At 45.2% G+C, this 60,948-nt stretch overlaps 1 protein-coding gene and 1 pseudogene across 1 annotated transcript; both read right to left on the bottom strand.

Annotated features, from left to right (window-relative positions):
- Positions 1-2,710: 2,710 nt before the first annotated feature.
- Positions 2,711-17,077, bottom strand: LOC141069162 (NXPE family member 4-like). Its single transcript, XM_073558543.1, has 5 exons — positions 17,000-17,077; positions 16,153-16,883; positions 6,867-6,928; positions 6,308-6,526; positions 2,711-4,004 (listed from the first exon to the last, which is right to left on the bottom strand). Exons 1-5 carry the CDS (start codon positions 17,075-17,077, stop codon positions 3,460-3,462), a joined length of 1,635 nt encoding a protein of 544 aa, XP_073414644.1. The 3' UTR covers positions 2,711-3,459.
- A 21,287-nt stretch (positions 17,078-38,364) lies between these two features.
- LOC141069251 (NXPE family member 4-like) lies at positions 38,365-45,093 on the bottom strand (annotated as a pseudogene).
- Between the last annotated feature and the right edge of the window lie 15,855 nt (positions 45,094-60,948).

Below are 60,948 nucleotides of genomic sequence, written 5' to 3'. Positions count from 1 at the left end.
CTATTCTGGTCATACTTAAGGTTATGAAGCCTTCAGTAGTCTAGGAGACTTCCACTTACTTGTTACCTTGCCCAACCTAGAAGTTTATTTTGTCCAGAAAGTCTTCCTTCATTTAGCTTTCATCCACTAATCCAGACCTGGGCAAAGTGTGGACCGAGACAGCCGTGGGGCTGGAAACCTGAGGTCCGTGGGCCGCACCGTGCCCACCCGCTGTCTCCCGCAGTCAATGCTCTAGAAATGTACAAGGAATCTCAGATTTTATTCATCATTGAACGTATCGAATTCATTCTGAAGCATAATTAATTTTTATACGACAAACAGTACTATATCAAAATACATGGCACCGCTATGTGCACGTGATTCGCGCCAAGTTTCGCAATTGTATACGTGGGGATGTGGGAACATGAGTTTATCTACAAAAATTATGGTCTGCATAAAGGTCTCAGACTCTGGCACCGCTTTGTAGATGACATTCTTTTTGTTTGGGACGGCACACTAACAGACCTGCAAGTATTTATTTCTGATCTAAATTCCAATAATTATGGTCTGGAATTTACACCAACCTATAGCCAGACAAGCGTAAATTTCCTTAACCCAACAAATTTGTGAAACAAGACAAATTATTACCAAGGGTTTCCATAAAGATTTTGATTCAAATAGCTTTATCCACATCAACAGTTGCCATCTGCCAGTTTGGCTAACTAATATTCCCAAAAGCCAAAATATATGAGAGTAAGGAGGAATTGTACAAACATCCAAGAATACCATAGGGAAACCGAGTATCTAACGGATCAATTCATGGAAAAAGGCTACGACCCCCAATCCTTAAATAAAACCATTAGATTTGTCTACACTAAAGCCCAAAATATAGGCCTTCTATTGGCACCAACCAAGAAAGCAAAAATTCCTGATAAAAAGATTATTACCCAGCAAACGCTTCTCATGAGGCACTGATACACGAACATCCATTTTTTTTGTCATGTGGGAGGTGCTCACGTACTTTACAGACACGAGTAATAATAATTTTTATATCAAAGATAACATCACGTGTCAATCAACACAAGTCATATATATACTCAAATGTCCATGCAACAAAATCGATGTTGGTAGAACCAAAAGGCGCTTGATGGACAGGATCAAAGAGGACCTTGATAACATCAATAAAGGTTTTAAAGGGCACCCACTATCCCGTCACTTTTCAGACAAGCATAATCGGTCCTTTAAGTGGGTCTCCTACTATGGCATTCAGGTGGTCCATCAAAATCCTAGAAGGGGCGATTACCTGAAGGCCATGTCATGAGTGGAATCAAGATGGATATTCACTCTAAACAGTTTAGCCCCCAAAAGCCTCAATCATGAGATTGAATTGTATGCATTTTAGCTTATTTGCTTTTTTCAAATTAGTACTATTCTTTTATATTTTATTTTATTAAAGGGAATCTGTCACCCCATTTTAGCTCTATCAGCTGTCGGCACCACCATCAGGGGCTTATCTACAGTATTCTGTAATGCTGTAGATAAGCCCCCAGTGAAACCTGAAAGATAAGAAAAACACGTTAGATTATACTCACCGGGGGGCGGAGTCGGGTGCGGTGGGTGTCGCGGTCCGGTCCGCCGCCTCCCATCTTCATACGATGATGTCCTCCTTCTTGCTTCTCCCTTGGTTCCTGCGCAGGCGTACTTTATCTGCCATGTTGAGGGCAGAGTAAAGTACTGCAGTGCACAGGCGCAGGGAAAGGTCAGAGAGCTCCAGGAGCCAAGGGAGAAGCAAGGAGGAGGACGTCATCGTATGAAGATGGGAGGCGCAGGACGGGACGGCGACACCCATCGGACCGGACCCCCGCATGAGTATAATCTAACTCTTTTTTTCTTCTCTTTCAGGTTACATCCGGGGCTTATCTACAGCATTACATAATGCTGTACATAAGCTCCTGATGGCGGTGCTGGCAGCTTATAGGCCAAAAATGGGGTGACAGATTCCCTTTAAGACATTTTTTTAGGCAGCGCTAAGATATTCGCAAGTATTTCACAGTGAGTTAACTGAAGGTTAACATTATTATCTATTCAGTATATTTTTTATATATTAAAAAATCTCGTTTTAGTAGTTAGTTATTTATTTATTTAATTTTTCATACAGATACATGATTTTTATTAATTTATTTATATGTATGTTGGCAAGCAGGGCTCACTAATTTCCACTAATCAAGGGCATTAATCACCATTATGAGAGCCGGTGTTTAAGGACGGAGTGTCAAGCAAGCTGCACAGCCCTGACGAAGAGGGGAGATACCCCTCGAAAAGCGTCGGCTTGTGCCCTCTCGCGCACCCATCCTCGCTTCCTTTGTGATGTCACAGAAGCTCTGCCCCCTACCACGCCACGTCCTCAGCGCCGCTTCCTGCTGGAGCGCACGAGGTGCTGGCGTCCTCCCGCCTTCCTCCCCATGCGCTGACTGAATACCGGCACCCTCACCGTCAAGCAGCACTCCAGCTAATTCCAGCAACACGTTGCACAAGTAAGTGCGTAATACCAATCATCCTGCTATATGAAGGAGGACTATCGCCTTACAGTTGGTACATTTATATATATACTAGATTTGTGCCCGATGCTATCACATCGGAAGGGCAGTAACATCACGATGGGGGCAGCTTTGTGGTGCTGGGGGTGGCGGCCTACTCACTTCCGTGCAGTCACAACCGGCAGGAAAGACGATGTTTTGCGGCCTGTGCTGGAGATGGTGTGCTGCGCCACCAGAGGGTGGCCGCACCCAAGCAGCACCTGGGATCCCAGCGGCGGTCGCGATCGCATCGGCGTTCGGGGTCGCAGCGGTGGCCTGGATCCGAGCGGCATCACTTGGGTGTTCCAAAATGGCGGTCGGCATACTTCCGATGCAGCGGGTGGATTGTGGGATTCGGGGACATCCAGACGGAAGTGGATGATGGACAATTTAAGGCAATTATATATATAGATTACTCCATCAGAGTGCCTTTATTGATCCATTGAACCGTGACCTCTGCATACACGCTGCAACCACTTAAGTGCCAGTTAATATAAATCTAGCGCTCCGACCATACCCGTGTACTTTATTTATCAATCATCTTGCCATCCCCATTAGCAATTTTTCCTAAAAAGCCCATCTGGATACATGTCCTATCAGTGCTAACCTTACTCAGTATCTACTTAAATGGGATCATAAGCCGTCCAGGGTGACGAGTAAATACCATGTCCTCAAATTGAGCACTCTCATAGTGTGCAATACACACACACTGTATCATCCTATCACTAATAATACTATTATTATTCCACCAGCATCACCCGTTCCTTTCCTGAGTGGTTGGCGCCAGTGTAATTTTATTGAACTTTTTATGATTGAAGAGAATTACCTTGGTCCATAGGACATTTCCATGACCTTTCAAAACAACATACCAAAATAAAAAAAATTGCAGTCCTTCCTCATTTTACTAACAAGCAAACGTGAACGTTAGGCTCATTATATTTGCAAAAGTAAAACTGGGAGGATGCACAGCTGCTGTAGCCGATGCCACCGTCATGTCCCAAGCATCCACAAAACCAACATTGATCCCCTGAAAAACCTCCTTGAGGACCAGATACTGAGTATAGCCATGGAAGTCTCCTTGTCTTTCCACTGAGGCAAAGAGCTCTCTTGTATTTTCAGTTTTTATGATGACCTTAGTGTCGGGACTCCTGAGGAAGAGTCGCTCTAGAGCTCTGCGGATGTTGACAGCTCTCTGAATGAAAACTTTAAGAGGAAACTGCCTAAAGTGTTGACCCATCGTGATCACAAAAATGGTGTCTTTCCCCCCGGCGCGCTGGTCGATCTGGCGACTGATGTAGAGGTCCTCTTTGAAGTAGTAGAAGTCATGATGTTCCAGTGGAAAACCATGCCTCTTGTAGGAAACATATATATCTTTCTCCATGTTCATGGCTTCCAGTGACAATGACCAACCGACCCAACCTTTATGATGGTATCGGAAATATTTCACAACTAAGGAAGAGAAGACATATCAGTAAGCTATGTTGATCGTATGAAAATGTACCTACAGGAGTGATGTATACTCTTCTGAGAAAGAAGACATATACGGAAATATCTGTTACACCAAGGATAAAGGACATGAAGATATAAAGTTGTGGCCAAAAGTATTGACACCCCTGAAATTTTGTCAGATAATACTCAGTTTCTTCCTGAAAATGATTGCAAACACAAATTCTTTGGTATTATTATCTTCATGTCTTAAATGAAAAAACACAAAAGAGAATGAAGCAAAAAGCAAAACATTGATCATTTCACACAAAACTCCAAAAATGGGCCAGACAAACGTATTGGCACCCTCAGCCTAATACTTGGTTGCACAACCTTTAGCCAAAATAACTGCGACCAACCGCTTCCGGTAACCATCAATGAGTTTCTTACAATGCTCTGCTGGAATTTTAGACCATTCTTCTTTGGCAAACTGCTCCAGGTCCCTGATATTTGAAGGGTGCCTTCTCCAAACTGCCATTTTTAGATCTCTCCACAGGTGTTCTATGGGATTCAGGTCTGGACTCATTGCTGGCCACCTTAGAAGTCTCCAGTGCTTTCTCTCAAACCATTTTCTAGTACTTTTTGAAGTGTGTTTTGGGTCATTGTCCTGCTGGAAGACCCATGACCTCTGAGGGAGACCCAGCTTTCTCACACTGGGCCCTACATTATGCTGCAAAATTTGTTGGTAGTCTTCAGACTTCATAATGCCATGCACACGGTCAAGCAGTCCAGTGCCAGAGGCAGCAAAGCAACCCCAAAACATCAGGGAACCTCCGCCATGTTTGACTGTAGGGACCGTGTTTTTTTCTTTGCATGCCTCTTTTTTCTCCTGTAAACTCTATGTTGATGCCTTTGCCCAAAAAGCTCTACTTTTGTCTCATCTGACCAGAGAACATTCTTCCAAAACGTTTTAGGCTTTTTCAGGTAAGTTTTGGCAAACTCCACCCTGGCTTTTTTATGTCTTGGGTTAAGAAGTGGGCTCTTCCTGGGTCTCCTACCATACAGTCCTTTTTCATTCAGACGCCGATGGATAGTACGGGTTGACACAGTTGTACCCTCGGACTGCAGGGCAGCTTGAACTTGTTTGGATGTTAGTCGAGGTTCTTTATCCAACATCCGCACAATCTTACGTTGAAATCTCTTGTCAATTTTTCTTTTCCGGCCATATCTAGGGAGGTTAGCCACAGTGCCATGGGCTTTACACTTCTTGATGACACTGCGCGCGGTAGACACAGGAACATTCAGGTCTTTGGAGATGGACTTGTAGCCTTGAGATTGCTCATGCTTCCTCACAATTTGGTTTCTCAAGTCCTCAGACAGTTCTTTGGTCTTCTTTCTTTTCTCCATGCTCAATGTGGTACACACAAGGACACAGGACAGAGATTGAGTCAACTTTAATCCATGTCAACTGGCTGCAAGTGTGATTTAGTTATTGCCAACACCTGTTAGGTGCCACAGGTAAGTTACAGGTGCTGCTAATTACACAAATTAGAGAAGCATCACATGATTTTTCGAACAGTGCCAATACTTTTGTCCACCCTCTTTTTTATGTTTGGTGTGGAATTATATCCAATTTGGCTTTAGGACAATTCTTTTTGTGTTTTTTTCATTTAAGACAAATTAAATAAAGATAATAATAACAAAGAATTTGTGTTTGCAATCATTTTCAGGAAGAAACTGAGTATTATCTGACAGAATTGCAGGGGTGTCAATACTTTTGGCCACAACTGTAAGGTCATCAAAGAAGCATGTCTGCCCCACCCAGAAAACCCTCAATAAACAAGAGAGGAGGACTTCTAAATAAAGCTGGCTCCCTCTTTGGTAGTTCCACTCCATCTATGTACTTCATGCTTGGTAAGGCATTTGAACGCCACCATGTAAGTTCTACATTTGCTTGGCTTTTTGGACAACAAGAGGAGAAACTTGTGGCTGAGTGAAACATACTTGGGGGATTTTAGACCAAGACTGATAGCTACTCGAAGGGGGCTATCTTGTCAACCACTACCGCAGTCTACCAGAGGTGGCCAGTTTTCTAGGCAAGAGTACATGCTTGCATGCTCTTTCCTACAAAACCTGTAAGTCCTGCTCTGCAACTTCCCGGATTTCTGGATGAGTCCAGCTTCAGTGTCCCTTTACGTCTCGAATACCGCAGAGGCAAAGCTGACTCATACAGCAGCATCGGTGTTCTAATTTCTCTGCTCGTTGTCAGTGTATAAAAACATTCTTACATTATGAAAATAATGTATCACAAGAGATGGAATCCTTACTCTGGATTCCCTCGGTGAAGTGCATGATGAACTGACGTAACGTGGAGTCTCCGATCAGAAAGAGTTTCTTCCCCTGCAGACAATTAGTAAAGTCATCCGCCGTCTTGTAAACCGCCATGTTACAGTAAACTGGATTCCAGATGTTATTGTAGAAGTATCCGCTCGGGAGAGGGGAGCTCATTCCTGTCTGACATTTTGGCTTTGGGGCCTTTGCTGTGGCTGGAAAAGATCCAAGAAATTAGATTATTTACTAAATTTGGCAAATCCTGCGAGTGTCATGCCAAAGTTGGTAGAACTGGCTGCAACAATTTTTGCTAAACTTTGAGTTGAGTTGTTCAAACATTTTATGAATTTTCGATCAATTTAACGCCACAATTCTGGAGAAAACCGCATGATGAATTCGCCCTTCGTCTTTTCATTCTCCAGTCACATCCAAAGCTGCATTAACAATTCACAACAATAGTTCAGTACACAATACATGGACTGCTTGGATCTTATTCCAGAAAATTAGAATTTTAAAGGATAATGAATAAATAAATATAATGATGGTAAAACTTACGTCTACATTGGGTCACGGTGATAGGTGAAATTTTTTGTGGGATTTGTACAACGATATTTGACCTTTAAAACAGGAATTTTAAAAATTATATAACTATATAAATAATAATTATAGAGGGTTTTTTTATCAATAAATCAGTAAAAATGTGGAATATTGAAAGAACTTTCCACTTTGTACAATACATTTTCATTAGACGGATCCTCTCATGATTAGCTATGATCTGCAGAGGAACTTAGCAGCAGATGTTCAGTTTGCCTGCAGTGCTCCTACAGGTGAGATTAAGTATTACACTGTACACATTAAAATCAAATTAAAATCAATGAACTCTCTGTGTAATACAGGATCAGACGAGTCCTCCACGGCAAGAGACTAATGTACAATTCCAGCTACAGGGTCTTTCTAATTCTGTCCGTAAACCATAGGAATGAAGCAGGTCATATTTTAGTGTTGTAGAAAAGTCTACTATTGGTTATCTTTAAGAACTCTCCAAAAATTATATCAGTGTGGGTCCCTGTACCAGTTCTTACACCAAGCATATTTAATGGTTTATAGTTTATTCGTCTTACTGAGTTGGTCCCTGATGTTGTGAGGTCAAGTCACTTTCTCATAGAGGTTTATGATCCATGTTGACCTCCAAACTTGTTTATTTTTCTCTACATATATTATTATTATTATGCATTTATATAGCACCATTTATTCCATGGCGCTTTACATGTGAAAAGGGGAAATATAGACAAGTATAATAAACATGTGTAAGACAAGGGACACACAAGTACATAAGGAAAGGGGACCCTGCCCACGAGGGCTCACTGTTGTGAGTTCATTTTCCCCTTCACCATTGAGGTCTGATGAACTCCCTCTTCTGGTGAAGGAAGGTAGTGAGGCTGATTACCAAGCACCTGAGCAGAATGATGATGACTGGGTGACTGGAATTGCTGACTGGATATAAGGCAGCTGACGCCCTTCTGCCTTGCGGGTGATTTCTTTGAGGGATTCTAGGAGACCAGTCTGATTCCTGCTCCTCAAAGCTAAGTTTTCTGCTCTGCTTTTTGCATTTGTGTTTTGGTTTTGTTTTGCCTTGTTTTTCTGGATTTCTGCCATTCCCTGCTGGTCTGAGCTGAATTCCTTTTTGTTCTGTCTTCAGAAAATACTTGAGTGCTGATGTTGTCTTTTTGAAGCCTAGCGTCTTCAGGGCTTTTTTCCCTATCAGTCTGTTGGCTCTTGTTTTGATAGGGTTTTTGGCGGATTGCAGACAGCAGCTTTTCTATCCTGTCCTATTTGGTTGGCTTGGGCCCCATCATTTGCTCAGCCTATCTTTCTGTCTGTGTGAGTGTTTTTTCATCTTGCTTCACTGTCATTATATGTTGGGGGCTGCCTATTGCTTTGGGGTCTGCCCTGGGGCAGTTTAGATTTCCCTTTCTGTCTTTAGGCTATTTAGTTCTCCGGCTGTGATCGAGGGGTCTAGGGCACCGTAGGAACCCCCCTCGGCTACTGCTAGTTGTTGATAGGTTCAGGGGTCTGCAATCCGATAGCTGCCATCTTCTCTGGTTTTCTGGACTTAGCTAGTATTTCTGTTTTTGCCTCCTACGGTGACTCATTCATAACAGCTCACAGTCTACATTTATTGTCTCCTGCTGTCTTTACTTAGTTCATTGATTGCTAACGAGTCAAATTAGTGATAGATCTAAGCAAGCCTCCTATATATTCAGACATAGCTTTGGGGATCATTTATGTAGGGGGCATTTATGTACATTTTATTCTAAGTACATTTTTACTAAGTGTCCTGCAGTTATTCATGGCAATTTGACAGGGCAGGAGACAGGTAAGACATTCAAATAAACCTATTTCCAAAGCATTTGGATTGCAACAAATATTCACCATATGCTTTTGTATAATTTATATCCTGTCTGCTGCATTCACTCACATCCACCCTCCTTGCACTAACTCTTTACACTCCATCTTTATCAGCCCCTCTTTCATCTCCTCTCCTATGTACAGCACTCATGCTCTTTTCACATTGCTAAACTGCACAGATCCATTCAGTCCCACCACCCAACACAAGAGATGCTCTCACAAATCACTTAACCATCTGCTCACTCTTTCTATCCTCCTAGTCACAGGAGATATCACTCCCAACCCTGGCCCCTCATGTTATAGTAAGTCGAACCCCTCACCTGCTACACTCAGAAACCCCTAAAATCTCATTAATATTCCCTGCATGCCTTCTGTCTCTTTTAATTGTGCCCTTTGGAATTCTCAGGCAGTATGTAATAAACTCTCCTTCATCCATGACCTCTTCCTTTCTGATTCTCTTAACCCTCTGGCTCTTATTGAAACCTGGATCCAGCAACCAGACACCACCGCTGCTGCTGCTCTTTCATATGGTGGACTACATTTGTCTCATACCCCAAGATCGGACAACAGCTCAGGTGTAGGTGTTGGTCTGCTCCTACCACCTAAATGTACCTTTCAGGTGATCTCCCAAGTACTCTTACTTTTATTCCCTTATTTGAGGTCCATGCTGTGAGACTCTACATCCCCTTGTCCATGCAAGTGGCACTTGTGTATCATCCTCCGGGCCCCTCCCATCAGTTCCTGGATCATTTTGACACCTGGCTTCCACATTTTCTCTCCTGTGACATCCCCACCCTCATCATGGGAGACTTTAACATCCCCATTGCTTTTCCCCTCTCCCTATTTGCCACTCACCTTTTATCTCTAACTTCCTTCTTTTGGCCTTTCGCAGCTTACTAACTCTCCTACACATGAAGACGGAAACTCCCTCGACCTGGTCTTCTCCCGGCTTTGCTCAGTGTATGATTTTACGAACTCCTTTCTCCCGCTCTCTGACCACAACCTTCTTTCATTCTCTGTCAAGAACTGCCATCCCGCCCAGGTCACCCCCACTTTCCACACTTATAGAAATATACGTGCCATTAACACTCAGAAACTTATGAAGAATTTGCAGTCATCATTGACCCCAATCTCCTCTCTCTCATGTCCTGACTGCACCAAAACATTATAGTGAAACACTGCAAAGTGCCCTGGATGAAGCTGCACCTCCTATACATAGAACAACTCGGCATAGACAGTGACAACCCTGGAACACGCTGCAAACACGTCTTCTGCAGTGGTCGTCCAGGTGCGCCGAACGTCTGTGGAGGAAATCCAATCAACCCGAAGATTTCATCCATTATAAGTTTATGCCCTAAACATAAAACACTCCCCTTCACCTCTCCAAACAAACCTATTTCAACACCCTCATCACCTCACTGTCTAATAACCTGAAACATCTCTTTGACACTTTTCATTCCCTACTCAAGCCAAGAGTGCAGGCCCCAACCATGGATCTGACGATCTGGCAAATTATTTCAAAGAAAAAATTGACCATATCCAAAAGGAAATTTTCTCCCAATCTCCCCATACCATGCACTGTCCTCCTTCCCCCACGGCACCTAGCTCACTCTCTGACTTTGAGCCAGTCATGGAAGAAGAAGTGATCAGGCTCCTTGCATCTTCTTGCACTAGTACTTGCACCAGTGACCCTATTCCTTCACATCTCCTCCAGTCCCTTTCCCCTCCTGTCACCACTCACCTAATAAAAAAATATTCAACCTCTCTCTCTCTTCTGGTATCTTTACCTCCACATTTAAACACACTATCATACATTCATTCCTTAAAAACAATCCCTCGACCAAAACTGTTCTGCTAACTAAAGATCTGTCTCTAATCTACCCTTCATCTCTGAGCTCCTGGATCTTCTGGTCCACTCCTGTCTAATCCGCTATCTCTCAGATCACTCTCTTCTTGACCCTCTACAATCCGGTTTCCGTGCTTTACACTCTACTGAAACTGCCCTCACTAAAGTTTCTAATGATCTACTAACAGCTAAATCTAATGGTCATTACTCCATGCTAATTCTCCTGGATCTCTCTACAGCATTCGACACTGTGGATCATCAGCTCCTCCTCACTATTCTCCACTCCATTGGCCTCAAGGACACCGTTCTCTCCTGGTTCTCCTCCTATCTCTCCGACCGCTCCTTTACTGTATCTTTTGCCGGATCCTCCTCCTCTCACCTTCCCCTTACTGTTGGGGTCCTCAAGGATCGGTTCTAGGCCCCCTCCTCTTCTCCTTGTACACTGCCCCTATTGGTCAAACAATCAGTAGATTTGGTTTCCAGTACCATCTCTATGCTGACGACACCCAATTATACGCTTCTTCTCCTGACATCACGCCAGCCTTTCTAGAAAACACCGGCGATTGTCTAAACGCGGAGTCTAACATCATGTCCTCACTATATCTGAAACTGAACCTATCAAAACCTGAACTCCTTGTGTTTCGTTTCCTCCCTCTACCAACCTACCTGTGCGCGACTTTGCCATTTCCGTGTGTGGTTCTACCATTACTCCCCAGCAACATGCCCGCTGTCTTGGGGTCATACTTGATTCAGAGCTTTCATTCACCCCCCACATTCGATCACTGCCTCGCTCTTGTCATCTGCACCTCATAAACATTTCTAGAATTTGACATTTTCTTACTTTCGACTCTGCAAAAACTCTTACTGTTTCTAACAGACCTGACAGAGTAACAAATCTGCAGGTTGTTGGGCATCTAGGAAATAGCGACCACAGTATTGTACAGTTTCACTTGTCTTTCGCTAGGGGGACATGTCAGGGAGCCACAAAAACACTAAACTTTAGGAAGGCAAAGTTTGACCAGCTTAGAGATGCCCTTAATCTGGTTGCCTGGGGCAATGTCCTCAGAAATAAGAATACAGAAAATAAATGGGAAATGTTTAAGAACATCCTTAATAGGCGCTGTAAGCGGTTTATACCTTGTGGGAATAAAAGGACAAGAAATAGGAAAAACCCAATGTGGCTAAACAAAAAAGTAAGAGGGGCAATTAACAGTAAAAAAGAAAGCATTTAAACTACTAAAGCATGATGGCCCCGCTGAAGCTCTAAAATACTATAAGGAGAAAAATTCTTTATCTAAAAAAATAACTAGACAAAGAAAACCCTATATTAAGGGTCACCAATCTAACCCAAGATGAGGTGCAAAACCGGCTAAATAAGATTAAAATAGATAAATCTCCAGGTCCGGATGGCATACACCCACGAGTACTAAGAGAACTTAGTAATGTAATAGACAAGCCATTATTTCTTATATTTAGGGACTCTATAGCGACGGGGTCTGTTCCACAGGACTGGCACATAGCAAATGTGGTACCAATATTCAAAAAGGGCTCTAAAAGTGACCCTGGGAATTATAGGCCAGTAAGTCTAACCTCTATTGTTGGTAAAATATCTGAAGGGTTTCTGAGGGATGTTATTCTGGATTATCTCACTGAGAATAACTGTGTAACTCCATATCAGCATGGGTTTATGAGGAATCGCTCCTGTCACACCAATCTAATCAGTTTTTATGAAGAGGTAAGCTATAGACTGGACCAAGGTGAGTCATTGGATGTGGTATATCTTGATTTTTCCAAAGCGTTTGATACTGTGCCACACAAGAGGTTGGTACACAAAATGAGAATGCTGGGTCTGGGGGGAAAATGTGTGTAAATGGGTAAGTAACTGGCTGAGTGATAGAAAGCAGAGGGGGGTTATAAATGGTATATTCGCTAACTGGGTCGCTGTGACCAGTGGGGACCGCAGGGGTCGGTGTTGGGACCTCTTCTCTTCAACATATTTATTAACGATCTGGTAGAAGGTTTGCACAGTAAAATATCGATATTTGCAGATGATACAAAACTATGTAAAGCAGTCAATACAAGAGAAGATAGTATTCTGTTACAGATGGATCTGGATAAGTTGGGAACTTGGGCCGAAAGGTGGCAGAAGCAGTTTAACAATGATAAATGTAAGGTTATACACATGGGAAGAAGGAATCAATATCACCATTACACACTGAACGGTAAACCACTGGGTAAATTTGACATGGAGAATGATAGGGGGTCCTAGTTAATGATAAACTTACATGGAGCAGCCAGTGCCAGGCAGCGGCTGCCAAGGCAAACAGGATCATGGGGTGCATTAAAAGAGGTCTGGACCCACATGATGAGAGCATTATACTGCCTCTGTACAAATCCCTGGTTAGACCGCACATGGAGTACTGTGTACAGTTTTGGGCACCAGTGCTCAGGAAGGATATAATGGAACTAGAGCGGGTAAAAAGGAGGGCAACAAAATTAATAAAGGGGATGGGGGAGCTACAATACCCAGAGAGATTAGCAAAATTAGGATTATTTAGTCTAGAAAAAAGACGACTGATGGGCGATCTAATAACCATGTATAAGTGTATAAGGGGACAATACAAATATCTATCCGAGGATCTGTTTATACCAAGGAAGGTGACGGTCACAAGGGGGCATTCTCTGCGTCTGGAGGAGAAAAGGTTTTTCCACCAACATAGCAGATGATTCTTTACTGTTAGGGCAGTGAGAATCTGGAATTCCCTGCCTGAGGAGGTGGTGATGGCGAACTCATTCGAAGGGTTCAAGAGAGGCCTGGATGTCTTCCTGGAGCGTAACGATATTGTATTTTACAGTTATTGTTATGTTCTTTAGAAGGACGTAGATCTGGGGATTTATTCTAACAGAATTTTATAGGCTGAACTGGATGGACTAATGTCTTTTTTCGGCCTTACTATCTATGTTATGTTACTATGTTATGTTATGTTTTATTCATTCTCGTCTGGACTTTTGTAACTCTCTACTAATCGGTCTCCCTCTTACCGAATTGTCCCCTATCCAGTCTGTCTTCAATGCTGCAGCCAGGATCATATTCCTCACCAGCCGTTACACCGATGCCTCCTCCTTGTGCCAGTCCTTATACTAGTTACCCATCCACTCCAGAATTCAATATAAACTTATCACTCTCACCCACAAAGCACTCCATGGTTCAGCACCACCCTACATCTCCTCCCTCGTCTCAATCTACTACCCTATGACCTGAGATTAACATCCTCAATAATCAGAATCTCCCACTCCCGTCTCCAAGACTTTTCATGTGCTGCACCATTTTTTGGAATGCACTACCCAGGTTAATACGATTAATCCCCAATACCCACGGTTGTAAGCGTGCCCTAAAAACGCAATTTTCAGTCTGGCCTACCGCCTCAACACATTAATCTAACTATCCCTGTGTTGCCCATTCAAAACTTTCTTCATAACCAATATTTTTGTTCTCACATTCTTTATGCATTTAATAGCCCTCTGTGTCTGTACTTTTACACATACTGGCTGATAACCGGTTCATGCAGCATTACATGAACACCCGATTTCTTACACTATGGCTGGTCAGAACAATGAAAGCAACTGTTACCACCCACCTTTCGTGTCTACCTCTTTCCTCATAGACTGTAAGCTTGCGAGCAGGGCCCTCATTCCTCTTGGTATCTGTTGATTTATGTGATTATTGTTATGCTGTAATGTCTTTTATTGCATGTATAAGTCTCCTCTAAAATGTAAAGTGCTGTGGAATATGACGCTGTGGCGCTATAGAAATTAAATTATTATTATTACTGTTATTATTATTATATTCCAAAATGTAGAGAATATGCCATTTAGAAAATAATCAAAAAGTTCTGTAATTCTAAAACTTGAACATTTGGGTTTCCTTGAAAGAGTCTTGATTTTACCAACACCTCACCATCTGCACCATCCATGCCCAAAGCTCAGGAAATGGACCAAAATTTCGTAGTTTTGGAGAAACCCAGAGGCACAGCCATGTCATGTTGGAATTCATTGGCGGTTCTAAGATGTGACTCTTCGCCACCATCACTATCTCTGAAAAACTGGAGAAACTTTTTTATTTATTGTTTTTTATTACTGTGGTTTGTCAACACATTGAAAAACAAAAAACGTATTTTCATATCCATGGTCTCCTACTGAAGCTTATACTACTGGCAGTACGGATTTGCTATACCTTTCTCCGGTTTTCCATGATATACCATTCTGTGGATCTGCAGCAGCCGAGTTGTGACTTTCACAACCTTTGTAGGTGAGCAATTTCTCTGCCTCTGTTTCTCATTTAACCCAGAAATGACCCTATGTCACGGGGCAGTAAGGGGAAAACAGGTGGCGTGGAAGAAGGGCCCCTGAACTGCCCCTAAGGCTAAGGGGGGACCTGACTCTCATTAACTTGGGAGTACACTAAATGGTAGTGAGGGCCAAGTCCCCGACCTGTCCCTGTCTCCTGTTTAGCCCTGAGCTAAAGCCCCAAACCCCTCCCCAGGAGGTGAGACAGGGAAAGCGTGTACGGCACCAAATAACAAACATGGAAAGATTCGACAGACACCTAAGGGTAAAATGAACTAAAAAACAAGACTTAGGCTAGTTTCACACTAGCGTTTCTGCTGTCTGCGCACGGCCGCCGATAAGCCCCGCCCCCTGCCACACCCCCTCCTGACATCACTGCCTATTATCGCACATGACCGGATGCGATCTGCGCACCCTATCTTTAATATGGGGTGCGCAGACCGTGCGCTAGTAGGATTTTTGAGTGCGCTGCGCACTTTTGTAGGTGCACCGGTGTGCGCCGAACACAGCATGTTGCATTTTGGCGCGCTCGGCGCACCTTCAAAAGTGCGCAGCGCATTCAAAAATCCTACTAGCGCACGGTCAGCGCACCCTATATTAAAGATAGGGTGCGCAGATCGCATGCGGCCATGTGCGATAATAGGCGGTGATGTCAGGAGGGGGCGCGGCAGTGGGTGGGGCTTATCGGCGGCCGTGCGCAGACGGCAGAAACGCTAGTGTGAAACTAGCCTTAGCTTCTCTCTGCTGCTAATGCTCCGAGCAGCAGAGTAAGGCACCAGAACAAGGGGATAGCTGGAGCTCCACTGCATCACAGCCTGCTCCTGAGTCCAGCTTGGTTGGTCTCCAAATGAATAATATCACCAACAGTGAGTGCAGCACCTGATGACCCTTTATAGGAAGGGAGTGGTCACACCTGCTGAGTGATTAAACATGTAGTAACACTAGTGGCCACCGGGGGGAAAAACCCAGCAGCAGACTCACTAATCTTGTAGTAGCACCAGCGGCCACCGGGAGCAAAACCCATATTAACCCCCGAGGGCCAGAAAGGAAAAGGTTTATATAAGAGAGTCCCAGACTCTGACACAGATCCAAAAATGGATCGTGACACCCTATTGCAGCCATAATCTTTCCAGTTTTTATTACAATCACCATGAACATCTTGACATTTCTCACTGACATTTAGGGAAATAACCGCAATAATTCTCCTTTAAAATGTTAATACCATAATGAAAATTGTACCTTTGAAATATTTGCTTTTCCACCAGGGTAAGATATGAGGCATGAAGATCATAACCCCTCATTTCATTCAGACTTTCACAAGTAAAGTTGGGAGCTTTGTAGCAGTGGAAGACCTCCTCGTATAGAGGGTCCTTGTATTCGCAGATCTCTTTTCCATCTTCCTTGGTGAGCCTAAAGGCACATTTAGTTACTGCTACTTTTCCAAACTTTTCAAATCTCCCCTCAAAGCCAACAACTCCTTGACTAGAATGTCTTGACCTCCAGAGAGCAGCCACTCCTTCACTTGGGTAAAACAAAAGGACGTTGACATTGGCTTTGCCGGCCCAGTGCAATGGAAAGTGAATGTGGTAGGAGCCATTTTTTAAGTCCTCTATGGTTCCTGAAACAGAAGCACCAAATTCTGAAGAAAAGAGTCTTGGTCTTAAGAAGTCTCCGCCATACGTCTTCCTGTTGCCCACGTGATCAAACATATCAACCTGCACCACAAAGTAATCTCCAACACAGTACGTCTCCTTGGGATTGACAATGGAGATCTTACCATTCCTTCCATTTGTTGTTTGGTTAAAGTATATAAATGACACATTAGGGATGAGTTTTTCTATTTTGTCAAATATGGCGTCTACTTCCACTTGGAGCTCAGTTTTTGGTGGAGCGGCAGACTCTTTTGTCAAAGTTTGTTCTTGGTTGGTAATGGGTGCAAGGCAGGTCTGGAGTAAATCTCTTAAGGAATCCTGAAATTCATAACACTTTCATCATACATAGGAATGAAATTGGATTTTATGACTTGTGAATATACTAACGAAAGACGAATGAGTCAAAATGTTGAAGATGTGTAGACATGTCTCACCTGGAACCTGCTTTGGTGCCAACCAAAGCTTAGAAGGAATATGGCAAGGAGAAGTCCTGAGATAAATGGTTTACGCATGACGGTAGGTTCACAGTGAGGTTACCCTGCTAGAAACGGATCCAATGTCAGATCCTGATCAAGTCCTGCGGGAGATCCAAAAATACAAGACAGAACTTCAAAAATGTTGTAGGATCTTTATGACTATTCATGAAACAGGACGTTATGAAGCAGCTCCAATCTACGTTTTTATGCACAACACCCATTATAGCTAAATATCCCATAATGGATAAATGAATGAACAAGCTACAATGTGCAAAATTACGTAACTCCTCACCAGCGCTGGGGCTTTCAAGTGGTAGAGGGGGTCCAGGAGCTGGGCTCCCCCAACATGTGGTAGATGATGACTATAATACATAGCCAGTGTAAGTGTCTAACAGCAGCGACTGGAGCTGAACTACGATCACTGCTGTTCACCATTTAGATGCTGCTGTAAATCTGACTTAGTGACAGCTATTCGATAAAAGGAATGTTTATTGAAGAATCATGAAAAAAATTAAAAACAGAAGGATTCACCATAGATAGTAACTCTGGTTAACGGAGTATCAGAGTTGTGCTAAACTATATTGTTCTGGCTTTTGTTTTTTATCTTGGTAAAGCATCTCCTCCCTGGATCTCTGTTTTATGCCATCAAATGCACATCGGACTTTGAATTTACTGTTACCCCTAGAATGTAGTCTATCGATAATAACTGAACCTTCATGCAAAAACACAGAGACATCAGAACAAATACATCTGAGTCTTGTGAATTCTCCATATAGAATTGCATTAATAGTGTGTTTTGTGTGGCAACTCGTAGATTGCAAAATAGTATTGCCAGCATTGTCTTTCCTAAATAGGGATGTAGATACTCGGCCAGTTGATGGATTTCCTGCTAATGTGATTTCTAAAAAATGAAACATCATTTTTAGGATGATTGCAGACCAACCGAACATTGTAATTATTGGAATTTACATAACAAAGCAAATAAAGTGTGGCATGGCCGACATGCCACTAGTTCACATAAGTAGGACATCGTCTACATATCGGCCGTACCAGGCAATATTGGAAAAACATGGTTTTGAACACTGTTATGAATGAGTCACCGTAGGAGGCAAAAGCAGAAATACTAGCTAAGTCCAGAAAACCAGAGAAGTTGGCAACTATCGGATTGCAGACCCCTGAACCTAACAACAACAACTAGCAGTAGCCGTGGGGGGTTCCTACGGTGCCCTAGACCCCTCGATCACAGCCGGAGAACTACATGGCCTAAAGACAGAATGGGAAATCTAAACTGCCCCAGAGCAGACCCCAAAGCAATAGACAGCCCCCAACATATAATGACGGTGAAGCAAGATGAAAAGACACTCACACAGATAGAAAGATAGGCTGAGCAAATGATGGGGCCCAAGCTAACTAAATAGGACAGAATAGAAAAGCTGCTGTCTGCAATCCGCCAAAACCCTCTCAAAAACAAGAGCCAACAGACTGATAGGGAAAAAAGCCCTGAAGACGCTAGGCTTCAAAAAGACTATATCAGTACTCAGGTGTTATCTGAAGACAGAGCAAAAAGGAATTCAGCTCACCCAGCAGGGAAAGGCAGAAATCCAGAAAAACAAGGAAAAACAAAACCAAAACACAAATGCAAAAAGTAGAGCAGAAAACTTAGCTTTTGAGGAGCAGGAATCAGACTGGTCTCCAAGAATCCCTCAGAGTAATCACCCGCAAGGCAGAAGGGGGTCGGCTGCCCTATATCCAGCCAGCAATCCCAGTCACCCAGTCATCATCATTCTGCTCAGGTGCTTTGTAATCAGCCTCACTACCTTCCTTCACCAGAAGAGGGAGTTCATCAGACCTCAATGGTGAAGGGCAAAATGAACTCACAACAGAACACAGTATATTATCATTTTCACTCTATAATTGTTGTAAATTGCACAACGAATGAGAGAGACTCAGAAACAATCTACATGATATTGTGGAAAGTTATAATAATAATAATAATACATTTTATTTCTATAGCGCTGACATATTCCGCAGCACTTTACATTGCATAAAGCATGTGGGAACATGATGCGTGGAACCTGGTTATGGTAAAACTTTTGGCTGTGCCACACAGGGATAGATTAGGTTAATGTGTTGAGGCGATAGGCCAGTCTGAATAAATGTGTTTTCAGGGCACGCTTAAAATTGTGGGGATTGGGGACTAATTGTATTGACCTGGGAAGTGCATTCCAAAGAATTGGCGCAGCACGTGTATAGTCTTGGAGACGGGAGTGGGAGGTTCTGATTATTGAGGATGCCAACCTCAGGTCATCAGCAGAGCGGAGGGCACGGGTAGGGTGGTATACTGAAACAAGGGAGGAGGTTTAGGGTGGTGCTGAGCCATGGAGGGCTTTGTGGGTGAGGGTAATAAGTTTGTACTGGATTCTGGAGTGGATGGGTAGCCAGTGTAATGACTGGCACAAGGTAGAGGCATCGGTGTAACGATTGGTGAGAAATACGATCCTGGCTGCAGCATTCAAGAAAGATTGGAGGGGGAGAGTTTGGTAAGAGGGAGACCGATTAGAAGAGAGTTACAATAGTCCAGACGAGAATGAATATGAGAAACAGTAAGAGTTTTTGCAGAGTCAAATGTAAGAAAAGGTCGAATTCTAGAAATGATTTTGAGGTGCAGTTATTTGTGGAAACCTGGGATCTAATAAATGTCTTTTAACAGTCATCTAGCAAATTTACTTATATCTCTAATTGTATGAAAAAAAATCAAAATTCTGGCAAAAGAGAAAATTTAGTCCTTCTGGCAGAACCTCAATCTGAACAGACGGCAAAACCATTGCAGATATTATTAAGTCAGTAGGAGTACAGGACTCCTGGATAGGCTGGTGCTCGGATATGGTCCCAACCAGTATTAAAACGCTCTGGAGATTGATTTATAATAGTGACATTTCTTTCTTTTGTCTCTCATTGGATAGTGCCTGTAGTCGCCATTCTCTGACTCTCCTGTCGCCTCTTTTCATTACTGCTTTCTTTTTAAACAATTTTGGAGTATTCACGCTTTCATCTCATACTGGAGATGGACGTATTGGATGCAAAATCGCAAATTGGCAGAAAAAAAAATAACTTTTTTGGGTTACACAAATTAACGCTTTTATCAATTCACACCATGTGGTATATCACATTATATGCAAATCCTGCAATTTACGTTATGTATGTCATACCACTAGAAAATGAATGCATAGGAGAATATTTAATATTGGCAGTGGAAATATTAGCTATTAAGGCGCAATAAAACATTTTACTTCCATATACAAAGGTGATCACTTTTGAATTGGGAATAATTATAGCTAGGGGGAGAGAAACTTATTAGAACAACCATTGAAGCAGAGACCTCGTGCCATGGACAGGATATCTGTTGGGAAAAAAGACGGTAAGATGAGATCTGTTCAAGCACAGGCAGAGAAGTGCAGGGGCTTCCTTTGTTCCAAGTGAGAACATCCTGGGTTCAAAGGATTTTTCTGAATGTGTTCCAGACCTTGTGTCTCCATTGTCCAGATGTGAGTATTGGGTTTTTGTATCGATTCGATATTTATGGGATAAAGATTTTTGGCATCATAGTGAAGGGGAAAAAAGAGTGCATTCACTCACATCACTGTAGGACCACTAGAACCCCTCCAACTTAATAATGCTCAAATGGATGATGCTATACATGTCGCATTTCATCTGTGTAAAAAGATAAAATTGCAATAATAAACATGATGACAATACGTAACGCCTGCGACCTACATGGGCAAATATATCCTGGATCCTCGTCTATCACTTGCCAGTCAATTGCTTAATTGCCCTGATAATTGGAGGCAGCGGACTTGCGTTCCCTTTACAAAGTGTTAACAATGGTGGGGTCTGCTTGAACCCCTGGCTGTATATCTGTGACAATATACACTTGGTCTATTCCATGTATTCTGTTGTCATCAATGAATTAATGGTGTTGTACACGACAGAAACGGGTCAGGGTTACTATCCATGGTGGATCCTTCTTTTTTAAAAGTTGTTTCATAATTTTTCAATAAAGATTCCTTTTATCAAATGGATGGATGTGTCGCAGTCATTTTCCCTTCACTAACTCACTAAATTATCTCAGTGTACTTTGAACAAAACCAGCGTGGTGAGTTTCCTTCCTGCTTTTTTCCTGCATACCGATGACCACAGATTCATGTCCCTAAGAGGTGAAAAATAAAGTAAAAAAACATGTGCTGCAGCCCCACACCTCCCTCCTGTCACCCTGTGCTGCAGCCCCACACCTCCCTCCTGTCACTCTGTACTGCAGCCCCACACCTCCCTCCTGTCACTCTGTGCTGCAGCCCCACACCTCCCTCCTGTCACCCTGTGCTGCAGCCCCACACCTCCCTCCTGTCACTCTGTGCTGCAGCCCCACAACTCCCTCCTGTCACCCTGTGCTGCAGCCCCACACCTCCCTCCTGTCACTCTGTGCTGCAGCCCCACACCTCCCTCCTGTCACTCTGTACTGCAGCCCCACACGTCCCTCCTGTCACCCTGTGCTACAGCCCCACACCTCCCTCCTGTCACCCTGTGCTGCAGCCCCACACCTCCCTCCTGTCACTCTGTACTGCAGCCCCACACCTCCCTCCTGTCACCCTGTGCTGCAGCTCCACACCTCCCTCCTGTCACCCTGTGCTGCAGCCCCACAACTCCCTCCTGTCACCCTGTGCTGCAGCCCCACACCTCCCTCCTGTCACCCTGTGCTGCAGCCCCACACCTCCCTCCTGTCACCCTGTGCTGCAGCCCCACACCTCCCTCCTGTCACTCTGTACTGCAGCCCCACACCTCCCTCCTGTGACCCTGTGCTGCAGCCCCACATCTCCCTCCTGTCATTCTGTGCTGCAGCCCCACACCTCCCTCCTGTCACCCTGTGCTGCAGCCCCACACCTCCCTCCTGTCACCCTGTGCTGCAGCCCCACACCTCCCTCCTGTCACCCTGTGCTGCAGCCCCACACCTCCCTCCTGTCACTCTGTACTGCAGCCCCACACCTCCCTCCTGTCACCCTGTGCTGCAGCCCCACATCTCCCTCCTGTCATTCTGTGCTGCAGCCCCACACCTCCCTCCTGTCACCCTGTGCTGCAGCCCCACACCTCCCTCCTGTCACCCTGTACTGCAGCCCCACACCTCCCTCCTGTCACCCTGTACTGCAGCCCCACACCTCCCTCCTGTCACCCTGTGCTGCAGCCCCACATCTCCCTCCTGTCACCCTGTGCTGCAGCCCCACATCTCCCTCCTGTCACTCTGTGCTGCAGCCCCACACCTCCCTCCTGTCACCCTGTGCTGCAGCCCCACACCTCCCTCCTGTCACTCTGTGCTGCAGCCCCACATCTCCCTCCTGTCACCCTGTGCTGCAGCCCCACATCTCCCTCCTGTCACTCTGTGCTGCAGCCCCACACCTCCCTCCTGTCACCCTGTGCTGCAGCCCCACATCTCCCTCCTGTCACTCTGTGCTGCAGCCCCACATCTCCCTCCTGTCACTCTGTACTGCAGCCCCACATCTCCCTCCTGTCACCCTGTGCTGCAGCCCCACATCTCCCTCCTGTCACCCTGTGCTGCAGCCCCACACCTCCCTCCTGTCACCCTGTACTGCAGCCCCACACCTCCCTCCTGTCACCCTGTGCTGCAGCCCCACATCTCCCTCCTGTCACCCTGTACTGCAGCCCCACACCTCCCTCCTGTCTATCTGTGAAGCAGCCCCACATCTCCCTCCTGTCACTCTGTACTGCAGCCCCACACCTCCCTCCTGTCACCCTGTGCTGCAGCCCCACACCTCCCTCCTGTCATTCTGTGCTACAGCCCCACATCTCCCTCCTGTCACTCTGTGCTGCAGCCCCACACCTCCCTCCCGTCACCCTGTGCTGCAGCCCCACACCTCCCTCCCGTCACTCTGTGCTGCAGCCCCACACCTCCATCCTGTCACTCTGTACTGCAGCCCCACACCTCCCTCCTGTCACTCTGTACTGCAGCCCCACACCTCCCTCCTGTCTATCTGTGAAGCAGCCCCACACCTCCATCCTGTCACTCTGTACTGCAGCCCCACACCTCCCTCCTGTTACTCTGTACTGCAGCCCCACACCTCCCTCCTGTCTATCTGTGCTGCAGCCCCACACCTCCCTCCTGTCTATCTGTGCTGCAGCCCCACATCTCCCTCCTGTCACCCTGTGCTGCAGCCCCACATCTCCCTCCTGTCACCCTGTGCTGCAGTCCCACACCTCCCTCCTGTCACTCTGTACTGCAGCCCCACACCTCCCTCCTGTCACCCTGCGCTGCAGCCCCACACCTCCCTCCTGTCACCCTGCGCAGCAGCCCCACATCTCTCTCCTGTCACCCTGTGCTGCAGCCCCACACCTCCCTCCTGTCACTCTGTACTGCAGCCCCACACCTCCCTCCTGTCACTCTGTACTGCAGCCCCACATCTCCCTCCTGTCACCCTGTGCTGCAGCCCCACATCTCCCTCCTGTCACCCTGTGCTGCAGCCCCACACCTCCCTCCTGTCACTCTGTACTGCAGCCCCACACCTCCCTCCTGTCACTCTGTACTGCAGCCCCACACCTCCCTCCTGTCACCCTGTGCTGCAGCCCCACATCTCCCTCCTGTCATTCTGTGCTACAGCCCCACACCTCCCTCCTGTCACTCTGTGCTGCAGCCCCACACCTCCCTCCTGTCACTCTGTGCTGCAGCCCCACACCTCCCTCCTGTCACCCTGTGCTGCAGCCCCACACCTCCCTCCCGTCACTCTGTACTGCAGCCCCACACCTTCCTCCTGTCACTCTGTGCTGCAGCCCCACACCTCCATCCTGTCACTCTGTACTGCAGCCCCACACCTCCCTCCTGTTACTCTGTACTGCAGCCCCACACCTCCCTCCTGTCACTCTGTACTGCAGCCCCACACCTCCCTCCTGTCACTCTGTACTGCAGCCCCACATCTCCCTCCTGTCACCCTGTGCTGCAGCCCCACACCTCCCTCCTGTCACTCTGTACTGCAGCCCCACACCTCCCTCCTGTTACTCTGTACTGCAGCCCCACACCTCCCTCCTGTCACTCTGTGCTGCAGCCCCACACCTCCATCCTGTCACTCTGTGCTGCAGCCCCACACCTCCCTCCTGTTACTCTGTACTGCAGCCCCACACCTCCCTCCTGTCACTCTGTACTGCAGCCCCACATCTCCCTCCTGTCACTCTGTACTGCAGCCCCACACCTCCCTCCCGTCACTCTGTACTGCAGCCCCACACCTCCCTCCTGTCACTCTGTGCTGCAGCCCCACACCTCCATCCTGTCACTCTGTACTGCAGCCCCACACCTCCCTCCTGTTACTCTGTACTGCAGCCCCACACCTCCCTCCTGTCACCCTGTGCTGCAGCCCCACATCTCCCTCCTGTCACTCTGTACTGCAGCCCCACATCTCCCTCCTGTCACCCTGTGCTGCAGCCCCACACCTCCCTCCTGTCACTCTGTACTGCAGCCCCACACCTCCCTCCTGTTACTCTGTACTGCAGCCCCACACCTCCCTCCTGTCACTCTGTACTGCAGCCCCACACCTCCCTCCTGTCACTCTGTACTGCAGCCCCACACCTCCCTCCTGTCACTCTGTACTGCAGCCCCACACCTCCCTCCCGTCACTCTGTGCTGCAGCCCCACATCTCCCTCCTGTCACTCTGTGCTGCAGCCCCACATCTCCCTCCTGTTACTCTGTACTGCAGCCCCACACCTCCCTCCTGTTACTCTGTACTGCAGCCCCACACCTCCCTCCCGTCACTCTGTACTGCAGCCCCACACCTCCCTCCTGTCACTCTGTACTGCAGCCCCACACCTCCCTCCTGTTACTCTGTACTGCAGCCCCACACCTCCCTCCTGTTACTCTGTACTGCAGCCCCACACCTCCCTCCTGTCACTCTGTACTGCAGCCCCACACCTCCCTCCTGTCACTCTGTACTGCAGCCCCACACCTCCCTCCTGTCACTCTGTACTGCAGCCCCACACCTCCCTCCCGTCACTCTGTACTGCAGCCCCACACCTCCCTCCTGTCACTCTGTGCTGCAGCCCCACACCTCCCTCCTGTCACTCTGTACTGCAGCCCCACACCTCCCTCCTGTTACTCTGTACTGCAGCCCCACACCTCCCTCCTGTTACTCTGTACTGCAGCCACATAGTTCTTGCTGTTCTCACCATGGACAGCTTGGATCACAGAGCCTGACTGCATAGTTGAAGCACAGTTTGAAAAGCAACCAGGGACCCTAGGGTGAGATGTGACTAGTCCAGCACTGCCCCCAGAGGACTTCTTCCCACACTTGTCTTCAGTGGATAGACAGGTCTCTTCCTATGAACACATTGTAGAGATACCTGATAATCATCTAGAGAAATGCAGCGAGAAGCCCACAGGCGATAGTGTGGCGCCCCTGAGGCTTTAGTCGCCACAGAGGTACTGCACCTTCTCCTAAGGTGTAGTGTCCCACCATCCAGGTAAGGTGGGAACTCCTGACCACGCTCCACACCTGCATTCCACACACAGGATAGTTCAGTGGGGCCACCTAACAGCTTCAGGCTGGGGGTTAGCAGAGCACCCCTCGTGGAACCCTGCTTCGTAACACGAGATGTGCTGGGAGGTGGGTGGAGTGAGATGATATAAAAGAGTGGGAAGAGTGAGAGTTAGGGAGAGAGTTAGTTAGTGAGAGAAGAGAGAAGATGGGTGTCTGAGGGACGTGCTGCAGCAGGACCCAGTGATCTGGGCTGCTGGCACGAGAAAGACCAGAGAAAGAGACTGATAAGTTTGATAAGCTAACCTTCCATAAGAGAGATAGAACAGATCGGAACGAAGGAGAATAGAAGGACGGTGGGAAGCTGGTTGAAGAAAAATAGAGAACCCTTCCAGTCCAGAGCGCAAAGGCCGGGGCCCGGTCCCCGAGGTTGATTGGATCTTTATGTCCGGCAACAGACACCGGAGGAGTAGTGAGCCGCTAACACCTTGCTCCCATCATAGACTTGGGACACAACAGCAACTGAATAGAGAGCCGGGACGCAGTGAGGAGTCCCCGAAGCAGGCTACAGCTGTCTGTCATACAAGTAGAGACTAGGAACACCTAGAGAGAGGCATTCCAGGGTAACTAAGTACTGGAGTGCTTCGCACCTAGAGGCGCATTGGAGGAGTCGTTCAGTAAGGTACATGTTGGCGGAGTGTGGAAGGGAGAATCCTATCCTGCCTGGAGGTTGGCTGGAGCCCTGACCTGGAGAACACAGTGCGGAGGCAGGCAATTGAGTGAACTGCAAACAGTGAGTAAAGCTTTGGAACCGCATACTCGGGTGTCCTCCAGTTATTCCCGCACCACTACACCTGGGTACCAGCCTCCATACCAGCCTGCGCCTCTCCTCATCCATTGCACCTACACTGCCCTGGGACTACAGCTCCACCTGTGGGGAGCTACACCATCTTTGCTGCACCACACCATCAGTCCCAGCGGATCTGTATGCAGCGTTGGCTTACCATCTTACTTGCCAAACACCACGGGTGGCGTCACAAACTATTCTAATAAACTTTAACACCATTAACATCACCGCCATTGATATTGAGCGCCCAGGGCCACGGACCGGGTCACCGCTGCTGTGACACATTCCCACTTTGACACCAGCTGGGTGCCAAGTACCCCGCTTTCCTGGGTGTGCGAGGGTGACCCAATTTTGGCTTCACGAACAGGATGACGAGACCCGATGCCATCGGGTTCTGTGTGCCTTGGATTTACAACTTTTGAAAATGTGCAGAAGACCAAATTTAATAGACTGTTAAATGGACATTAGAAATGGCCACTGGCGCAGAGAAGGGCGTGAAGAGATGGGAGGTCCTAAGAAAAGACCGCAAAGAGTCTTGAGCCGTCCCTGCCTGAATTACTATGTGACCGATGCATGGCCCACCCCCCGAGGTGTTTGTATACTGGCTTGGTATATATGGAGGCGCTGGAAGAAGACGCCGCCCCCGGAAGGAGGGGCAGAGAAAGCCAGTGGCGAGCAGAAGGGTGGAGCAAGAGGAAGAACGCCAGAACGCCATCTTGGAGAGCAAGGGAAGGAGGCCTGCGGAGCGCGGGGAACTGAATCTCCCCGACGCCATGGCTGACAGCTCCAACCCTGATTCCGGAATGAACTGCTGGCAATTAGCTGAGGAAATTATGGAACTGACCACCCGCCTGCAGCAGTAGGAAGCTTTGGAGAAGCTGAGACGGCAGCGCGCCCCGGCGGGGCCTACATCTGCGGTACCCTCTCCACCGGTACCCGCCGCTGTGGCACCGGACCTTTTCTGGGCAGACCTTGGAGTCGCTGCCATGCCATCAGCAGTGTACTCTGTCCCTTCTTTGCCGCTAATACCGGAGGAGTTGCACACAGCCCAGGGAGCTGAAGCGGAGGGAGAGAAGCTCCTGCCCGGACCTGGTGCGGCTGCGCAGGTCCCGCCAGCGACCCCCGCGGACCCGGAGCTGCTGCTGGCCCTACCGCCGTCCCCGGTGTCTCGCCGGGCAGCACCCGATGCCATCACGCCTGCACCGGAACAGAGGCCGCACCGTCGGGAACTCCCAGGTATTTACCCCGGCCTTCCTAATGGGTTCATGGGGAGGAGGAGGACCATGCTGGTGGGGGTACGGCTAGAGCCGGCATGCCCGATCCGACATCTACAGGCCAGAGGGTGGTCTGGATCGTTTTGGGACGGTGATCTCGAGATTTCTTCACTGCCAAATCCCCAGGCAGTGGCTTATCAGAGCCGAAAATCTGCGGAAGCCTTAGGAGCTAGACCTCGTACCAGAACAGCGGAACCACCTATCAAGGGAGAACAGTTGATGGGCATGGAGATACATCATGGATTCCATTTACCACAGTTTCAAGACCTCATAGCAAGGAACCAGAATCAGGATGAGAACAGTTCCAGTTCAGCTACCAGAACCCCAGGAGGGGACCACAATTGAAATAATTTACTACATCTTGTTACCCAGGAGGGTTTGTTGCACCAGTTGTGCCTTTGTCTTTTTGTTCATCATGTTGCCCAGTTTTTGATTGGCAGCATTGTTTTTGAAATGGAACTGTGGAGATCAAGACGCTGATTGATCCAAAAACTTTTATTGTAAATAGTTGCACCTCTTTAGGTGCCCTTTCTTGGTTTTACATATAAAGACACTTTGCGAAGAAAATGTTTTTGCATGGACACTTTTCGAAGAATGATGTCTACCTCAAGGGACACTGCAAGAAAGCCCGGCTGGGAGCAATGTTCAGCACTTTGCAAGAATCTTTGAATGTTTTATGAAAACGTATTTGATAATGTGTCTTGTGAAAAGTAAATGTCTTTTATAGAATATTTGATACAGGGAATTGGAAAAGTTTTGAGATAGAATGTGAGAATTGAATAAAGACTGAAGAATTGAAAGTGACAGGTGACAGGCCAAGTACAGATGGTCAGTGTCTTGCGTCCAGTAGAAAGAGAGAGAAAGAATAATTGCACTTTGAACTAGGAATTGCACTTAAGTAAATTTTTGATACTAAGATAGGAAGTTAACCTGGTTGTAACGTTTAAGAAATGTGCCTCCTACATTAGGAAGATTAGATAAGTATTGTTGAATAGCATTTAAAATTTTTTGTGTGTTCCTGTATTGTACTTTTGTTTTATTGCAGCCCACGGACGTGCTGTGTTTAACGGGGGGGTATGTGGAGCCCCTGAGGCTTCAGTCGCCACAGAGGTACTGCACCTTCTCCTAAGGTGTAGTGCCCCACCATCCAGGTAAGGTGAGAACTCCTGACCACACTACACACCTGCATTCCACACACAGGATAGTTCAGTGAGGCCACACCGCTGCTGTGACATATTCCCACTTTGACACCGGCCCGGTACCGAGTACCCCGCTTCCCTGGGTGTGCGAGGACGACCCAATAGCACCAGATTAGTCAGTTCTCTCACTAAATTACCCATCCAGCTCTTCAAACTATTGTCTCTGAAACGTCAGAGCATTCCAGAGATAACCTTACGTGTCTGCAGTCTGAGTGATGCCGCCCGTGGTTTTGGTAGTATGAATTGACTGACAGGTTCCCTTTAAAAATCTGTCAGACAAACCTTGCAACCATGGCAGAATCAACTGACCATGTCCTGTGTATGAGACTCACCAGATTCTCACATGACAAGTAATGGAAAGGTTTGCTAAGGCTTCTTTCACATCAGCGATTCTTTCCATTTGCGGCAGTTCCAGCAGTTTTTCCGCATCTGCCGCGTAACGGATCACTTATGGCAACACTGCGTTCGGCCTCATTCATTCTCTATGGGAATGGCAGACGTGCAGCACTTGCTGTTTTGCACTTGCGGTGAGACACAAAAAAACACTACTAGCAACGTTTTTTTCTGTTGCTCCAAGTACCGCATTTGCCGGATCACGGCAAAACCGCAAGTGCTGCACATGTCCGCAAGTCCCATAGGGAATAAATAAGGCCGAACGCAGTGTTGCCGTAAGTGATCCGTTACGTGGCAGATGCGGAAAAACTGCCGGATCTGCCTCGAATTGCAAAAATCGCTGATGTGAAAGTATCCCAAGTCACTGCCGACAGTGTCTGCATTAGTCATACTCGCCAATGGGGGGAGGCAGCACGAAAAGTGCCTAGGGCAGCTTAAACTCTAAATATGGACCTGAGTTCAGGGAAAGCTTGATTGCAGGGTCTCTTTCTCCCACGTTGGCGCCGTCAACAGCAGCGCTCGCAGTCTCTGTAGTCTCCTCTGGATTTAGCTGGAACCTCAGGGGTTAAGTCTCTGCAGTCTCTGTAGTCTCTTCTCAAGGTGAAGTTGGAACCACAGGGGTTAAAGCAGGAAGCAGGGAGACACTGCGGAACTGAGTCTCCCCTGCTCTAAGTCTCTGTATGTTACGCTGTCAGTCTCTCTGCAGTAACCATGCTACGCACACTGGGAAGTCTCTTCTGAAGACACTCAGGGGTCCCGGCTTGTCACTGCGGTCCCCAGTATTGTGTACTTGAGTCACTGTCTTTGAACTGTCAGGGGGAAAGTCTCCTCTGGTCACAGAGGCTACCGAATCCACGTACTCTCATACAGCGCGCACTATGTCTCGTACTTAAGTCCCAGAACTCTGACAGGGAGTTCTCTCTCTCTGGGAGCGCGGTGCTGCAGTCTACGTTCTCTCTGTCACACTCTCCCATCTCTGGCGCGCTCTCCTCCGTGCCTGGCGCGCTCTGCTTTTGCGCCCTCTGCCTGCATACCTTCCGGTCCACCACCCCTTCCTTTTCCTCCCTGTCCCTTGCAGTCACATGGTCCAGTCGGTCCAGGGCAGAAAGTCTTCCCCCCGGCAACCCTGCTGTCTGGCTAAGTGGTTCCGGATAAGGAGCAGGGAAGGAAACCTCCTTTGGACTCTTCCTTCTCTTCACCCCCTTACAAATGCATAAAATAATGAATGAATAATAAGATCTAAACTGCAAATGAATGAGTGAATGGATGTAATGGTGACAGATTAAGGAAACAAGTAAATACTAAAGAACCAAGAAAAAATGAATAAATTCAGTATGAAAAAAAGAAATTAAGAAACAAAAGTGGATGGAATAAATTAATAGATAAATTAATTAAAAAATTAATAAACAAATCAGGTAAGAAATGAAGACATTATTGAAAACTGAAAGTAAGTAATAGATTAAATCAGAGACAAAAAATATTAAATATCAAAGCATTAAAGAAAGACATAATCATCACCATCCGGATAGATGAGACTGAAGGTGTAGCTCGGTGGTAGCCGCAGGCGAGGCACTCATCTCCTTTTACACCTTGGTGCGCTACATGAAAGTGTGGGTCCTGGCTGGGTGTGTGGATGTGCTGTGAGGGTCTTACGCCCGTGCGGGCCGGATGTAGCCGGTGGTGTGGGTTGGCCGTATATATAGGTTCCGTAATACCATAAAGGAGACCGTTGTTCAAAATAAAAGTCTTTGCTGAACGGTAACTTGGTAAGGGTTATGTACAAGGGGTAGCAGGTAAAAAGTCTTATGGACGTTTTCTCTACAGTATGGGGCATTTTCCACACAGTATCCTTCCTCTGGGCTAGTGAGGGACACCGTTTCGCCCTAGTGCGCCACAACCAGCTTTAACACTCAGTCCTGATCAGTAAGTCTCCTTACTTGCTCAGCGGTTCTGCATTCTATTTCTTCCACTATTGGTGCCCTGGATCTACCGCTCGGGACCTCCAGTAGTCCCACGTACTCAGTCCTATTTAGGCCCGTTACCTTCTGAGTTACAAGCTCTATGGTTCGCGTCTCGGCGTTTTCTCCAAGGACCCTTCTCTGGGAGACCACTCTGTCTCTGTCAGGTTTACTTCTGGATCGCACCATCCCTTAGTCTTAGTCTCCTCTGACTGTGAGTCACCCTTATGCAGCTCTGCTCTCCTTGCACTGGAACTTCCTACTCCCTATCTACCAGAAAGTAGTCACTTACCTGAACGTTAACCCCCTCCCTGTGGGCCAGGCCCAAACATGAATTCTTACTTAATAAGTGAATGAATGAAATAGTGATGTATTAAGAAAACAATTCTAAAGGAACAATGAAAAATGAATGAATTCAGTAACAAAAAATAAAGAAACAGAAGTGGATGAAATAAATTAATAAATTAATTAATGAAATAATGATGAATATATGAATGAGTGGGCGAACTAAGTCATTATTGAAAACTGAATGTATGTAATAAATTAATTCAGAAATGAATGAAATAATGAATGAATGATGATAAATGAAAAATTAAAGCATTAAAGAAATACATAATCATCACCATTTCGATAGATGACAACGAAGACATGAAAACATTTATGAATAAATAGAATAATGAATGAAGGAAGGAACATATTAAGTAAAACAAAAATACATAAACAAATGTATCAATAAAAAAAAGTATGAATTAATAAATGATTTCAAAATGAATTAAGGAAGGAATGAATGAAAGAATATAAAAAAAATGAATTTTATAATTTTAGTTGTGAGATAAGAGAACAAGGAGTAATGTGAACGATTATGGCAAAGACTAGGATCTGGAGCATAACCAGTAGGACCTGGAAATGTTCCTGAAATGAATGGACTTACAAACATTGGAAATGTGTCACCTCCGCGCTCACATCAGATCAGGGACTTGCTCACATGTGTTTCTAAATACTCCCCTTGGAAGTGAGACAAATGCGCCCCCATATTTAAGGGAACGAGAAAACCTCAGTGATTCTCAAAGTTCGAGTAGCCACCAAGGGAAGTGATAATGTCAGTGTTACAATTTATCTAATCTCAATATTCCGTAGATATTGCAGATACAAAACCCTAAATACTCAACAATCAGAAATAGAACTTCTGCCTATTCTGCTCCTGCATCTCCACCCTCTCCCCAGCTCGGATGTCTCCATATAATGGAGCGCTTTATGTGCTTTATGGAGACTCATATTCTGCATAAATTGATTTTCACTTAAAGTAAAGCCGACAGAATGCAGTAAGTCAGGCAGGCGATCATCTATGATTAACCATTTCGCGCTTAGAAATAGATGACTTATAATAGGTTAAATCTTTGCCCATTATCTGTCCCCACCAGCCCTTCCCTTTAGATTATCCATAATTGATTATTTTCTTACCTGGATTGTCAGTGTCCCATTCACTAAAGACAAAGGATGATTCACGGGGTGGAGCGATAATGTTCTATAAATTATCGTCTGGAGATTTACTCTAAGGTGTATTTTGTCCATTAGCCTCGGACTGAGCGGTGTCATTCCTTTTTGCAAAAACTTCTAATTCCGTCTCCTCATTCTTCTCTGTGGATCTGGATGGTAATTACCGGTTGTTCTGTAGACAGTGAAAGGCTCCACCTAATGTCAATGCTTTACTCACACATCTTATACTGGCATTTTACGTTCTTTTACATTTTCCGCTGCATTGAATCTAGCAACGACCGATAATACAAGAGAATTGAGTAAAAGTGACGCTAAACACAGAAAATGGAAAAAAAATAAAGGAAAAATGTCCCAGTACTCCCCCCAGTCATGTTCTTCCTTTATCCTACTTTATACTATAGGTAAACTAAACATATATATAAATCTATGCAAAGAGAAAAGGTCGCACTCATCGAGATGGAAGTTTCACTGATTTATTGACATATCATGAACATGTCAAGTCGGGGGAGTGACATAAGGAGTGCAAGAAAGGCTGGACCCGTTGAAGCGCTCGAGCAGCGCGAAACGGCCGTTGTCAGCCTTTCTTGCACTCCTTATGTCACTCCTCCGACTTGACATATTCATGATATGTCAATAAATCAGTGAAACTTTCATCTCGATGAGTGCGAACTTTTCTCTTTGCATGAATTCCCAGGATTGACTGTTTCCAGGTCTGGCACCCGAGATTCCCAGCTGCTGGGCTTCTGTATGCCGCACATCATTTGAAGTCACACGGTAACAGCGGTGCCGTCCGCTTTTTATCTTGAGTTTTGTGATATATATAAATCTCCTGTGTTTTACAGCTGCACCGTAAAAGGTGGGATCAGAGGTGTCGTACTCACCTTCCCCTCTACTGGGAGGTGTTTTGGCTATAAAAAGGGTGGCGCTCCCATCATAAGGCTCATATCAGCGCTAAGCGGTGTCTGAAACCATCCATCAGTAGGAACAGATGACACCTGAAGGCTCAAGGAAGGATGGATGAAGTTGACATCATCCATGACAAACTCCCAAAAAGCACGGAAGTTCTATGGCACCGGCCAAGTGAAAGACACCATCTGGGTGTTGCCACCTGCTGAAGATCTTATCATCCTATAGAAAGATGTTCATTAAATGTAACCCCTTTTCCAACATCCTACACTGCCTAACTTTTGCCACGCGTTCATGAGCCCGCAGGGTTTGCTCCCCGCCTGTGTAAGTGTCATGAACTAAAAAGTTCAGGATGACCAAGACCTATGCCAATGTATTTTAATAGAGGTTTTCTTATCAGAAACATGGTCAATTTGCTGACATCATAGTCTGGAGAACCATGGTTGTCCTCAGTTGTCCCTAACGAACTGGTGGCTACCACCATGTTTAGGAGCCTTCAAAGCCATTCCCACATCTCCTTCATGCACCCATAGCACTGCTCCTTTCCCTATAGAATGGGTATCGATATGTTGCCAACGCTCCCAAAGATTCCAGAAAATGGCAAGACCTACTTGGTACATGAAACAGATCTCCTTGGCACCGCTGAGACTCCTAGAAACCAGTACTTCCATGAGGGTTGTTGCCCATGATGCCAAGATGCTCCTTCCTCAGATGAAATCCCAAAGTATAATCACGTAATCAAGGATCCAAGACCTGTCCATGGAGGGGTGGAGGCTGGACATGGAGCAGGGGTGGCCCCTAAAATGTGTGTGTGTGTCTACAGGCAAAAATTTCTCAGCAAACATATGGCCATATGTTCTCCTGTCTGATCCTAGAAATGTGAAGGTCTCCACCCATTGAGTGCTACTAATACCGGAGGCTGTAAACTTTAATCTTCATGGATGATGCCTCTTATGACACCGGTTTTATTTTTAACATCTTAATGCTGGGAGGGGTTGACACCTGTGAGGGCGGAAAACAGGGAGAGCTGAGATCTGCTATAATAAACCTAAACAAATATCAAATAGAGATGTTTCTGCTGAAATGTGAAGACAACCTTTGAGGCGTTAGCTGTACAGCGGTGATATATTTTACTTATTAATTTTACTTTCTTATATAGCGCCATCAATTCCACAGCGCTTTACAGACATTATCGGGGCTGACCAAAAATGACAACCAATTGGGGCTCACAATCTAGATTCCCTATAGAATAATAATAATTTTTATGTAGCGTTAACCGATCCAACGGCGCTTTACAATTTGCACACATTATGATCACTGTCCCCGAAGGGGCTCACAATCTAAATTCCCTATCAGTATGTCTTTGGAACGTGGGAGGAAACCGGAGTACCTGGAGGAAACCCATGCAAACACGGGGAGAACAAGAACATACAAACTCCTTGCAGATGTTGTCCTTGGTGGGATTTGCACCCAGAACCCCAGCTCTGCAATGCTAACCACTGAGCCACCGTGCTGTTTGGGCATAATTGTGCTGCTTTTTTGTACAATTATCATGAGATGTAATCGCAATATAATAGCTAAAAGCGCTACCCCCCCTATAATCAGAGCCAGAAAAGTGTCTCCGTATACAGAAATAGGAAAAGACCCCACGCAAGGAAGCATATTTCTCTAATTACATATGCAGTATTACAGAGTTTCTTACATTCACTTGGAATATTGATTCAAGCTTGTTAAAACAACCAATGAATTTTATAGGACAGAAGTTGTAGCTGGTCCAGTTCACCATTGCCATGGGTATTTTTTATGGTGATTCACATACAAAATAATTGGAGTTTAAGTAAAATATTTATGACAAGTCTGAGTTTTCATAATAACATAAAACAAAAAGATTTTGTTTTACCATAGTGTAAAAAGATGATAAAACATAATAAGCAAATAATGCTTTTGACATAAGGGATAGTGAACTTTATTGGTAGTGTCACAGTTAGTACTGAATTTTGTGAGCATATATTTTATTGGGACCAGGGCAACATTATATTGCCGAGCTGCCTTTGGGGTGGATTTTGACCCCATTACTGTCCCTGCAGTAATGCAATTGGAAAGTTTTAACATGCATCTCACTGCCCAAATATAATTCAAACAGAAACAGATTCCATAGAGCTCATACACAAGCATCCAGCATTTAATAATATGTAATTATCTGCTTCAATGTGTATTGCAAGATGGGACCAAGGAAGTAGAAATTTTCAGAACAGGAGCATTGGGAAAAAAAAAGTTACTTAATACCATGATAGATAGAAATAATAATAGAGAAATAATAATAGAGAAACTAAGAAACATGGCATCCTCTAGCGGTCACATTTAGAGATGAGCAAATATTTCAATATTTGTTTTGGATTACGATCGCCGTATTTGCAATATTCACTGAACCCTATTGGAGTTAATGGGAGTACAGATGAGCAAAGGTATTCGGAAACGATTGTTAAACATAAATTCGGCATGAATATGGCAAATTCGGATTCATGATCGTTTTCTGAACATATTCGCTCATCTCTAATCATATCTAAAACAAAATACTATTAAAGCAAGTAAGTCTGGATTAAAAAAATGTCTGTGTTACAATCCAAGTAAGGGCTGTAGGGCATGGACAGACCACACGTCTCCTGAACTGAACTTGATATTCTTATATACGCCTACCAAATGGTCAGATGGCAAATAGCCTGTTCATGAATCACGAACCATGACACGCAGAAATGTGAATGAGTCCTAAGAAATAGTTTAAGGGATGATTGTGGAAGGTTTTGAGCACAATATATGGGGTTACTGGTAAAATTTTGATCCTGGCATTTGTCTGATGACCAGCAGAAAGTCTGTTCTAGCAATCTCCCTTTGACCAATAACCTTCTGTGATACAGGAGGTCTTCTTTAGGTCTAACTTCCTAAACAGGTTTGAGAGACATACAGTAAGTAAAAGACACCTTCCTCTCCCTGGTCCAAAAGATCACCTCATCATCATACTATCTTCCTTGGTTAAAGAGAATTTCCATGATACTAATCTAAGAGACATTCACTTGTCGAAAACAACTTTAAGAGTCTAGGAGACATCCTAAAGTCCAAGCATTTTCCTCTGGTCTAAGTGGCTTTCCCTGGTCCATGTGATCTTCTCTAGTCTAAGATGGTCCCTCAGCTAAAAGATATTATTTGGTCAAGATAATCTTTAATAATCCAAGAAACGTGTCCAGCTAGTGCTTATGTCTATAAAGTATTTCCTAGACTAGTAGACATTCCCTGGTCTACGTGGTCTTCCCTAACCCAAAAAACCTACTTTTCTACAAGAAGCCTTCCCAAATCAAAAAGACATCACTTAATCAAAAGTAATAATTGTTAATCCAAGAAATCCATTTTGGTCATACTTAGGGCTATGAAGCCTTCACTAGTCTAGGAGACCTCCACTGATTTAGTGATCTTCCCCTACCTAGAAGTCTATTTTGGCCAGAAAGTCTTCCCTTATTGAGTTTTCATCCTCTTATCTCAAGTCCAAAAGTAACCTTCTGTGGCGCCCCCAGGGGTATGGTCGCCACACTGGCCTTGCCTTCCTCCAGGGGAGGGTAATGCCAGGCTTGGAAGCAGTGATGGGTCTCTCCAGCAGTTAACTTAATGCATGCAACACAGCTCCACTTCAAGCCAGCAGGGGGAACTCTGAACCAGGATGAAGGGGAGGGGTTGCTCCCTGAGGGCTGAGAGGAAGGAGTGGTCAGTGAGTTGAAGGAGGTCCACGTGTGCAGACGTGTGGAACGGAGCTGGAGGTTGAGCGAGGAAGGAGAGCTCCCTCAGCTGAGAGCGTAAGAACTGGAGCCTGGTCTCCACGGTGGTACGGATACTAACGGTCCTGCCACAGAAACCAGAGGAGTAGGAGGCTGTAAATGCCCTGCTCCCATCAGAGACTTGGGACACAACAGCAATTGAGTAGAGAGCCAGGACTCAGGAGAGGAGTCCCCGAGAGAGGCTACAGCTGTCTGTCATACAAGTATAGTTCTAGGAACATCTGAAGAGAGGCATTCCAGAGTAACTAAGTACTGGGGAGCTTCACACCACAAGGCGCTAGGAAGGAGACTGCACAGCCCTTCTGTCGAGAGAGAATCCTGATCTGCTTCCAGGCTAACCTGCTCCAACACCATCTGTAATCAGGACCCTGGACTGCATATACTCAGTAAAGGTACAGAAACTGCAACCGCTGTTTCTTGTCTGTTCCCTACGCTTCCAGCACTGCTACATCCCCGTGCTGGGTTCATCTACACTGCCCTGGTACTGCAGCTCCACCTGTGGGGAGCTTTACCATCTAAGCTGCACATACCATCAGTCCCAGCGGATCTGCAGGCAGCGTTGTCCTAACACCATACTTGCCAAACACCACGGGTGGCGTCACGTACTATTCTACCATTAACTACATCCCCCATTGCTTGGGCGCCCAGGGCCACGGACCGGGTCACCGCTGCTGTGACACATCCCTTCGACACCGGCCCGGTACCGAGTACCCCACAGCCCTGGGAGGGCGACCCACTTCTCTGACCAAGAAAGCCAATGTGGCTCAAGATTTCGTATAGACCTACATTGTTCCAAGTAACTTTTTATGATTGAAGAGAATTACCTTGGTCAATAGGATCTTCCCACGACCTTTCAAAGTAACATGCCAAAATAAAAAAAATAGTAGTCCCTCCCTATTTTATTAACAAGAAAATGTGAGCGTTAGGCTCATTATATTTGCTAATGTAAAACCGGGAAGATGTACAGACGCTGTAGCCGATGCCACCGTCATGTCCCAAGCATCCACAAAACCAACATTAATCCCCTGAAAAACCTCCTTGAGGACCAGATACTGAGTATAGCCATGGAAGTCTCCTTGTCTCTCCGCCGGGGCAAAGAGCTCTCTTGTATTTTCAGTTTTTATGATGACCTTAGTGTCGGGACTCCTGAGGAAGAGTCGCTCTAGAGCTCTGCGGATGTTGACAGCTCTCTGAATGAAAACTTTAAGAGGAAATTGTCTGAAGTGTTGTCCCATCGTGATCACGAAAATGGTGTCCTTGCCCCCAACTCGCTGGTCGATCTGACGACTGGTGTATTGGTCCTCTTTAAAGTAATAGAAGACATCATTTTGCAATGGGAAGCCGTGCCTCTTGTAGGAAACATATATATCCTTCTCCATATTCATGGCTTCCAGTGCTAATGACCAACCAATTCATCCTTCATAATGGTATCGGAAATATTTTACAACTAAAGGAAACAACCATTAAAAAAAAGAGTGTGTAAATCCAATGGTGAAGTATAAGAAGACATATGAGCAACATTGAAGGAGGGCTGCACCTCTGAACCCCCCAAAATGAGCAGTAAGTAGGACCTGAAAGACTGGCTTCCTCTTTGGTGGCCCCAGTCCATTCATCTACTACCTACGTGCTTGGTCAGTCTGCCAACCTATGTGCCTTTTCTGAACGTCTCCTCTATAGCGCCTTAAAGTGTGAAGATCTCCTAGTACTGAGTTACACTGGAGTTCCTCCTATCAGATGTTCCCAAGAACTCTACTTGTACGGCAGACAGCTGTAGCCTGCTTCGGGGACTCTCTACTCCTAAGTCCCGGCTCTCTATCCGTGTTGCTGTTGTGCCCCCAAGTCTTAGATGGGAGTAGTGCATTTACAGCCCACTACTCCACCGGTGTCTGCTGCAGAACCTTTAGTGTCCATACAACCTCAGGGACCGGGCCCCGGCCTTGCGCTTAGAACTTCTAGGCAGGGTTCTCTCCTAACCCACGTCCTCTGTGTTCCCTTTTCTCCTACGTTCCGTACTTGTCTCTCTTTCTTATGGAAGCTCAGGTTTCAGCTCAACGTCTTTCTCCTTCTTTCCTTTCCCGTGCCAGCAGACCTGGGTCACTCAGGCCTGCTGCAGCACTCATTCCTCCATCCCTCTTCCAGGGATCCCCACTCCTCTCCGAGTGGCTTCCTTACTCACTGACCTCCTGTCAGATTGACCCACTGACTGACCTGTAATCCTAAACCTTCCCACTCTTTTATGTATCATCAACTCCACCCACCTCCCAGCACGTTTAGTGTTCCGAGCAGGGAACCACCAAAGGTGCTCTGCCTCTCTCTAAGCAAGGAGCCGCAATGTGGTTTTGCTGAACTACTCTATTGTGTGGGGTGCGAGTGTTAGAGTGTGGTCAGGAGCTCCCACCTTACCTGGATGGTGGGGCACCACACCTCAGGAGGAGGTGCAGTACCTCTGTGACGACTGAGCCTCAGGGGCGCCACATATGCTATGCAGCACATAGGTTTCAATAAGAAGGGACCCTAATAACCCTTCACAATTTTGTGTCCTCTCTAGACAATGGTGCAACCCTCCATGTATTATACATATACCTTGATACCATATTCGTGGATTGGCACTTTGCACTTTATATATCCACTTTTTTTTATATTTATTGCTGTGTCTCTTAACATTTTTTTATGATTATTATTTTTATCCAATTATTGTGAGCCCTTTTACTGTTTAATATATTTCTGAACATCGTCTCGGTTTGGTCCTCTTTTTTGGTTTCCATCCAAATCTGCATCATAAATATAATAATATATAATAATATATAAAAAAACACAAAAAGTTATGTAAATCGGTGTAAAATATGTAGTATTTTGCTTATTTTTTGTTTTTTTAAGAAACAGTGCCCCTATTGTCCCATGACTTTTTCTGGAATTGCAGTTCAACCCCTTTCTGAGAAGGCTGACTAATTGAACCTTATTGACAAAAAATTAGAATTTTTTTAGAATTTTTTTTAAAAAAAAGCAAGAAATGATGTTAAAACTTACTGCCGCATTGGATCACCGTAATTGGCGAAATTTGTTGTGGGATTAGTACAGCGATATTTGACCTTAAAAAAAGGAGTAATAAAAACAATAATTAGCCACATTTTGGTTAGAACTCTGTAAAAACCTGGAATATTGAAAGAAAACATTTTCGATAGAATGGTTTCACACCGCGTTTTTCCGGGGAACTTAGTTTTTACGGGATGGAAAAAAATGCAATCTGCTGCACATTTTCATTCTTTTCATTCCTCCAGCTCTGTGAGATTCCTGGGCTGTCTTGCTTGCTCTGCTATTTTGAGGTCTAGTCACAGATTTTCAATGATGTTCACATGAGGGGACTGTGAGGGCCATTGTAAAACCTTCAGCTTGCGCCTTTTGAGGCTGTCTATTGTGGATGGTGACGTGTTTAGGATCATTATCCATTTGTAGAAGCCATCCTCTTCCTCATTCTCTTCTTCTTCCTCTTTTCACCTTCAGCTTTTTAAAGATGATATTCTGTTTGCATTAAGAATTTGTTGAATTTTCATTGAATCCATTCTTCCCTCTACCCGTGAAATGTTCCCCGTGCCATTGGCTGCAACACAACCCCAAAGTATGATTGATCCACCCCCATGCTTAATGGTTGATGAGATGTTCTTTTCCTGAAATTCTGGGCCCTTTTTTCTCCACAGTTGCCTTTGATCATTGAGGCCAAAGAGTTCTATTTTTTCCTCATCGTCCCACAGGACTTGTTTCCAAAATGCATCAGGCTTGTTTAGATGTTATCGTGCATAGTTTTGATGCTGAATTTTATGGTGAGGATGCAGGAGAGGTTTTCTTCTGATGACTCTTCCTTGAAGGCCATATTTGTGCAGGTGTCTCTGAACAGTAGAATGATGTACCACAACTCCAGAGTCTGCTAAATCTTTCTGAAGGTCTTTTGAAATCAAGCAGGGGTTCTGATTTGCGTCTCTAGCAATCCTATGAGCAGCTCTCTCTGAAATTTTGCTTTGACTTGCAGAACTTATCTTGATCTCTACTGTTCCTGGTAACGGCCATTTCTTAATTACATTTTTAACTAAGGAAGAGGCAACTTGAAAACTCTTTGCTATCTTCTTATAGCCTTCTCCTGCTTTGTGGGCCTCCATCATTTTCATATTCAGAGTGCTAGGCAGCTGCTTAGAAGAATCCATGGTTGCTGTTTTTTGACACAAGGTTATAAGAGGCTGGGTTGTTATAAAGCTGGGAAATTTGTGTCATTGGGCCTTTCCTAACGATGATAGTGAACAAGCCATAACCCTAACAGGCTAATTAAGATTTGAAGCCTTGGTCAAAGTTATCAGAATACACAAACCTCCAAGGGTGCACAAACCTTTGCATCGGCCCATTTCCCTTTTTGTAATTTTTAAAATGAAAAAAAAAATTTCCAATATATTTTTTTTGCCTAAAATACAAATTAAATGTGTCATCTATAACTTTAGGCCTTTTGAGAGCATTTCATCTTCAACTTGTTTAACTGTTCACAATAACAGTAATTTTGACCAAGGGTGCCCAAACTTTTACATGCCACGGTGCTTAAAATGGATATAATTGGTTTAAAATGCATTCGTTTGCATCAGTGTTATAGCAGATCAGTTTTTTTTATCTTTATAATGTAAAAACGTATAGCTATTAAAGATTGTATAAATGTGGTGTGGAACAGGGATTAAAAGGGTCCTACAATGACCAACTGTGATCTGTAGAAAAGACTGGCAGCAAGTGTTCCGTTTCCCTGCAGTGCCCCTAGAGGTGGGATTAAGTATTACACAGTGAGCATTAGAATAAATGAACTGTCTGTGTAACACAAGACCGGACGGGACCTAGAGAGGAAGAGACACTCTTTGTAGCCGTATTGGTAGAGAACTTGAAAGCTGTTTTTTTTTAATCCAGATGAGTCAAAAGGTTTTGTGTATTCAGCGCCTATGCAAGCCTATGTGTCTCCATGACAAGTGGCCACAAACAGACTCTGCTTAGTTTCATCCTTCAGTCATGCTCATATACCTTCTTTTTTCTAACATGCGCTTATAGTAGGATAATTAGAAGCAGCGGACAGATGGAAGAAGGCATGACTACGGAATCTGACAACACGGATTTGTCTGTAGTCTGTTACCATGGAGACATATACTCTTCTCAACACTGAAATTACAACATCAAAAAGGAAAAGTCATGGAATTATGGAAATCTAAGGGTGGAGAAGATATGGATCTGCAAAAGATGGAAGAAATAAATGAAAATGTTTAAAACCTTTGGATTTATTTAGCATGGAGTCTGAGGCAGAAATCCCTGGTTATTAATGGTCTTGTGAGGAAGGTTCTACCACTGAAGGCACTTGGGCACTTGCCGACCAATGATGTCCCCGATGTGTTCGATGGGAGACAAGTCCGGAGACGCTGCAGCCATGAAAGCACGTTTAGGCCACGCAGGCGGCTCACAGAAGTATGGATGTATGAGCAACATGTGTCCTGGCATTGTCATGTTGAAAAATGGCTTCTGGGACACTTTGGATAAATGGTCACACCACAGGTTCCGCCACCAAATCAATGTAACGCTGGATGTTAGTGACCTGGAATGAAGACTAGAGGGGTCCGGCTACCGTACATTATGTCACCACACACCATAATCCTCAGAGTAGGACCTTGTTCCATCATGAAGGCATCTCCATGGCGTTACTCACGTGGTCCCTTCAGATTTGAAGAATGACATGTAGTGATACATTCTGTGCTACTGTGAAATTAGACATCACATATCAAGTCTAAGGTGTCAAACAATGTCTACACAAACCATTAGGTGGCATCTGCACGACATTGAGCTGCAAGACGGACATCCAGTTACAAGTGTCCTCTGATCTCTCGCCACTGTTTTCAAAGGTTTGGATGGTGTAGGGCAAGACGGCAATGGAGGCTGAAATGAAGGTCTGTCCTCTTTAGCGATGAGTCCCGCTTTTGTCTTGGGATGTAATGACAGTCAAAGATTGGTCTGGAGACCACGTGGGCAACTCCATGAAGAGGCTATCATGAGAGAACAAGAAAGTGTCCCAGGCGCTGTTTTTCAACACAACAACGCCTGGTCACATGTTGCTTATGCTAATTTGACCGGCCTGCATGGATTAAACTTGGTACAATGGCTGCAGGGTTTCTGGACTTGTCCACCATTGGGTACATCTGGTACATCATTGTTCAGTGATTACACAGGAGCTGGATGATTTTTCCAAATGCATTGGGTGGCATTAATAGCCTTGATGGTAGCAGCCGAGGCTGAAAGTGCCTGAATTTCTGCACGTGGCTCATGCTCAAGATCTATAGTGTCTCTCTAAATATGACCATAACCAATAAAAACAGAGTAGGTCATTTTTTGGTGTTATAGACAAGTTAAGACACCTCCAAAGACTATATCAGTTGAACCAGGCCTTCTACTGATTCCTAAAATAAAGGAATTGTGCCACTTGGAAAGAATTAAAACTTCTAAAATTTCAACACTTGAGCTTCTCTGGAAGCAGCCTTGATTTTATTGACATCTAGTCAAAAAAAACCTTGAAATCTTGAGGAGACTAAGAGACATGGTCCTGTCATGTTGGGATTCAATGGATGTTCTAAGACGTAGACCTTCACCACCATCACCATCTGGACCTGTCTCTATGACATTTAAGGAAATAACAACAGGTAAACTTATCCTTCAAAATGTAAAATCATAATGAAAATTGTACCTCTGAAATATTTGCTGTTCCACTGGGGTAAGATATGAAACCTGAATATCGATGCCTCTCATATCCTTCAAACTTTCACAAGTAAATTTGGGAGCTTTGTAGCAGTGGAAGACCTCCTCATATAGAGGGTCCTTGTATTCACAGATCTCTTTCCCATCTTCCTTAGAGAGCCTAAAGGCACATTTGCTTACAGCTTCTTTACCAAATTTTTCATATCTCCCCTGGAAACCAATTTGTCCTTGACTGGAGTGTCTTGACCTCCAGAGAGCGGCCACTCCTTCACTTGGGTAGAACAACAGGATGTTGACATTGATTTTGCCAGCCCAGTACAATGGAAAGTGAACGTGGTAGGACCCATTATTGAAGTCCTCCACGGTTCCTGAAACAGAAGCTTCAAGTTTTGGAGAAATGAGTCTTGGTCTTAAGAAGTCTCCTCCATAAGTCTTCCTGTTGCCCGCGTGATCGAACATATCGACCTGCACCACAAACTCGTCTCCAACACAATATGTCTTCTGAGGGTTGACAATGGAAATCTTACCATTCCTTCCATTTGTGGTCTGGTTAAAATGTGTAAATGACACATTGGGGATGAGTTTCTCTATTTTTTCAAATAGGGCGTCTACTTCTAATTGGAGCTTGGTTTTCGGTTGTTCTTGGTTGGTGGTGGAAGTGTTGCAGGTCTGAAGTAAATTTCTCAGTGGATCCTGAAATGTGTTAATTACTCATTATGTATAGGAAAACAACTGGATTTTATGACTCCTGAAAGACAAATTAATCAAAAAATTGTAGGTATGTAGACACGTCTCACCTGGAATTTCTTCTGGTACCAACCAAAGCTTAGAAGAAATATGGCAAGGAGAAGTAATGGGATAAAAGATTTACACATGGTGGTAGGTTCACACTAAGGTCTCCCTGTTGGAGCTGGATCCAATATCAGATCCTGCTAGAGATCCAAAAATACAAAAGGAAGCTTCATAAACCTAGAATTTCACAAACCTAGAATTTTAATGACCATTCATGAAATCAGACATAAGAATAAAATAAAATTTGAGCATCTTTAGTGTGCGGTAATTTTCTTAAATAATAGAATGAAAAAATGTCTGTTTAGTCCCAGGAACATCATCAATCTGATCATTTCAGAACTTTCACTGTTTCCTTCTAAATTTAAAAATGAATAGCCCGATTCATCATTTGCGGTTTTTTTAAGTCATATTCAACTTTTTTGTCTTGTTTTATTGTCTGTTTTGTTGCTTTTTTTGCCAAAATCTTCAAATTGGCATAGGCGGGTTCAGGAATTTGACATACATTTGAAAATGCTATTTAATTTTTGTCTTTTACCTTCTTAGAGAAAGACGTGACATGACTCGTTGAAATGTTGTGCGTGACTCTAAAATTTGATCAAAAATTTTAGACTTTAAAAAAAAAAAAAAATCACTCCAGAATGCGGGACGTGGAGAACTTTTGCGTAAATATTTTGTGAGCTTTTAAAAAGCCGTAAATGGATGAATCGGGCGCAAACAGCTGGAAAACATAAAAAAAAACAAAAAAAAAAACCTAGATTTGCAATGGTGAACAGAGAAAAAAAAAAAACAGATGAACAAATAGAAATACGGGTAAATTAAGAAGAATTTGGCACAAATCAAAAACTAGACGAGAAACAGGAGCAAATGCAATAATTAATCACTGTCTGTGCCTCTTGTCGAGCTATTTTCTTCATTGACGAGCAGAATGAATGAATGAATGAATGAATGACAAAGGATAATGAGAGTACATGATCAAGAACTTACCTTTCTGCTGCCTTGAGTTGTCTATAGGTTCCTGCCACTGCCTCAGTTCTGTTTTCTATATCAGATTATTCAGAATTAATACATGTGAAATAAACAATGAATGAATGAATGAATGAATGAAGAACTATGGAACAGAAATGAATGATTGGCAGTAACACGAAGGTGGTGTGGTATATAATGATTACAATATAGCCTTTTCTGTCGTGCGACAAGAGAACATTTGGAATCTGACCTGATTTGTGGTTGAAAATGAATGAATGATGAATGAATGATGAATGAATAAATAAATAGGAATGACTTAAATAATGAAATAAATTGATCATCATGTGTATGAATGAGAATGAATGAATGGACAAATTCATGAATAAACAGATCAAACAATTAATATATATTGAATGAAGAATGAATGAATGAATGAATGAATGAATGAATGAATATTCAATACAGAAAAAATGGTCATAAATAAAAGCTTAAACAAATGAAAGAATTGAATAGATCTCTGGATTGAAAAATGAATGATAAATGCGAATGAATGCATGTGATAAATGGATGAGATGATAACCAAAACTACTAATGAATGAGTTGGATAGATGAAATAATGAATGAATGAGAAGACATGAAAATTAATGGACGAATGAATGAATGAATGAATTAATTAATTAATGAAAAGATGTTTGAATAGGTAGATAAGATTGAATGAATAAATGAAATATTAAATAAATGAAAGAACAAGAGATTAATTCATTAAATAATTAAGAAATGTAGTAAAGACACGAACAGATGGGAATGAATGTATAACCAAACAGGTGAAAGAATGGACGAAATAATGAATATGTGAATGAAGAATAAATGAATGAACCAATTAATGAAAACAGAATCAATGAATATATAAAATAATTCTTGAATGTGAAAATCATTTGAATAATTCAATAAATGAATGAATAGAACTATCGATATATGAATGGGAATAAATGAACAAAATGAATGAATATTTACCATCAGTTTTAATATATTACATGTGAGATTCCCAAACACAGAAGAAATGCGAACGAGATAGACATGGGAAACGAATGATGAATTAATGGAATGAATGAATGAGTAGATGAACGGGATAATGGATTTATAAGAATCCATGATCAAGTGCTTGCCTTTTTGCTACCTGGCAGATATCTGCCACATCTCTCTTTTCTGTAGCAGGCGGACCAGAATGAATGAATGAATAACTGAATGAATGAATGAACTATGTAGGAGATAATGAATGACAAGCAGTGCCGCAGGAGTACAGTGTGATCTGTAATCAGTTGAATGCAATTTTTCTACACTCCATCTGATTTGTTGTAGGCAATGAATGAGAATGAACAAATGAATGAGAGAGCAAATCTATGAATAGGAACGAATGAAAACGAATGAGTTAAATACTAAATACATTACGAAACGTGTTAGATTGAAAATGAATGCATTTAGAAATTCAGAAATAAATGAAATAATGAATACATTACTGAAGAAATGAGAATGAATGAATGAAAAAATGAAAGCAAAAGGAATGAACTTACAATACTTATAAATGAATGCATAACCAAATGACTGAATAAATGAAGAGATCTATCAATGGAAATGAGAGTGAATGAATGATATATGGATGAAATTATGACCGAGAAGTAAAAAAAAAAATAAATGACAAAACTGGAAATGAATGAGAGAATGGATGAAATATGAATGAATGAGAAATCATAAGAATAAAAGAGAATCAATGAAAAACGAATTAACTAAATAAGAAAAAATAAATTAAGAAACACATGGATGGAATGAATGATTGAATGAAGTAAAGATTATACGACTGATTCATTCATTCATTGAATAACAAATCACTGAACACATTTACAGTGTTGAGGAGCTCAGTCCTTGGAGCCACATTGTGTAGCAGTGGACTTTCCCTTTAAATAAAGCAAAATATTGGGTAGAATTCCTTTCATTCTGCCGGAAATGAATCTGTTAACCCTTTCCTGCTCTGGATTCGATGACTAATACGTCCAGTGCTCGGCCATTATCGGTCACACGCCCCTTTATTTCGCCTTCTTTAAGCCTTGTAGTCGGAATTGACAAGACAGAGGATGATTCACCGGGTGGAGCGATGGCGTCGCACACTTATGCACTAATAATAATAATAATCTTTATTTATATAGCGCCAACATATTCCGCAGCGCTTTACAGTTTAACAGTTTCAAAACACAAGTCATAAGTAACAACGTTAACAATACAGTAATTAAAGTAAAATAAGCCTCCCCTGCTCATGAGAGCTTACAATCTACAATGAGGTGGGGGAGATACAGAGTACAGGTGTATTTACAATGATGGTCCAGCCATCTTGAGAAGGTGAGGGACAGAGATAGTGAATGGGCTACATACTCACACTTGCACATAAAATGACTGATTAGTGAACGTGATAGGCTGCTCTGAATAATGTGATTTGAGAGAGCACCTAAAATTGTGCAAAGTGTGGATAGTCCTAATTTCTTGTGGTAGAGCATTCCAGAGGATTGGCGCAGCGCGGGAAAAGTCTTGGAGTCGGGAGTGGGAGGTACGGATTAGTGCAGAGGTTAGTCGAAAGTCTTTTGCAGAGCGCAGCGGTCAGTTAGGCCGATAGACAGAAATGAGGGAGGAGATGTAGGGGGGTGCTGCACTGTGGAGAGCTTTGTGGGTGAGAACAAGTACTTTGAATTGGACCCTATAATGAATGGGCAGCCAATGTAAGGACTGGCGAAGAGCAGACACGTCCGAGTACCGATTAGCCAGGTAGATGACTCTGGCTGCTGCATTAAGTATGGACTGGAGAGAGGAAAATCGAGTAGCGGGGAGGCCAATTAATAGAGCGTTGCAGTAATCCAGGCGGGAGTGGATCAATGCTACAGTGAGGGTTTTTGTGGTTTCCATGGTGAGAAAAGGGCGGATTCTAGAGGTGTTCTTTAGGTGTAGGCAGCAAGAGCGGGCAAGACATTGTATATGGGATGTGAAGGAGAGGTTGGTGTCAATCACAACGCCCAGACTGCGTGCCTGCTGCCGGGGTGTTATTATGGTGCCACCCACGGGGAGGGAAATGTCAGATTTAGGGAGGCTAGTAGATGGCGGGAGCAGAAGTTCAGTTTTTGAGAGGTTAAGTTTCAGATAGAGAGCGGACATGATATTGGAGACTGCGGACAGACAGTCACTGGCGTTCTGTAGTACAGCGGGGGTAAGGTCGGGGAATGACGTATATAGTTGTGTATCATCAGCATAAAGATGGTACTGAAAGCCAAATCTGCTGATGGTCTGTCCAATTGGGGCCGTGTAGAGAGAGAAGAGAAGGGGGCCAAGGACTGAGCCCTGAGGTACTCCGACAGCGAGAGGAAGAGGAGATGACGTGGAGCCAGAGAACAAAACACTGAAGGAGCGGTCAGAGAGATAGGAAGAGAACCAGGAGAGAGCAGTGTCCTTAATGCCTAGTGACTGGAGCCTATGGAGTAGGAGACGGTGGTCAACAGTGTCGAAAGCTGCAGAAAGGTCGAGAAGAATGAGCAGAGAGTGTTCACCGTTACATTTTGCTGTCAGAAGGTCATTGGTCACTTTGATGAGTGCAGTTTCAGTCGAATGTAGGGGTCGGAACCCGGACTGTGAAGGGTCTAGGAGGGAGTGAGTGGAGAGGTAACGGGTAAGGCGGCAGTAGACTAGGCGCTCCAAGAGTTTAGAGATGAAGGGGAGATTGGAGACTGGTCTGTAGTTGTTTGTGCAGGATGGGTCGAGAGCAGGTTTCTTTAATAATGGAGTAATGATAGAGTGTTTGAAGGAGGATGGGAAAATGCCCGAGGAGAGTGAGAGATTAATGATTGCAGTTAGGTGAGTTGTGATGACTGGAGAAAGAGACTGGAGGAGATGTGAGGGAATGGGGTCGGTAGTGCAAGTAGTTGGGCGAGAAGAAGAGAGGAGTCTGAAGACTTCTTCTTCTGTGATGGGATCAAATGTGGAAAGTGAGGCAGGGGAGATGCAGGAAGGGATTTGAGTCACAGCACTTGGTGGTTGGGAGAGGATTTCCTGATGGATATTATCTATTTTCTCTATAAAATGGGAGGCCAGGTCATTTGCACAAATGTCTGAGATAGGAGCTTGTGCTTTTGGCCTGAGAAGGGAGTGAAAGGTGTCAAAAAGATTCTTGGGGTTGTTGGCTAGTGAGATCAGGTGGTGAAGTAGGTCTGTTTGGCGAGGTGAAGAGCAGAGTTGTAGGTTCTCAACATAAATTTGAAGTGGATGAAGTCTTCTGGTGTGCGGGTTTTTCTCCATAGGCGTTCAGCACTCCTAGAGCATCTTGGGAGAAATTGAGTTTGCGATGTGAGCCAGGGCTGTTTTACTCTGTGTTTGGAGGTTCTAAGGGTGAGGGGCGCTACCTGGTCAAGGGTGGTTGTAAGAGTGTTGTTGTAGTGATGACCAGCCAAATCAGGACAGGAAAAAGAGGAGATTGGGGACAGGGAAGATTGTAGGGAGTATGAAAATGTTTGAGGGTTAATGGCTTATAAATTTCTGAATGTGTGATAGGTAGGAGTGAGCTGGGGTGGGCGAGGATTTGTGAGCGTGAAGGAGAGAATGTTGTGGTCAGAGAGGGGAAGCAGTGAGTTATTTAAGTAGGACATTGAGCAAAACCGGACAAAGACCAGGTCAAGGGTGTTACCGTCTTTGTGTGTCGCAGAGGTTGAGAGCTGTGAAAGGCCGAGAGAGGTGGTTAGTGAAAGAAGCTGGGATGTGGAAGTAGGGCTGTTAATGGGGATGTTGAAGTCTCCCAGGATAAGAGTTGGTAGTTCTGAGGACATTAACTGCGGCAGCCAGGCTGAAAAGTGGTCAAGGAAGTGGGTGGGTGAGCCTGGGGGCCGGTATATGACCGCTACTCTGAGGGACAGGCAGGGCCGCAGCTATAATGAGCCAAGTTGAGCCAGGTGCTGAAGCAGCAGGCAGCAGGGGGCAGCATTATGCGCTCCTCTACCCGCAGCACCTACAATTTAGCCTCTGCACGCTGGTGCTGCCGTCGTGCAAGAGGCTGTAATTGATGAGATCACAGGAGGGAAGGAGTCAGGGGCCCCCTGATCATGTGACCCCTGACTCCTACCCTCCTGTGACCTCATCACAGGTCCTGTAGTCGCTCCTCTCCTCATCTGTAGCGTCTTCACTCCGGATATCATGTGACCCTGACTCCTCCCCTCCTATGACCTCATCACAGGTCCTGTGCGCATCAGCCCTTGTTTTATGCAGGACTCTGCTGTCTGTGCTGGCTATCATCGTCCTGGATGAGGTAAGTTTATTTGTGGGGTCAGGGGGGTTTACAGGGTGTATGTGGCAGAGCCGCGAGTGTGTGAGGTGTACGGAGCAGAGCTGCAAGTGTACGAGGTGTACGGAGCAGAGATGTGTACGATTGGAGCTGTGTGTGTGTACGAGGTGTACGGAGCAGAGATGTGTACCGAGTGGAGCTGTGTGTGTACACGGAGTGGAGCTGTGTGTACGAGGTGTACGGAGCAGAGATGTGTACGGAGTGGAGCTGTGTGTGTACACGAGTGGAGCTGTGTGTACGAGGTGTACGGAGCAGAGATGTGTACGGAGTGGAGCTGTGTGTGTACACGGAGTGGAGCCGTGTGTGTGTACGAGGTGTACGGAGCAGAGCCGCGAGTGTGTGAGGTGTACGGAGCGGAGCTGTGTGTGTGCGAGGTGTACGGAGTGGAGCCGTGTGTACGAGGTGTAAGGAGCAGAGCTGCGTGTGTACAAGGTATAAGGAGCAGAGCTGCATGTGTATGAGGTGTAAGGAGCAGAGCCGCATGTGTATGAGGTGTAAGGAGCAGAGCCGCGTGCGCATGAGGTGTAAGGAGCAGAGCCGCGTGTGTACGAGGTGTAAGGAGCAGAGCCGCGTGTGTACGAGGACCGAGGTGCACGGAGCAGAGCTGCACATGTACGAGGTGTACGGAGTGGAGCCGTGTGTGTGTACGAGGTATACGGAGCAGAGCCTCGAGTGTGTGAGGTGTACGGAGCAGAGCCGCGTGTGTAAGAGGTGTAAGGAGCGGAGCCGCATGTGTACGAGGTGTAAGGAGCGGAGCCGCGTGTGTACGAGGTGTAAGGGGCGGAGCCGCGTGTGTACGAGGTGTAAGGAGCGGAGCCGCGTGTGTACGAGGTGTAAGGAGCGGAGTCGCGTGTGTACGAGGTGTAAGGAGCGGAGTCGCGTGTGTACGAGGTGTACGGAGCGGAGTCGTGTGTGTGTACAAGGTGTACGGAGCGGAGCCAGGCGTGTGGGAGGTGCACGGAGCAGAGCTGCACGTGTATGTTGTAGAGATGTGTATGGAGTGGAGCTGTGTGTGTACGGAGTGGAGCTGTGTGTGTGTACGAGGTGTAAGGAGCAGAGATGTGTACGGAGTGGAGTTGTGTGTGTACATGGAGAGGAGCTGTGTGTGTGTACGAGGTGTACGGATCAAAGCCGCGAGTGTGTGGGGTGTGCAGAGCTGTGTGTGTGTGCGAGGTGTACGGAGCGGAGCCACGTGTGTGCGAGGTGTAAAGAGCAGAGCCGCATGTATACGGAGCAGAGATGTGTGCGGAGCAGAGCCGTGTGTGTGTACAGAGCGGAGCCGTTTGTGTACACGAAGTGCAGCCATGTGTACGGAGCGGAGCAGCGCGTGTGCGAGGTGTACGTAGTGGAGCAGCACGTGTGCGAGGTGTGCGGAGTGGAGCAGCGCGTGTGCGAGGTGAACAGAGCAGAGCAGCGCATGTGCGAGGTGTACAGAGCAGAGCAGAGCAACGCATGTGCGAGGTGTACAGAGCGGAGCCGCACATGTACGGAGCAGAGCCGCATGTGTACGAGGTGTACGGAGCAGAGTTGCGTGTGTGTGATGTGTATGGAGCAAAGCCGCATGTGTACAAGGTTCACGGAGTGGAGCCATTTGCGTACAAGGTTTACAGAGCGTGGCCACGTGTGTACAAGGTGTATGGAGCAGAGCCGCATGTGTACGAGGTTTACGGAGTGGAGACATGTGTGTACTGAGTGGAGCCGTGTGTGCGAGATGTACAGAACGGATCCGTGTGTGTATGAGGCATAAAAAGCAGAACCATGTGTGTATGATGTATGCGGAGCTGTTAGACAGAAAGGGAAATCTAAACTGCCCCAGAGCAGACCCCAAAGCAATAGGCAGCCCCCAACATATAATGACGGTGAAGCAAGATGAAAAAACACTCACACAGATAGAAAGATAGGCTGAGCAAAAGATGGGGCCCAAGCTAACTACATAGGACAGGATAGAAAAGCTGCTGTCTGTAATCCGCCAAAACCCTATCAAAACAAGAGCCAACAGCTGATAGGGAAAAAAGCCCTGAAAACGCTAGGCTTCAAAAAGACTATATCAGCACTCAGGTATCTTCTGAAGACAGAGGAAAAAAGGAATTCAGCTCACCCAGCAGGGAATGGCAGAAATCCAGAAAAACAAGGAAAAACAAAACCAAAACACAAATGCAAAAGGCAGAGCAGAAAACTTAGCTTTTGAGGAGCAGGAATCAGACTGGTCTCCTAGAATCCCTCAGAGAGATCACCAGCAAGGCAGAGGGGCGTCGGCTGCCTTATATCCAGTCAGCAATTCCCGTCACCCAGTCATCATCATCCTGCCCAGATGCTTGGTAATCAGCCTCACTACCTTCCTTCACCAGAAGAGGGAGTTCATCAGACCTCAATGGTGAAGGGGAAAATGAACTCACAACAGTACCTCCCCCTTGAGGAGGGGTCACCGAACCCTCATCCACGCCACCAGGGCGATCAGGGTGAGCCCGATGAAAGGCACGCACCAATCTTTCCTTCATTCATGAATCTCCTTCATTCATGACTTTTTCCTTTCTAATTCTCTTAACCTCCTGGCTCTTACTGAAACCTGGATCCAGCAGTCAGACACTACCGCTGCTGCTGCTCTTTCATACGGGGGGCTTCACTTCTCTCATACCCCAAGATCAGACAATAGAGCTGGTGGAGGCGTTGGTCTGCTCCTATCACCAAAATGTACCTTTCAGGTTATCCCTCAAGTACCCTCACTTGTCTTCCCTTCTTTTGAGGTCCATGCCGTCAGACTCTACACCCCCTTCTCCATGCGAGTGGCGGTGGTGTACCATCCTCCCGGCCCCTCCCATCAGTTCCTGGATCATTTTGCCACTTGGCTTCCACATTTTCTCTCCTGTGACATCCCTACCCTCATCATGGGTGATTTCAACATCCCCATTGCTCTTCCCCTCTCACCATCTGCTACTCACCTTTTATCTCTAACCTCCTCATTTGGCCTTTCGCAGCTTACTAATTCTCCAACGCATGAAGACGGAAACTCCCTCGACTTGGTCTTCTCTCGGCTTTGTGCAGTGGATGATTTTGCAAACTCCCCTCTCCCGCTCTCTGACCACAATCTTCTTTCATTCTCTATAAAGAACTGCCAGGCTGCTCAGGTCACCCCCACTGTCCAGACTTATAGAAACATACAGGCCATTAACACCCAGAAACTTCTGAAGAACTTGCAGTCTTCATTGGCCCCTATCTCCTCCCTCTCCTGTCCTGATTCTGCATTGAAGCATTACAATGAAACACTTCAAAGTGCCCTGGATGAATTTGCACCCCCTATAAATAGAACACCACAACGCAGACGGCGACAACCCTGGCACACGGTGCAAACACGTTTCCTGCAGCGGTGCTCCAGGTGCGCCGAACGTCTGTGGAGAAAATCCAATCTACCCGAAGATTTCATCCATTTTAAGTTTATGCTTAGAACATACAACACTGCCCTTCACCTCTCCAAACAAACCTATTTCAACACCCTCATCACCTCACTGTCCAATAACCCGAAACGTCTCTTTGACACTTTTCATTCTCTACTCAATCCAAGAGTACAGGCCCCAACCACGGAGCTCAGAGCTGACGATCTGGCCAATTACTTCAAAGAAAAAATTGACCAGATCCGACAGGAAATTATCTCCCAATCACCTCATACCATGCACTGTCCTCCCTCCCCCACTGCATCGAACTCACTCTCTGATTTTGAACCAGTCACAGAAGAAGAAGTAAGCAGGCTCCTTGCATCTTCTCGCCCAACTACTTGCACCAGTGACCCATTTCCGTCACAGCTCCTTCAGTCCCTTTCCCCTGCTGTCACCCCTCACCTAACTAAAATATTTAACCTCTCTCTCTCTTCTGGTATTTTTCCCTTCTCATTTAAGCATGCCATCATACATCCACTACTTAAAAAACCATCCCTCGACCAAAACTGTGCCGCTAACTATAGACCTGTCTCTAATCTTCCCTTCATCTCTAAACTCCTGGAATGCCTGGTCCACTCCCGTCTTATCCGCTATCTCTCAGAAAACTCTCTTCTCGACCCTCTCCAATCCGGTTTCCGCTCTTTACACTCCACTGAAACTGCTCTCACTAAAGTCTCTAATGATCTGCTAACAGCTAAATCAAATGGTCATTACTCCATGCTAATTCTCTTGGATCTCTCTGCAGCATTCGACACTGTGGATCATCAGCTCCTCCTCACTATGCTCCGTTCCATTGGCCTCAAGGATACCGTTCTCTCCTGGTTCTCCTCCTATCTCTCTGACCGCTCCTTTACTGTTTCTTTTGCCGGTTCCTCCTCCTCTCATCTTCCCCTTACTGTTGGGGTCCCCCAAGGATCGGTTCTAGGTCCCCTCCTCTTCTCCTTGTACACTGCCCCTATTGGTCAAACAATCAGTAGATTTGATTTCCAGTACCATCTCTATGCTGATGACACCCAATTATACGCTTCTTCTCCTGACATCACGCCAGCCTTTCTAGAAAACACCGGCGATTGTCTAAACGCTGTGTCTAATATCATGTCCTCACTATATCTGAAACTGAACCTGTCAAAGACTGAACTCCTGGTGTTTCCTCCCTCTACTAATGTACCTATACCCGACATTGCCATTTCTGTGTGTGGTTCCACTATTACTCCCCAGCAACAGGCCCGCTGTCTTGGGGTCATACTTGATTCCGAGCTTTCCTTTGCCCCCCACATTCGATCACTGGCTCGCTCTTGTCATCTGCACCTCAAAAACATTTCTAGAATTCGACCTTTTCTTACCTTTGACTCTGCAAAAACTCTTACTGTTTCTCTTATTCATTCTCGTCTCGACAATTGTAACTCTCTTCTAATCGGTCTCCCTCTTACCAAACTCTCCCCCCTCCAATCTGTCTTGAATGCTGCAGCCAGGATCATATTCCTCACCAATCGTTACACCGATGCCTCTACCTTGTGCCAGTCATTACACTGGCTACCCATCCACTCCAGAATTCAGTATAAACTTATTACCCTCACCCACAAAGCCCTCCATGGCTCAGCACCACCCTACATCTCCTCCCTTGTTTCAGTATACCACCCTACCCGCGCCCTCCGTTCTGCTGATGACCTGAGATTAGCATCCTCAATAGTCAGAACCTCCCACTCCCGTCTCCAAGACTTTACACGTGCCGCGCCAATTCTTTGGAATGCACTTCCCAGGTCAATACGATTAGTCCCCAATACCCACAATTTTAAGCGTGTCCTGAAAACGCATTTATTCAGACTGGCCTACCACCCCAACACATTAACCTAATCTATCCCTGTGTGGCAGAGCCAAAAGTTTTACCATAACCAGGTTCCCCGCATCATGTTCCCACATGCTTTATGCCTCCATTAGCCCTCTGTGTCTGTACTGTTACACACTTAACATTATGACTGGTCCATACAATCAGGGTAACTTACCACCCACCTTTCGTGTCTCCCTCTTTCCTCATAGACTGTAAGCTTGCGAGCAGGGCCCACACTCCTCTTGGTATTTGTTATAATCCACTGTATGTGATTATTGTTATGCTGTAATGTCTATTGTCTGTACAAATCCCCTCTGAAATGTAAAGTGCTGCGGAATATGTCGGCGCTATAAAAATAAAATTTATTATTATTATTATTATTAATCTTTTGGCATGAATATCAGAAGCAGAGACCCAGTAATTATCCTCCTGACCATAACCCTTCCACTTAACCAAATACTGGAGTCTCCGTCTAGCCAGACGGGAATCCAGTATCTTCTCTACCTCATATTCCATGTTACCTTCAACCAATACAGGGTCCGGAGGTGCCACCCCAGGAACTACTGGTTCAACAAACCTCTTCAACAAGGACTTATGAAACACATTATGGATTTTAAATGTGACAGGAAGAGCAAAATGAAAAGAGACCGGATTAATTATCTCCAAAATCTTGTAAGGTCCAATAAATCTAGGCTTAAACTTAGGAGAAGCCACCTTCATAGCGATATTCTTTGATGATAACCACACCATATCACCAACCTTAAACTGGGGACCGATGGTCCTATGTCGGTTGGAAAACCGCTGGGCCTTTTCCTGGGAGAGAGATAACTTATCCACCACTTGGTCCCAGATCTGGTGCATTCTCTCCACCACAGTGTCAACACCTGGGCAGGCAGAGGGCTCCACCTGCCCTGAAGAAAATCGAGGATGAAACCCAAAGTTACAAAAAAAAGGTGACATCAAAGTGGCAGAACTAGCTCTATTATTTAAAGCAAATTCGGCCAAGGGCAAAAATGAAACCCAATCATCCTGATCAGCGGAAATAAAACATCTCAAATATGACTCCAAGGTCTGGTTTGTTCTCTCTGTCTGCCCATTGGTCTGAGGGTGAAAAGCAGAGGAGAAGGACAACTGAATTCCCAGCTTGGAACAGAAAGTTCTCCAAAATCTAGACACAAACTGAACTCCTCTGTCAGATACAATGTTCTCAGGAATCCCGTGCAAGCGAACCACCTGTTGCAAAAACAGGGGCACCAACTCAGAGGAAGATGGCAACTTAGGGAGTGGTACAAGATGAACCATCTTAGAGAACCTATCACAAATCACCCAAATAACAGTCATTCTCTGAGAGACAGGCATATCAGAGATGAAATCCATTGAAATATGGGTCCATGGCCTCCTGGGGACCGGCAAAGGCATCAACAACCCACTAGAGCGAGAACAAGGTTTAGACTGGGAGCAAGTCCCACAGGACTGCACAAAATTCCTGACATCACGAGACAAGGCGGGCCACCAGAAAGACCGACTCACCAGATCTCTAGTACCAAAAATACCTGGATGACCAGCCAATTCAGAGCAATGAACTTCAGACATCACTCTCTTCTTCCACTGGTCAGGAACATACAACTTCCCACTGGGACAACGCTCAGGTTTGTCCTCCTGGAACTCTTCCAGAGCACGTCTCAAATCGGGCGAGATGGCAGAAAGAACTACCCCTTCGCCTAAGATGGTAGCAGGCTTGGTCACCACAAGAGAATCAGCAAAGAAGCTCCTAGAGAGAGCGTCAGCCTTGACATTCTTAGTGCCAGGAAGAAAAGAGACCACAAAATCAAAACGTGTAAAAAACAAGGCCCACCTAGCCTGTCTAGGGTTCAAGCATTTGGCCGACTCCAGGTAAATCAAATTCTTGTTGTCAGTGAGGACCATGACTTGATGTTTAGCTCCCTCCAACCAATGTCTCCACTCCTCAAATGCCCATTTCATGGCTAACAGTTCCCGATTCCCCACATCATAGTTACGTTCAGATGGAGAGAACGTCCGGGAAAAGAAAGCACAGGGATTCATTTTAGATGTTACAGGATCCTTTTGGGACAAAACAGCTCCTGCACCAATCTCAGAAGCGTCCACCTCTACCTGGAACGGGAGTGAGACATCAGGTTGCCGCAAAACCGGGGCAGAAGTGAATCTTTGCTTCAGCTCCTGAAAGGAAGAAACAGCCTCCGGAGACCAATTCAGCACATCAGCACCTTTCTTAGTCAGATCAGTCAATGGCTTGGCAATACTAGAAAATTTTGCTATAAATTTCCGATAAAAATTAGCAAAACCCAAAAACTTCTGGAGGGCCTTCAAAGAAGTGGGCTGAACCCAATCGTGAATGGCCTGTACCTTGGCCGGGTCCATTTCAATAGTTGACGGAGACAAAATAAATCCCAAAAAAGAAATCCTCTGTACCCCAAAAAGGCATTTCGATCCTTTGACATACAGGGAATTCTCCCTCAAGATCCGGAACACAGTCCGAACATGTTCCACATGAGAATCCCAATCCTTGGAGAAGATCAAAATATCATCCAGATAGATAATCAAAAATTTATCCACAAAGTCTCGGAAAATATTGTTCATGAAGCACTGGAAGACAGAAGGGGCATTAGTGAGCCCAAAAGGCATCACCAGGTACTCAAAATGTCCCTCCGGAGTATTAAACGCCGTCTTCCATTCATCCCTATGCTTAATGCGGATAAGATTATACGCCCCCTGAGGTCAAGCTTTGTAAACCAGCAAGCACCTTTAACTCTGGAGAATAGATCCGAAATCAGGGGTAACGGATACTGATATTTAATAGTAATTTTGTTGAGGGCACAATAATCAATACAAGGCCTTAATGAACCATCCTTTTTGGCCACGAAAAAAAAACCGGCACCTAAGGGTGAAGAGGATGGTCTAATATGACCCTTCTCCAACGCCTCCTTAATATAGGATCGCATAGCCTCGTGCTCGGGTACAGATAAATTGAAGTGCCGACCCTTGGGAAACTTACACCCCGGGCTCAGTTCAATTGCACAGTCATAACTCCTATGAGGAGGCAAGGACGCAGACTCATTCTCACTAAATGCATCATAAAAATCCGCCAAATAGTCAGGAACATCATGCGACTGAGGTGAGGTGGAAAAAAACGGAGCCTCACTAAGGGCACACCGACAACCCCAACTCACCACAGACACAGATTTCCAATCCAAAACTGGATTATGGATTTGCAACCAGGGAAATCCCAGAACAATGGTATCATGCAAATTATGCAACACCAAAATCTGCAATTTTCTTGATGGTCTTGGGCGACCCGCATTACCACCTGGGTCCAAAACTGAGGTTTATTTTTCGCCAAAGGAGTAGCATCAATCCCCCTCAAAGGGATAGGCGTCCGCAGAGGTGTCATCGGAAATCCACACCGTTTAGCAAAATCCAAGTCCATTAGGTTCAAGGCTGCTCCCGAATCCACAAAAGCCTTGGCGGAAAATGTGGACAGGGAGCAGATCAGAGTAATTGCCAGAAGAAACTTAGGTTGAACACCACCCACAGAAAACGTGTGTGCAAAACGCTTCTCTCGTTTAGGACAGACAGAAATAATATGCGAGGCATCTCCACAAAAAAAACACAGCTTATTACGCCTTCTGAACTCCTGACGTTGCTCCCTGGACAAAACTCTATCACATTGCATAGGTTCAGACACTTGTTCAACAGGTGGCAACACCTCTCGTGCAGTCCTGCGTTCACGTAAACGCCGATCAACCTGAATGGCTAATGACATAGAATCGTCAAGACCAGAGGGAACAGGAAATCCCACCATAGTATCTTTTATGGCTTCTGACAAACCCTTCCGAAAGAGAGCTGCCAAGGCATTATCATTCCAGGTAGTAAGGACCGCCCACTTTTGGAATTTTTGTCAGTACAATTCTGCAGAATCTCGACCCTGGCTCAATGCCAAGAGGATCTTTTCAGCCTGATCAATATCATTAGGTTTATCATACAACAACCCCAAGGCTTGAAAAAATGCGCTCACATTAGTCAGAATAGGATCATCTGGTTTCAAAGAAAACGCCCAATCCTGGGGATCACCGCACAGCAAAGAGATGACAATTTTAACCTGCTGCGCGGAGCTTCCTGACGAGTTAGGCTTCAAGGCAAAAAATAATTTACAATTATTTTTGAAATTCAAAAATTTAGACCGATCCCCAAAAAACACATCAGGAGTAGGGATCTTTGGTTCAGCAGCATGTGAATGAGCAAGGTAGGCGGAAATTCCCCGCACTTCCACAGCGAGCTGCTCCACACGATCAGACAATTGCTTTATCTC

The sequence above is a fragment of the Dendrobates tinctorius genome, unplaced genomic scaffold (assembly GCF_039654945.1).
Source record: "Dendrobates tinctorius isolate UK_male_01 unplaced genomic scaffold, ASM3965494v1 ptg000257l, whole genome shotgun sequence".
NCBI lineage: Eukaryota > Metazoa > Chordata > Amphibia > Anura > Dendrobatidae > Dendrobates > Dendrobates tinctorius.
Note: the sequence above shows the minus strand (reverse complement) of the source record. Positions and strands in the feature narration are given on the sequence as shown.

Coding starts and splice junctions, on each gene's coding strand:
- LOC141069162 (XM_073558543.1), bottom strand. CDS start 17,077: ATGCGTAAACCATTTATCTCAGGACTTCTCCTTGCCATATTCCTTCTA. Junction 6,929..16,152: donor GAAAAGCAAATATTTCAAAG/GTACAATTTTCA, acceptor CCTGTTTTAAAG/GTCAAATATCGTTGTACAAA. Junction 4,005..6,307: donor CTTCACCGAGGGAATCCAGA/GTAAGGATTCCA, acceptor TCTCTTCCTTAG/TTGTGAAATATTTCCGATAC.